The sequence below is a fragment of the Cherax quadricarinatus genome, chromosome 2, assembly GCF_038502225.1.
Source record: "Cherax quadricarinatus isolate ZL_2023a chromosome 2, ASM3850222v1, whole genome shotgun sequence".
NCBI lineage: Eukaryota > Metazoa > Arthropoda > Malacostraca > Decapoda > Parastacidae > Cherax > Cherax quadricarinatus.
In genome coordinates this window covers 45,894,062-45,966,150 of record NC_091293.1, presented here as the reverse complement: position 1 = coordinate 45,966,150, position 72,089 = coordinate 45,894,062, and the positions used below count along the sequence as shown (strand labels likewise).

Here is a 72,089-nt window from a genome sequence, read left to right as displayed (position 1 = left end):
GGTGGTGGTGTTGCCCTGGGTGCTGGTATGTTCCCCTGGGTGATGGTGTATTGACCCGGGTTGTGGTGCGTTGCACTGGGTGGTGGTGTGTTGCCTCGGGTGGTGGTGTGTTGCCCTGGGTGGTGGTGTGTTTCCCTGGGTGGCGGTGTGTTAACTTGGGTGGTGGTGTGTTGCCCTGGGTGGTGGTGTGTTGCCCTGGGTGGTGGTGTGTTGCCCTGGGTGGTGGTGTGTTGCCATGGGAGGTGGTGTGTTGCCCCGGGTGGTGGTGTGCTTTCCTGGGTGGTGGTGTGTTGCCCTGGGTGGTGGTGTGTTGCCCTGGGTGGTGGTGTGTTGCCCCGGGTGGTGCTGTGTAGTCCCGGGTGGTGGTGTGTAGCCCCGGGTGGTGGTATTGCCCCGGGTGGTGGTATTGCCCCGGGTGGTGGTGTTTAGCCCTGGGTGGTATTGTGTTGCCCCTGTTGGTGGTGTGTTGCCTCGGGTGGTGGTGTTTAGCCCGGGGTGGTAGTGTGTAGCCCCGGAGGTGGTGTGTTGCCATGGGTAGTGGTGTTTAGCCTCAGGTGGTGGAGTGTAGCCCCAATTCGTGGCGTGAAGCCCTGGGTGGTGGTGTGGAGCCCTGGGTGGTAATGTTTAATCCTGGAGGAGGTGTGTAGCCCCGGGTGGTGGTGTTTAGTCCCGGGTGATAGTGTGCAGCCCAGGTGGTGGTGTGTTGCCCCAACTGGTAATGTGTAGCCTCAGTTGGTGGTGTGTAGTTTGTGATTGGGGGGTCGGAGATGTGGTTGGGGTGGGCGTTGTGGGTGCAGGATGAGGGTTGCGGTTGGAGATTGGGGTTGTTACTGAAGGAGTTTTGGTTGGGGGTTGTGTTTGAGGAAGGCGTTGTGAGTGCGGGATGGGGGCTGTCGTTGGGGGTGGGGGTTGTTATTGCGGGGGGTTGGGTTGGGGGTTGTGGTTGGGAGTGACGGTTGTGATTGGAGGGAGGGGGTTATGGTTGAGGGGTTATGATTGGAGATGAAGGTTGTGGTTGGGGTGGGGAGTGTTGTTGGGGGATTGTGGTTGAGAGTGGGGGTTGTGGTTAGGGGTTGTGGTTGGGAGTTAGGGTTGTGGTTGATGTGGGAATTGTGACTGGGGGTAGGGGGTTGGGGATAGGAGTTGTGGTTGGGGTTGTTTTTGTGAGTGGGGGCTGTGATTGGAGGGTGGGGGTTGTGGTTGAGGAGTTGTGATTGGAAGGTGGAGGTTGTGGTTGTTGTGGGGGTTGTTGTTGGGGGTTGTGGTTAAGAGTGGCGGCTGTGGTTGGGAGTTGGAGTTGTGTTTGAGAGTGGGGGTTGTGGTTTCGGGTTGTGGTTGGGGTTGGGGTTGAGGTTGTGGTGTGGGGTTGTGGTTGGGGTGAGGATTGTGGTTGGAAGGTGGGGGTTGTGGTTGGGAATCGGGGTTGTGGTTGGGAATCGGGGTTGTGGTTGAGGGTTGTGATTGGGGTGGGAAGTGATGGTTGGGGGTGAGGGTTATACAGGTAATTTACACATGTAACTGTGTAAAAATATGCCTTGACAAACTATTTACAAAATCCTGAAAAGTCACAACACTGGAACAAGACACACACACCAGACTAACACTGGAACAAGACACACACACCAGACTGACACTGGAACAAGACACACACACCAGACCAACACTGGAAAAAGACACACACACCAGACTAACACTGGAACAAGACACACATACCAGACTAACACTGGAACAAGACATATGCACCAGACTAACACTGGAACAAGAAACACACACCAGACTAACACTGGAACAAGACACACACACCAGACTGACACTGGAACAAGACACACACACCAGACTAACACTGGAACAAGACACACACACCAGACTAACACTGGAACAAGACACACACACCAGACTAACACTGGAACAAGACATACGCACCAGACTAACACTGGAACAAGACACACACACCAGACTAACACTGCAACAAGACACACACACCAGACTAACACTGGAACAAGACACACACACCAGACTAACACTGGAACAAGACACACACACCAGACTAACACTGGAACAAGACATACGTACCAGACTAACACTGGAACAAGACACACACACCAGACTAACACTGCAACAAGACACACACACACCAGATTAACACTGGAACAAGACACACACACCAGACTAACACTGGAACAAGACACACACACCAGACTAACACTGGAACAAGACACACACACCAGACTGACATTGAAACAAGACACACACACCAGACTAACACTGGAACAAGACACACACACCAGACTAACACTGGAACAAGACACACACACCAGACTAACACTGGAACAAGACACACACACCAGACTGACATTGAAACAAGACACACACACCAGACTAACACTGGAACAAGACACACACACTAGACTGACACTGGATCAAGACACACACTAGACTGACACTGGATCAAGACACACACTAGACTGACACTGGATCAAGACACATATCACACTGGAACAAGACACACACACACAAGACTGGCACTGGAACAAGACACACACACCAGACTGACACTGGAACAAGACACACACACACACACCAGACTGACACTGTAACAAGACACACACCAGAGAAACACTGGAACAAGACACACACACCAAACTGACACTGGAACAAGACATACGCACCAGACTAACACTGGAACAAGACTCACACACCAGACTGACACAGGAACAAGACACACACACAAGACTAACACTGGAACAAGACACATACACACACCAGACTGACACTGGAACAAGACACACACACCAGACTGACAATGGAACAAGACACACACACCAGACTGACATTGGAAGAAGATACACACACACACACCAGACTGACAATGGAACAAGACACACACACCAGACTGACACTGGAAGAAAACACACACACACACAGACTGACCCTGGAAGAAAACACACACACACACCAGACTGACACTGGAACAAGACACGCACACCAGACTGAAACTGGAACAAGACACACACACCAGACTGACACTGGAACAAGACACACACACACCAGACTGACACTGGAACAAGACACACACACCAGACTAACACTGGAACAAGACACACATACACCCTCCAGACTGAAACTGGAACAAGACGCACACACCAGACTGACACTGAAACAAGAGGCACACACACACACCAGACTGACACTGGAACAAGACACACACACCAGACTAACACTAGAACAAGACACACACACCAGACTGACACTGGAACAAGACACGCACACCAGACTGACACTGGAACAAGACACACACGCACACTAGACTAACACTGCAACAAGACACACACACACACACACACCAAACTAACACTGGAACAAGACACAAACACCAGACTGACACTGGAACAAGACACACACACCAGACTGACACTGGAACAAGACACACACACCAGACTGACACTGGAACAAGACAAACACACACACCAGACTGGCACTGGAACAAGACACACACACACACACCAGACTAACACTGGAACAAGACACACACACCAGACTGACACTGGAACAAGACACGCACACCAGACTGACTCTAGAACAAGACACACACACCAGACTGACACTGGAACAAGACACACACGCACACTAGACTGACACTGCAACAAGACACACACACACACACACACCAAACTAACACTGGAACAAGACACAAACACCAGACTGACACTGGAACAAGACACACACACCAGACTGACACTGGAACAAGACACACACACCAGACTGACACAGGAACAAGACAAACACACACACCAGACCGGCACTGGAACAAGATACACACACACACACACACACACACACACACACACACACACACACACACACACACACACACACACACACACACACACACACACACACACACAAAGAAGAAAACAACAGGGTGATGGTGGACACACTGGCTGAGGTGGCAAGAAGAGCTCACTCGAGCAGAGCAAAGTTACTGGTAATGGGCGATTTCAACCACAGGGAGATCGACTGGGAAAACCTGGAGCCACATGGGGGTCCCGAAACATGGAGAGCCAAGATGATGGATGTGGTACTTGGAAACCTCATGCATCAACATGTCAGGGACACAACCAGAGAGAGAGGGGAGGATGAGCCAGCAAGACTGGATCTTGTGTTCACCCTGAGCAGTTCAGACATTGAGGACATCACTTATGAGAGGCCCCTTGGAGCTAGCGATCATGTGGTTCTGAGTTTTGACTATATAGTAGAGTTACAAGTGGAGAAGGTAACAGGAACTGAAGGGGACAGGCCAAACTATAAAAGGGGGGACTACACAGGTATGAGAAACTTCCTGCAGGAGGTTCAGTGGGACAGAGAAATGGTAGGAAAATCAGTAAACGAGATGATGGAATATGTGGCAACAAAGTGCAAGGAGGCAGAGGAAAGTTTTGTTCCCAAGGGAAACGGAAATAATAGGAAGACCAAAACGAGTCCTTGGTTTACCCGAAGGTGTAGGGAGGCAAAAACTAAGTGCAACAGAGAATGGAAAAGGTACAGGAGGCATAGGACCCAGGAAAACAAGGAGATTAGTAGAAGAGCCAGAAACGAGTATGCACAGATAAGGAGGGAGGCCCAGCGACAGTATGAAAACGACATGCATCGAAAGTCAAATCTGACCCGAAACTGCTGTATAGCCACATTAGGAGGAAGACAACAGTCAAGGACCAGGTGATAAGGCTGAGGAAAGAAGGTGGAGAACTCACAAGAAACGATCAAGAGGTATGTGAGGAGCTAAACAAGAGATTTAAGGAAGTATTTACAGTAGAGACAGGAAGGACTCTGGGGGGACAGACCAGACGGGGACACCAGCAAGGAATACACCAACAAGTGTTGGACGACATACATACAGATGAGGAGGAGGTGAAGAAACTGCTAAGGGACATCGATACCTCAAAGGCAATGGGACCAGACAACATCTCCCCGTGGGTCCTTAGAGAGGGAGCAGATATGTTGTGCGTGCCACTTACCACAATCTTCAACACATCCCTGGAAACTGGGCAACTACCTGAGGTATGGAAGACGGCAAATGTAGTTCCCATTTTTAAAAAAGGAGACAGAAAAGAGGCACTAAACTATAGACCTGTGTCATTGACGTGTATAGTATGCAAAATTATGGAGAAGATTATCAGGAGGAGAGTGGTGGAGCACCTGGAATGGAACAGGAGTATAAATGCCAACCAGCACGGATTCACGGAAGGCAAATCCTGTGTCACAAACCTTCTGGAGTTTTATGATAAAATAACAGAAGTAAGACAAGAGAGAGAGGGGTGGGTTGATTGCATCTTCTTGGACTGCAAGAAGGCCTTTGACACAGTTCCTCACAAGAGATTAGTGCAGAAGCTAGAGCATCAGGCGCATATAACAGGAAGGGCACTGCAATGGATCAGAGAATACCTGACAGGGAGGCAACAACGAGTCATGGTACGTAATGATGTATCACAGTGGGCACCTGTGACGAGCGGGGTCCCACAGGGGTCGGTCCTAGGACCAGTGCTATTTTTGGTATATGTGAACGACATGACGGAAGGGTTAGACTCAGAAGTGTCCCTGTTTGCAGATGATGTGAAGTTAATGAGGAGAATTAAATCTGATGAGGACCAGGCAGGACTTCAAAGAGACCTGGACAGACTGGACACCTGGTCCAGCAAATGGCTTCTCGAATTTAATCCTGCCAAATGCAAAATCATGAAGATGGGGGAGGGGCACAGAAGACCACAGACAGAGTATAGGCTAGGTGGCCAAAGACTGCAAACCTCACTCAAGGAGAAAGATCTTGGGGTGAGTATAACACCGAGCATGTCTCCGGAAGCACACATCAATCAGATAACTGCTGCAGCATATGGGCGCCTGGCAAACCTGAGAACAGCATTCCGATACCTTAGTAAGGAATCATTCAAGACACTGTACACCGTGTATGTCAGGCCCATACTGGAGTATGCAGCACCTGTTTGGAACCCGCACTTGATAAAGCACGTCAAGAAACTAGAGAAAGTACAAAGGTTTGCGACAAGGTTAGTTCCAGAGCTAAGGGGAATGTCCTATGAGGAAAGATTAAGGGAAATCGGCCTGACCACACTGGAGGACAGGAGGGTCAGGGGAGACATGATAACGACATATAAAATACTGCGTGGAATAGACAAGGTGGACAAAGACAGGATGTTCCAGGGAGGGGACACAGAAACAAGAGGCCACAATTGGAAGTTGAAGACACAAATGAGTCAGAGAGATAGTAGGAAGTATTTCTTCAGTCATAGAGTTGTAAGGCAGTGGAATAGCCTAGAAAATGACGTAGTGGAGGCAGGAACCATACACAGTTTTAAGACGAGGTTTGATAAAGCTCATGGAGCGGGGAGAGAGAGGGCCTAGTAGCAACCGGTGAAGAGGCGGGGCCAGGAGCTAGGACTCGACCCCTGCAACCACAAATAGGTGAGTACAAATAGGTGAGTACACACACACACACACACACACACACACACACACACACACACACACACACACACACACACACACACACACACCAGACTAACACTGTAACAAGACACACACACACACCAGATTGACACTGGAACAAGACACACACACACACCAGACTGACACTGGAACAAGACACACACACCAGACTGACACTGGAAAAAGACACACACACCAGACTGAGACTGGAACAAGACACACACACCAGACTGAGACTGGAACAAGACACACACACCAGACTGACACTGGAACAAGACACACACACCAGACTGACACTGGAACAAGACACACACCAGACTGACACTGGAACAAGACAAACACACACACCAGACTGGCACTGGAACAAGATACACACACACACACCAGACTAACACTGCAACAAGACACACACACCAGACTGACACTGGAACAAGACACACACACCAGACTGGCACTGGAACAAGATACACACACACACACACCAGATTGACACTGGAACAAGATACACACACACACCAGATTGACACTAGAACAAGACAAACACACACACCAGATTGACACTGGAACAAGATACACACACACACCAGATTGCCACTGGAACAAGACAAACACACACACCAGACTAACACTGCAACAAGACACACACACACACACACACCAGATTGACACTGGAACAAGACAAACACACACACCAGACTGGCACTGGAATAAGACACACACACCAGACTGACACTGGAACAAGTCACACACTCCAGACTAACACTGGAACAAGACACGCACACACCCCAGACTGACACTGGAACAAGACACACACACCAGACTGACACTGGAACAAGACACACACACCAGACTGACACTGGAACAAGACACACACACACACACCTGACTGACACCGGAACAAGTCACACACTCCAGGCTAACACTGGAACAAGACACGCACACACACCAGACTGGCACTGGAACAAGACACACACACACCAAACTGACAATGGAACAAGACACACACACCAGACTGACACTAGAAGAAGACACACACACACACACACACCAGACTGACAATGGAACAAGACACACACACCAGACTGACACTGGAAGAAAACACACACACACCAGACTGACACTGGAACAAGACACACACACCAGACTGACACTGGAACAAGACACACACACCAGACTGACACTGGAACAAGACACACACACCAGACTAACACTGGAACAAGACACACATACACCCTCCAGACTGACACTGGAACAAGACGCACACACCAGACTGACACTGGAACAAGAGGCACACACACACACACACACACCAGACTGACACTGGAACAAGACACACACACCAGACTAACACTGGAACAAGACACACACACCAGACTGACACTGGAACAAGACACGCACACCAGACTGACTCTGGAACAAGACACACACACCAGACTGACACTGGAACAAGACACACACGCACACTAGACTGACACTGCAACAAGACACACACACACACACACACACACACACAGACTGACACTGGTTTCAGGGACGGGAAATCCTGTGTCACAAACCTACTGAAGTTCTATGACATGGTGACAGCAGTAAGACAAGAGAGAGAGGGGTGGGTGGATTGCATTTTCTTGGACTGCAAGAAGGCGTTTGACACAGTTCCACACAAGAGATTGGTGCAAAAACTGGAGGACCAAGCAGGGATAACAGGGAAGGCAATGGATCAGGGAATACTTGTCAGGAAGACAGCAGCGAGTCATGGTACGTGGCGAGGTGTCAGAGTGGGCACCTATGACCAGCGGGGTCCCTCAGGGGTCAGTCCTAGGACCAGTGCTGTTTCTGGTATTTGTGAACGACATGACGGAAGGAATAGACTCTGAGGTGTCCCTGTTTGCAGATGACGTGAAGTTGATGAGAAGAATTCACTCGATCGAAGACCAGGCAGAACTACAAAGGGATCTGGACAGGCTGCAGACCTGGTCCAGCAATTGGCTCCTGGAGTTCAGTCCCACCAAGTGCAAAGTCATGAAGATTGGGGAAGGGCAAAGAAGGCCGCAGACGGAGTACAGTCTAGGGGGTCAGAGACTACAAACCTCACTCAAGGAAAAAGATCTTGGGGTGAGTATAACACCAGGCACATCTCCTGAAGCGCACATCAACCAAATAACTGCTGCAGCATATGGGCGCCTAGCAAACCTCAGAACAGCATTCCGACATCTTAATAAGGAATCATTCAGGACCCTGTACACCGTGTATGTTAGGCCCATATTGGAGTATGCGGCACCAGTTTGGAACCCACACCTAGCCAAGCACGTGAAGAAACTAGAGAAAGTGCAAAGGTTTGCAACAAGACTAGTCCCAGAGCTAAGAGGTATGTCCTACGAGGAGAGGTTAAGGGAAATCAACCTGACGACACTGGAGGACAGGAGAGATAGGGGGGACATGATAACGACATACAAAATACTGAGAGGAATTGACAAGGTGGACAAAGACAGGATGTTCCAGAGATTGGACACAGTAACAAGGGGACACAGTTGGAAGCTGAAGACACAGATGAATCACAGGGATGTTAGGAAGTATTTCTTCAGCCACAGAGTAGTCAGTAAGTGGAATAGTTTGGGAAGCGATGTAGTGGAGGCAGGATCCATACATAGCTTTAAGCAGAGGTATGATAAAGCTCACGGCTCAGGGAGAGTGACCTAGTAGCGATCAGTGAAGAGGCGGGGCCAGGAGCTCGGACTCGACCCCCGCAACCTCAACTAGGTGAGTACAACTAGGTGAGTACACACACACACACACACACCAAACTAACACTGGAACAAGACACAAACACCAGACTGACACTGGAACAAGACACACACACCAGACTGACCCTGGAACAAGACACACACCAGACTGACACTGGAACAAGACAAACACACACACCAGACTGACACTGGAACAAGACACACACACACACACACACACACACACACACACCAGACTAACGCTGCAACAAGACACACACACACACCAGATTGACACTGTAACAAGACAAACACACACACTAGACTGACACTGCAACAAGACACACACACACACACAAGCGACTAACACTGAACAAGACACACACACCAGACTGACACTGGAACAAGACACACACACCATACTGACACTGGAACAAGACACACACACCAGACTGACACTGGAACAAGACAAACACACACACCAGACCGGCACTGGAACAAGATACACACACACACACACACACACACACACCAGACTAACACTGTAACAAGACACACACACACACCAGATTGACACTGGAACAAGACACACCCACACACCAGACTGACATTGGAACAAGACACACACACCAGACTGACACTGGAACAAGACACACACACCAGACTGACACTGGAACAAGACACACACACCAGACTGAGACTGGAACTAGACACACACACCAGACTGACACTGGAACAAGACACACACACGAGACTGACACTGGAACAAGACACACACACACACCAGACTGACACTGGAACAAGACACACACACCAGACTGAGACTGGAACAAGACACACACACCAGACTGAGACTGGAACTAGACACACACACCAGACTGACACTGGAACAAGACACACACACGAGACTGACACTGGAACAAGACACACACACACACCAGACTGACACTGGAACAAGACACACACACCAGACTGAGACTGGAACAAGACACACACACCAGACTGAGACTGGAACTAGACACACACACCAGACTGACACTGGAACAAGACACACACATCAGACTAACACTGCAACAAGACACACACACACACACACCAGATTGACACTGGAACAAGATACACACACACACTAGATTGACACTGGAAGAAGACACGCACACACACCAGATTGACACTGGAACAAGATACACACACACACCAGATTGACACTAGAACAAGACAAACACACACACCAGATTGACACTGGAACAAGATACACACACACACCAGATTGCCACTGGAACAAGACAAACACACACACCAGACTAACACTGCAACAAGACACACACACACACCAGATTGACACTGGAACAAGACACACACACACCAGACTGGCACTGGAATAAGACACACACACCAGACTGACACTGGAACAAGTCACACACTCCAGGCTAACACTGGAACAAGACACGCACACACCCCAGACTGACACTGGAACAAGACACACACACCAGACTGACACTGGAACAAGACACACACACCAGACTGACACTGGAACAAGACACACACACACACACCTGACTGACACTGGAACAAGTCACACACTCCAGGCTAACACTGGAACAAGACACGCACACACACCAGACTGACACTGGAACAAGACACACACACACACACCAGACTGACACTGGAACAAGTCACACACTCCAGGCTTACACTGGAACAAGACACACACACACCAGACTGACACTGGAACAAAACACACACACGAGACTGACACTGGAACAAGACACACACACACACCACACTGACACTGGAACAAGACACACACACACACCAGACTGACACTGGAAGAAAACACACACACAAGACTAACACTGGAACAAGACACACACACCAGACTGACACTGGAACAAGACACACACACCAGACTAACACTGGAACAAGACACACATACACCCTCCAGACTGACACTGGAACAAGACGCACACAGCAGACTGACACTGGAACAAGTGGCACACACACACACACACATCAGACTGACACTGGAACAAGGCACACACACCAGACTAACACTGGAACAAGACACACACCAGACTGACACTGGAACAAGACACGCACACCAGACTGACTCTGGAACAAGACACACACACCAGACTGACATTGGAACAAGACACACACACACACACTAGACTGACACTGCAACAAGTCACACACACACACACACACACACACACACACACACACACACACACACCAAACTAACACTGGAACAATAAACAACACCAAACTGACACTGGAACAAGACACACACACCAGACTGACACTGGAACAAGACACACACACCAGACTGACACTGGAACAAGACAAACACACACACAAGACTGGCACTGGAACAAGACACACACACACCAGACTAACGCTGCAACAAGACACACACACACACCAGACTGACAGTGGAACAAGACAAATACACACACTAGACTGACACTGCAACAAGACACACACACACAAGGGACTAACACTGGAACAAGACACACACACCAGACTGACACTGGAACAAGACACACACACCAGACTGATACTGGAACGAGACACACACACCAGACTGACACTGGAACAAGACACACTCACACACCAGACTGGCACTGGAACAAGACACACACACACACCAGACTGACACTGGAACAAGTCACACACTCCAGGCTAACACTGGAACAAGACACACACACACCAGACTGACACTGGAGCAAAACACACACACGAGACTGACACTGGAACAAGACACATACACACACACCACACTGACACTGGAACAAGACACACACACACACCAGACTGACACTGGAAGAAAACACACACACAAGACTGACACTGGAACAAGACACACACACCAGACTGACACTGGAACAAGAGACACACACCAGACTGACACTGTAACAAGACACACACACCACACTGACACTGGAACAACACACACACACACACCAGACTGACACTGGAAGAAAACACACACACAAGACTGACACTGGAACAAGACACACACACCAGACTGACACTGGAACAAGAGACACACACCAGACTGACACTGGAATGAGACACACACACCAGACTGACACTGGAACAAGACACACACACACCAGAATTTATTTATTTATTTATTTAGTAATTTTAGCATACATACAGAGGTACAAAAAAATACAGGTAAGAGCAGCATGCCAAAGCCACTTATATGCATAGCATTACGGGCTGGCTTAAAATTAACTTAAGATTAACTAAGCAATGATGAAATCAGTGATAAAACATTATTGTAAACTGATAACTATAAAGCACAAATGAGTATTACAAAGACAGGTCATATGGTTGCTTGCATTGCTGTACATTCAGTCGTATGGAGTATTCTGTTAGGTAGTGTATTTAAAAAAATAATCAAGTTAGATTGTGTCCTAGGTTTAACATTTGAGTGATATAATTGTGAGTAACATTTAGGATATACAATTTATAAGGTTCAGTTATTCAGTATTTATTTGGTTTTGAGTGAGTAAGTGAACTTTGAGAAGAGACTTGAATTTATAAACAGGTAGTGTTTCTTTTATATTTACAGGTAATGAATTCCAGATTATAGGGCCTTTTATGTGCATTGAGTTTTTGCATAGCGTGAGATGGACACGAGGAACGTCAAAGAGTGATCTGTGCCTTGTGTTATGGTCATGTGTTCTGTTGAGGTTGGCAAGGAGATGTTTGAGGGGAGGGTTAATATCAGAGTTAAGTGTTCTATGTATGTAATAGGTGCAGTAATAAGTATGGATGTTTTGTATGGTGAGTAGGTTGAGTGTTTTGAATATTGGTGGAGTGTGCTGCCTGTAGTGAGAATTTGTTATCATTCCAACTGCAGCCTTTTGTTGGGTAACTAGTGGTCTGAGATGGTTAATTGTTGTTGAGCCCCATGCACAAATTCCATAGGTGAGATAGGGGTAAATAAGAGAGTGATAAAGGGCCAGGAGGGCTGACTGTGGAACATAGTACCGTATCTTCGATAGTATGCCTACAGTCTTGGAAATTTACTTAGAAATTTGTTGTATATGTGTATGAAATTTGAGTCTATTATCAAGGTGGATTCCTAAGAATTTTCCCTCTGTTAGCTTTGTGATAGGTGATCTGTTAATGACACTTGAACAAGACACACAAACCAGAATGACACTGGAACAAGACATACACGCACACCAGACTGCCACTGGAATAAGACACACACACACACACACACACACACACACACACAACACACACACCACACACACACCACACACACACACACACACCAGACTGACACTGGAACAAGACACACACACCAGATTGACACTGGAACAAGACACACACACACACCAGGCTGACACTGGAACAAGACACACATACACCAGACTGACACTGGAACAAGACACACACACCAGACTGATACTGGAACAAGACACACACTCCAGACTGACGCTGGAACAAGACACATACACTAGACTGACACTGGAACAAAACACTCACACCAGACTGACACTGAAACAAGCCACACGCACACCAGACTGACACTGGAACAATACACACACACCAGGCTGACACTGGAACAAGACACACACACCAGACTGACGCTGGAACAAGACACATACACTAGACTGACACTGGAACAAGACACACACACACACCAGGCAGACACTGGAACAAGACACACACATACACCAGACTGACACTGGAACAAGACACACATACCAGAGTGACACTGGAACAAGACACACACACCAGACTGACACTGGAACAAGACATACACACCAGACTGACACTGGAACATGACACACACACACCAGACTAACACTGGAACCAGACACACACACCAGACTGACGCTAAAACAAGACACATGCACCAGACTGATACTGGCACAAGACACACACACCGGACTGACACTTATGACGACGTTTCGCTCCTGTTGGCATCATTAATTAACTTGAACATTAAAATGGTATAAAATACCGACAGGTTGTTAGGTAAGACACATATGCAACAGTTAGGTAACTTTATTTCGAAACGTTTCGCCTACACAGTAGGCTTCTTCAGTCGAGTACAGAAAAGTTGATAGAAGCAGAAGAGACTTGAAGACGATGTAATCAGTCCATCACCCTTAAAGTTTTGAGGTGGTCAGTCCCTCAGTCTGGAGAAGAGCATTGTTCCAGAGTCTGAAACAATATTGTTTCAGACTTTGGAACAATGCTCTTCTCCAGACTGAGGGACTGTCCACCTCAAAACTTTAAGGGTGATGGACTGATTACATCGTCTTCAAGTATCTTCTGCTTCTATCAACTTTTCTGTACTCGACTGAAGAAGCCTACTGTGTAGGCGAAACGTTTCGAAATAAAGTTACCTAACTGTTGCATATGTGTCTTACCATTAATTAACTTGTTAATTTATGGTCCTTTTTAACTTGCAATGTGTTTTGCTTAATTTACTTAACTTACTTGTTTTATTACTGTTCTTACTATATTTACTTACATAATTTATTTATTTATTTAGCTACTTTACTTGCTTATTTATTTTCTCAGCACTTAAAAAATGACGCTATCATACACATGCTAGAACTAATATATACCGCACTCGAAAAGAAAGAAGTCTCGCTGGGCATTTTCATTGATTTACGTAAAGCTTTTGATACAGTCGACCATGAACTGCTGTATTCCAAATTAACGCACTATGGTATCAGATGCCACTCCCTCAACTACCTAAAACCATCCCTTAGTAGGAGAACTCAATATGTGTATGCAAATGGTGCAAACTCTTCCACCCAACCAATCACAGTAGGAGTCCCACAAGGAAGCGTTCTTGGACCACTCCCCTTTCTCATCTACATCAACGATCTACTGAATGCATCACAGCTACTTAAACCCATATTATTTGCAGATGACACTACATACGTCTTCTCGCATCCAAACACAGTCATACTAACAAACACTGTCAATGCCGAATTACAGAAAATATCTGCCTGGATGATGACTACTAAACTTACCCTGAATACGGATAAAACATATTTCATTCAGTTTGGAAACAAAGCTGCAAATGATCCACTTAACATAACGCTAAACGAATCACCAGTCACAAGACTTGAAGAGGAAAAACTCCTAGGTATCCACCCTGACAGCCTTAAGTTCCGGACACATACAACAAATCACCAAGAAAATCTCCAAGACTGTAGGCATACTATTAAAGATAAGGTACTACGTTCCACAATCAGCTCTCCTGGCACTGTACCTTTCACTCATATACCCTTGTCTCACATATGGAATTTGTGCATGGGGATCAACAACACTAAATCACCTAAAACCCCTAATAACCCGGCAAAAGGCAGCAGTCAGAATGATAACAAATTCCCACTCCCGACAGCATACTCCACCAATTTTCAAAAGTCTGAATCTGCTCACCATTAAGAACATCCATACTTATTCATGTGTCTACTACATACACAGAACAATACACACAAATATAAACCCTCCACTCAACCTTATCCTCACCAACCTTAACAGGACACATGACCACAACACAAGACACAGATCTCTTTTTGATATACCTCGTGTCCATATCATACTGTGTTAAAACTCTATGCACATAAAGGGCTCCAAAATATGGAATTCCTTACCAGAAGATACTAAAGTAACCCGGTCTCAAAATCAATTTAAGACTCTTCTCAAAAGCCACTTAATCACCCTAGACTAAATGCTCAATATTCAGTACACACATACTCAATACATATTCCCTTATCATAATTTCAACAATTACTTTGAACCTTTTATCGATTGTTGACAGGAATATAATTGAATCATTGTTTTCACAAAAAGCATTTTTGAATATATGAATATATCTTTTGTCTTATATAAATTAGATTCACTTATAATTAATAATCTACTGTACAACTATGACCTGGGAGTGATCATGTCGGAGGATCTCACCTTCAAGGACCATAACATTGTATCAATCGCATCTGCTAGAAAAATGACAGGATGGATAATGAGAACCTTCAAAACTAGGGAGGCCAAGCCCATGATGACACTCTTCAGGTCACTTGTTCTATCTAGGCTGGAATATTGCTGCACTCTAACAGCACCTTTCAAGGCAGGTGAAATTGCCGACCTAGAAAATGTACAGAGAACTTTCACGGCGCGCATAACGGAGATAAAACACCTCAATTACTGGGAGCGCTTGAGGTTTCTAAACCTGTATTCCCTGGAACGCAGGAGGGAGAGATACATGATTATATACACCTGGAAAATCCTAGAGGGACTAGTACCGAACTTGCACACGAAAATCACTCAACTACGAAAGGAAAAGACTTGGCAGACGATGCAACATCCCCCCAATGAAAAGCAGGGGTGTCACTAGCACGTTAAGAGACCATACAATAAGTGTCAGGGGCCCGAGACTGTTCAACTGCCTCCCAGCACACATAAGGGGGATTACCAACAGACCCCTGGCAGTCTTCAAGCTGGCACTGGACAAGCACCTAAAGTCAGTTCCTGATCAGCCGGGCTGTGGCTCGTACGCTGGTTTGCGTGCAGCCAGCAGCAACAGCCTGGTTGATCAGGGGCTGATCCACCAGGAGGCCTGGTCACAGACCGGGCCGCGGGGGCGTTGACCCCCGAAACTCTCTCCAGGTAAACTCCAGGTGATATAATTCTTAGTGTTAAGTAGTTAGTAAGCCAATAATGTTATGTCGGCCCATAATGTGCTGTCCTGGGAGACAGTAATGGGGAAGCTGGAGGTGCTGTCCTGGGAGACAGTAATGGTGAAGCTGGAGGTGCTGTCCTGGGAGACAGTAATGGTGAAGCTGGAGATGCTGTCCTGGGAGACAGTAATGGGGAAGCTGGAGATGCTGTCCTGGGAGACAGTAATGGTGAAGCTGGAGATTTTGTCCAGGTAGTCGGGAATTATACGCAGGAAGGAATACATATGAATGACCTCATAGGGGACAGGAGCCATAGTAGGGAAACAAGTGTAGTCAAAGATAAGATAAAACCAATATTGCAAACTAGAAATACCGCAGGAAATAGCAAACAAGAGGACTCCACTAGCAATAGTGAGGATATATTACCAAAAACAAATGGTGGGAGCTCCATTGTTGGTGCTAGGGAGGATAGAAGTAAGACAGGGAAACATGCACCAACAGGGAATACAGTCACAGAAACCCAAGGCAAACGGAAACCAAGCCTGTGCACATACTATGCACTCGGTATCTGCTGGCATGGGAAATCTGGAAACCCATTATTGTAAATACATAATCTCAATGTAATATTTGCAAAGACATAAATAAATAAAATAAATACTTTATTACCTTGACTTTTGAATTTTGAAATTCCATCTGGTTCCCGCCAAATTCATGCATATTTCTAAGAATGGCTTCAGATAATTTATGTTTTTATCTACAGTGTCTTATAGTTTCGGTAAAGCATTCTGACAATATTTATATAAGAATTCAATATCAGAAATATAATTATCTTGTTATTTACTGATGAATATTATTCGATTTGTATTTAAATTTGTAGTCTAGGCCAGAAGTGCAGGATACGAACAAGTAAACAAAGATGTTTTGTTTTATAAGTCTATATATCGAGTGAAGGAGCCAAATCTTGTTATATTCTTATAGATTTAGAGACATAATAGTTTTATTTCAAGTGGTAGTGTCGGTGGTAGTCGTGTTATTAGTGGTGGTTGTGGTATTTGCGCTTGGCGGTCTTCATGGCAGTGGCGGCCATGATGGCCGCCAATGTTGTGATGTCTTGAGTGGTGGCAACATGGCCGGCCTCGACCTTAACAACGGCCTCCGGGACGCCCTCATAGACAACCTAAACAACATCCTCTCGCCTCAGGCCGACGTCCGACGTGCAGCTGAGGAACAGATCCACGTGCTGGAGGTGACGGAAGGTGAGATTACCGGACGGGAGGGGAGAAATAAGAGGCAGAAGTGACAATGGTCGCCACCACCGAAGTTCACCTCCCTACCCGCGCAACCTTCCCTTATTTCACACACCTTTTTTTTTTTTCCCTCTCATTAGCGCCAGTAATATGTATGAACTCGGGCAGACATTCCATAATTTGTTTGTCTCTTGCCGTGCAAATGGGAATTGTGCTCATTTCTCTTGTGTGGTTTTAAGTGAAGAAAGTACCGCTGTGGCCCGTGCGTGTTTAGCGCTTAATGAGTATGAATGTTTGTTTGTTTATTTAATATGACGTTCACAGTAAGAACAACAACTGTACTCACTGACAGTGACTGTACTCACTGACAGTGACTGTACTCACTGACAGTGACTGTACTCACTGACAGTGACTGTACTCACTGACAGTGACTGTACTCACTGACAGTGACTGTACTCACTGACAGTGACTGTACTCACTGACAGTGACTGTACTCACTGACAGTGACTGTACTCACTGACAGTGACTACTCACTGACAGTGACTGTACTCACTGACAGTGACTGTACTCACTGACAGTGACTACTCACTGACAGTGACTGTACTCACTGACAGTGACTGTACTCACTGACAGTGACTACTCACTGACAGTGACTGTACTCACTGACAGTGACTACTCACTGAGTGACTGTACTCACTGACAGTGACTACTCACTGACAGTGACTGTACTCGCTGACAGTGACTGTACTCACTGACAGTGACTGTACTCGCTGACAGTGACTGTACTCACTGACAGTGACTGTACTCGCTGACAGTGACTGTACTCACTGACAGTGACTGTACTCACTGACAGTGACTGTACTCGCTGACAGTGACTGTACTCACTGACAGTGACTGTACTCACTGACAGTGACTGTACTCACTGACAGTGACTGTACTCACTGACAGTGACTGTACTCACTGACAGTGACTACTCACTGACAGTGACTGTACTCACTGACAGTGACTGTACTCACTGACAGTGACTGTACTCACTGACAGTGACTGTACTCACTGACAGTGACTGTACTCACTGACAGTGACTGTACTCACTGACAGTGACTGTACTCGCTGACAGTGACTGTACTCGCTGACAGTGACTGTACTCGCTGACAGTGACTGTACTCGCTGACAGTGACTGTACTCGCTGACAGTGACTGTACTCGCTGACAGTGACTGTACTCGCTGACAGTGACTGTACTCACTGAGTGACTGTACTCACTGACAGTGACTGTACTCACTGACAGTGACTGTACTCACTGACAGTGACTACTCGCTGACAGTGACTGTACTCACTGACTGACTGTACTCGCTGACAGTGACTGTACTCACTGACTGTACTCGCTGGCAGTGACTGTACTTGCTGGCAGTGACTGTACTTGCTGGCAGTGACTGTACTCGCTGACAGTGACTGTACTCGCTGACAGTGACTGTACTCGCTGACAGTGACTGTACTCGCTGACAGTGACTGTTCTCACTGACAGTGACTGTACTCAGTGACTGTACTCACTGACAGTGACTGTACTCACTGACTGACTGTACTCGCTGACAGTGACTGTACTCACTGACTGTACTCGCTGACTGACTGTACTTGCTGGCAGTGACTGTACTCGCTGGCAGTGATTGTACTGACAGTGACTGTACTTGCTGACAGTGACTGTACTCGCTGGCAGTGACTACTCGCTGACAGTGACTGTACTCGCTGGCAGTGACTACTCGCTGACAGTGACTGTACTCGCTGACAGTGACTACTCGCTGACAGTGACTGTACTCGCTGACAGTGACTGTACTCGCTGACAGTGACTGTACTTGCTGACAGTGACTGCACTCACTGACTGACTGTACTCGCTGATAGTGACTGTACTTGCTGACAGTGACTGTACTTGCTGGCAGTGACTGTACTCGCTGGCAGTGACTGTACTTGCTGGCAGTGACTGTACTTGCTGGCAGTGACTGTACTTGCTGGCAGTGACTGTACTCGCTGGCAGTGACTGTACTCGCTGGCAGTGACTGTACTCACTGACTGACTGTACTTGCTGGCAGTGACTGTACTTGCTGACAGTGACTGTACTTGCTGACAGTGACTGTACTTGCTGACAGTGACTGTACTTGCTGACAGTGACTGTACTTGCTGGCAGTGACTGTACTTGCTGACAGTGACTGTACTTGCTGACAGTGACTATACTCGCTGACAGTGACTGTACTCGCTGACAGTGACTGCACTCGCTGGCAGTGACTGTCCTCGCTGGCAGTGACTGTACTCACTGGCAGTGACTGTGCTTACTGGCAGTGACTGTACTCACTTGCAGTGACTACTCACTGGCAGTGGCTGTACTCACTGGCAGTGACTACTCACTGGCAGTGGCTGTACTCACTGGCAGTGACTGTACTCACTGGCAGTGGCTGTACTCACTGGCAGTGACTGTACTCACTGGCAGTGACTGTACTCACTGGCAGTGACTGTACTCACTGGCAGTGACTGTACTCACTGGCAGTGACTGTACTCGCTGACAGTGACTGTACTCACTGACAGTGACTACTCACTGACAGTGATTGTACTTGCTGGCAGTGACTACTCACTGACAGTGACTGTACTCACTGACTGACTGTACTTGCTGGCAGTGACTGTACTCACTGACAGTGACTGTACTTGCTGGCAGTGACTACTCACTGACAGTGACTGTACTTGCTGGCAGTGACTACTCACTGACAGTGACTGTACTTGCTGGCAGTGACTGTACTCACTGACTGACTGTACTTGCTGGCAGTGACTGTACTCACTGACAGTGACTGTACTTGCTGGCAGTGTACTTGCTGGCAGTGCCTGTACTCGCTGACAGTGACTGTACTCGCTGGCAGTGACTGTACTCGCTGGCAGTGACTGTACTCGCTGGCAGTGACTGTACTCGCTGGCAGTGACTGTACTCGCTGGCAGTGACTGTACTCGCTGGCAGTGACTGTACTCGCTGGCAGTGACTGTACTCGCTGGCAGTGACTGTACTCGCTGGCAGTGACTGGACTCGCTGGCAGTGACTGGACTCGCTGGCAGTGACTGGACTCGCTGGCAGTGACTGTACTCGCTGGCAGTGACTGTACTTGCTGGCAGTGACTGTACTCACTGACTGACTGTACTTGCTGGCAGTGACTGTACTCACTGACTGACTCTACTGCTGGCAGTGACTGTACTCACTAACTGACTGTACTTGCTGGCAGTGACTGTACTCACTGACTGTACTTGCTGGCAGTGACTGTACTCGCTGGCAGTGACTGTACTCGCTGGCAGTGACTGTACTCGCTGGCAGTGACTGTACTCGCTGGCAGTGACTGTACTCTGACAGTGACTGTACTCGCTGGCAGTGACTGTACTCGCTGGCAGTGACTGTACTCGCTGGCAGTGATTGTACTCGCTGGCAGTGACTGTACTCGCTGGCAGTGACTGTACTCGCTGACAGTGACTGTACTCGCTGGCAGTGACTGTACTCGCTGGCAGTGACTGTACTCGCTGGCAGTGACTGTACTCGCTGGCAGTGACTGTACTCGCTGGCAGTGACTGTACTCGCTGGCAGTGACTGTACTCGCTGGCAGTGACTGTACTCGCTGCCAGTGACTGGCAAATATATAAAACAAATGAAAACATGGTCACATTCATACTAAAAAGTAAGATTTCACGAGGATTTATGCAACTTAAGAATAGCAAAGTATCAAGTCCTGGGTCCTCTGTTAATACTTGTATGTGTGAATGACCTGCCTAATGCTGCCAGGAACTTGAACTAGTCTTCTGTGCCTATAATGCAACCTTTATCATATCACATCCAAATCCTGTTGTTTTTAAACCCGTGGGATTGCTCATGACTCGGTTGGCAGCGTTCTCATTTCACGCACTTATTTACTGGGATCATTTCCCGGCAGGTGCGAAATGTTGGATGTGTTTCCTTAGACCTGCATCCCCTGTTCACCTATTAATTAGTAGGTACTCAGGTGTTAGTTGATTGTGGATCACATATTAACAATTCTGATGGAAATAAGGCTTGCAGTCCCTGGTGATGCATGGACTTGATTGGGTTATCCTGGGTTGTTAATGCTTTGGATTATAATCCAAACAAAATCTTATCTTGCATCACCTAGTCCAGGTCCTGTTATCCTTAACAAAATGGTGAATGATGAGCTTGTAAACATATTTACATGGATAACAGTCATGAAATTCGTTTTCAGTATTCATAAGACCTACAAATTGTTTGGCAATAAACTAAAAATATTCAGTTGAACATGGATAAATATTAGCTATTGAACAATGAAATGAGGGAAAATTATTAGGTGCACATTAACAGCAACTTAAACTTCAACACTTATCCAATACATATCTAAGAAAATTGACACTAAAATAAGCATGAAAGTCACTAAAGTAGAGGACACTGAAAAAGTACAAGAAGACATAAGCAGGGTTTTTCAGTGGGCAGTGGAGAACAACATGACGTTCAGTGGTGATAAGTTCCAGCTGCTTAGGTATGGAAAGAATGAAGAACTCAAAAGGAACACTGTATACAAAACTCAAGGGGATCACCAAATAGAACGAAAGAAACATGTAAAATACCTGGGAATAATTATGTCAGCTGACCTTTCTTTTAAAGACCAAAACAAGGCAAAGATCATGACAGTCAGGAAGATGATGGGATGGGTATTAAGAACTTTCAAAACAAGGGAAATAATGCCGATGGTGACACTCTTCAAATCGCTGGTGCTCCTTCATTTAGAATATTGCTCAGTGCTGACGGCTCTGTTCAGGGCAGGAGAAATATCAGCTAGAACAAATACAGAGATTGTTTATGGCTCATATTGAGCTGGTAAAGCACCTAAATCACTGGGACTGCCTTCAAGTCTTGAACGTGTACTCATTGGAGCAGAGGAGAGAGAGACAAATGATAGAGTTGTGGATGAGTGGAACAAGCTCCCGAGTACAGTTATTGAGGCTAAAACGTTGTGTAGTTTTAAAAATAGGTTAGATAAATACATGAGTGGGTGTGAGTTGGACCCAACTAGCTTTGCTGCTGGGTCTGGTGCAGTGCTCCATCCTTGAGTGTGGGATGACCAGACTGGGTGGGTCATTGGTCTATTCCGGGGGGGGACATGGACCTGCTCCGTGCGGGTCAGTAGGCCTGTTGCAGTGTTCCTTCTTTCTTATGTTCTTATAATAAGTATATATGTACCTGGAAAGTACTCGAGGGCCTGGTCCCAAATCTGCACACTGCCATAACATACTGGAGTGAGAGATATGGGAGGAAGTGTAAAATAAACACAGTGAGGAGCAGGGGTGCAGTGGGGACAATAAGGGAACACTGTATCAACATCCGGGGGCCCAGACTATTCAACATCTTGCCAGAAGATATCAGAAACACATTTAGAACAAGGGTAGAAGCCTTCAAGAGGAAACTGGACAAGTATCTTCACCAGGTGCCAAATCAACCAGGCTGTGATGGATATTTGGGGCATCGGGCCTCCAGCAGCAACAGCCTGGTTAACCAGGCAAGCACCAGACGAGCCTGGCCCATGGCCGGGCTCTGAGAGTAGTGAAACTCTCTAAACTCTTCAAAGGTATATCCAAGGTAAAGGTTTACCAGTGTTTTGGACTGAACTGAACTTTGTTCCTTTTGTACAAATTCATAAAATAAAACTACAGTAGCTGGAAATTGTGTATGACAATGACTTTATTACTATAACAGGTTTTATAATTGATTTTTTTAACTGGCAATTAACTTAGGATGTATACAATAGTTTTGTAGCGAGAATTGAAAAAATTGCCACTGTCATATGTTTCATCTGAATTAGATCTTAGTACTGTTAGAGTTAATTTAGGGTTATAGCTACCCAGGATTTTATAATTGCCAGAGCTTTCTATTTTGACATAAGTCATAACTCTGTTATAACTTTTGGAGCTTCCAGAATTGATATTAATTCAAGAAACTTTATTGATAACAGGATGTGAAGAGCTACTTTTAGGTGTGCTTGCAGAACCCAAACTTATGTGAATATGTATAGGAATTGCCTGTTATGAAATTGTAAAGGTGTATAGATTCAAATATGTAGTTGTAATGGGGATTTTTATTTCAATCAAGTTGACTGGAGGTGTTCAATTCCAGATTACAGTGGACCCTCGGTTAACGATATTTTTTCATTCCAGAAGTATGTTCAGGTGCCAGTACTGACCGAATTTATTTCCATAAGGAATATTGTGAAGTAGATTAGTCCATTTCAGACCCCCAAACATACACGTACAAACGTACTTACATAAATACACTTACATAATTGGTCGCATTGGGAGGTGATCGTTAAGCGGGGGTCCACTGTATTTAACTGGACTCTGAAAAGCAATCCAGAGCTTAATACAGCCTCTCCTCACTTAGCGACTTACTCGTTTACAGATGACTCGGACTTACGACGGGCTCTCTGACCTGTATGCATACCTAAATAATGTATATTAGAGCTGATTTCTTCTATTCTTTTTTTTACAATATACAGTACACTACTGTGTAAACATTTAAAAATATATCAGAAATGTTGTAAATGGTGCAAAGGTGACATTAAAACAATATCAAAGATGATTGACTCAACCCACTACCCTTACGTATACAGTGGTTCCTCGCTTTTCATAGTTCCTGGCAATTGTAAATTTCGCCAATCATAGGAGTATTTTCGTATAAACATGGACTCGCTTTTCATAGGTTGACTCGCGAGTCATAGTTCGTCCGGGACACGTACCCATGGTGTGAGCAGTGGCGGCATAGTCTGGCATTGTTTACCAGTGAGCGAAGGTCCCCTCACGTGCTCCAGCGAAATATTTCGTAGTATTCCATTTATTTTAGTGCTTGCAAGTACTATTGTTTACCAGTGAGCGAACGTCCCCTCACGTGCTCCAGCGAAATATTTCGTAGTATTCCATTTATTTTAGTGCTTGCAAGTACCAAAGAAAGCTCCTAGTGCCAAGCCTGTGGTAAAGAAGGTGAGAAATATGATTGAATTTAAGAAAACCATCATTGAACAATATGAAAGTGGTACATGTGGCCGATGTTCTAGTGGCCATGGATGCTCAAAGGGAGTAACAAAGAGAAGCTGGAAGAGGTTGAGAAGTTATTATTGGTGTGGATAAATGAGAGGAGAGTTATTAAATGGAGAGTTAGAGGTATTGGGAAGATGGAGGGAATATTTTGAGGAATTGTTAAATGTTGATGAAGATAGGGAAGCCTATGGGATAAAGATAGAAATGTTAAAAGCAGGTTCAATTATTTAATAAATGTGCCAAGCCTGTGGTATGTGAGTGAGAAGGCCAGCAAAGGCTGAGAAATATGATTGAATTTAAGAAAACCATCATTGAACAATATGAAAGTGGTACAAGTGTGGCCGAACTGTCCAGGATGTACAAGAAACCCTACACAACCTTATGTTCCATAGTGGCCAAGAAAAAGGAAATCAAGGATGCTGTTGTTGCAAAGGGAGTAACTATGCTGACAAAAATGAGATCACCAGTACTGGAAGAGGTTGAGAAGTTATTATTGGTGTGGATAAATGAGAAACAATTAGCAGGAGATACTCTTATGACTTCGATTATTTGTGAAAAGGCTAGGCAGTTGCATGAAGATTTGGTAAAGAAATTGCCTGCAAATAGTGGTGATGTGAGTGAGTTTAAGGCCAGCAAAGGCTGGTTTGAGAGATTTAAGAACCGTACTGGCATACACAGTGTGGTAAGGCATGGTGAGGCTGCCAGTTCGGACCACAAGGCGGCTGAAAAATATGTGCATGAATTCCAGGAGTACATAGAGGCTGAAGGACTGAAACCTGAACAAGTGTTCAGTTGTGACGAAACAGGCCTCTTTTGGAAGAAAATGCCAAGGAGGACCTTCATTACACAAGAGGAAATGGCAATGCCAGGACAAAAGCCTATGAAAGACAGGCTGACGCTAATGTTCTGTGCTAATGCTAGTGGGGATTTCAAAGTGAAGCCATTACTAGTGTACCATTCTGAAAATCCCAGAGTGTTCAGGAAAAACAATGTTATGAAGAGTAAATTGTGTGTGTTTTGGAAATCTAATAGTAAGGCATGGGTCACGAGAGAGATTTTTGTTGAGCGGTTCAATGAAGTGTTTGGCCCTAGTGTGAAGGAGTTTCTACTGGAAAAGAAATTGGATCTCAAGTGCCTGCTAGTAATGGACAATGCACCTGCTCATCCTCCAAACTTGGATGACCTAATTTTCAAGGAGTTTGGGTTCATCACAGTAAAGTTCTTGCCCCCGAATACCACTCCTCTCCTCCAACCTATGGACCAGCAGGTCATTGCAAACTTTAAAAAACTCTACACAAAAGCAATGTTTCACAGGTGCTTGACTGTGACCACAGACACTCACTTGACCCTAAGGGAATTTTGGAGAGAACACTTCAGCATCCTCCATTGCATAACCCTTGTAGGTATGGCTTGGGAGGAAGTGACTACCAGGACTTTGAACTCTGCCTGGAGAAAATTGTGGCCAGATTGTGTCGACAAGAGGGATTTTGAAGGGTTTGGGACTGACCCTAATGAGCCTATGTCTGTTGTAAAATCAATTGTGGCACTGGGGAGTTCCATGGGGTTGGATGTGAGTTTGGAGGATGTGGAAGAATTGGTGGAAGACCACAATGAAGAGCTCACCACTGAGGAGCTGCAAGAGCTTCAGCAGGAAGAGCAACACATTGCAGCTCAGAATCTTGCTGCAGAGGAAGAGGAAGAGAGATGGAAGAAGGTGCCTTCTTCAGAAATTAAAGAAATTTTTACTATGTGGGGTAAGATGGAAAGCTTTATGGAGAAACATCACCCTAACAAGGTTGTTGCAAGCCATATTGTTAACATGTACAGTGACAAAGTCTTGGGCCATTTTAGGGAAGTGTTAGAGACGCCAGAAACAGAGCTCTCTCCACAATTATTTTGCGAGACAGGACTCCATTGTCTCTCAAGGTGGTCCTAGTGGCATTAAGAAACAGAGAAGACAAGCAACCCCAGAAAAGCAATTGGTACCTGAAGTGTTGATGGAAGGGGATTCCCCTTCCAGACTATAAACAATCCACACTCTCTCCTCCTCCAGTCTCCCGTACACTAAGAAGAATCTCCAATAAAGGTAAGTGTTATGCTGTTAATGTTTCATTCATCATTTCCCATTGTATTGTTTATGTACTTGATGTATATTTCAAGTAAATTTTTTTTTGTTTTAACCCTTTCAGGGTCCAAGGCCAAAATCTGAAGTCACGCACCAGTGTCCAAGAAATTTTGAAAAAAAAAAAATTATTTTTTCTTACAGAATTAAAGAGCATATTTTTGTGAAGGTAATAAAACAAAAAAAATTAGAATCTGATCAGTACTTACCGAGATACAGTGCCAAGAAGTTTGTAGAAAATGATGTGGTGGCGGCAACATCGACGAATTCCACATACGCGTATTATATTATTTTGTTGTTTTAGTTGTTTTTTCTTTTCTTTTCCAATTTTTTTCTATTCCTACTAACATTTGGGGCCTGAGAGACCAATACTGTATATAATTGATATATATATACTCACTGTATTGAACACAATAACCGCACTAAAGTTATCATATTATTGTTTACCACTGTTGTTTATTACAATAAACATGCACAAATATTGTATAATACTAATGTTCTATCATATATTTACATATTTACAATCACTGGACATGGTTTTAGAACTGCTGGAGCTTGTGGAACTCCTTGAAACAAGGCACCATGCACAGAGGCACCTTACATTCCTCACACATAAACCGAGTGTCTTTGCGTCTTTGTTGCCGTCGTTTTGTTTGTGCACAGACAATGCATCTCTTCTGAGCAAATTTCTTTTGAGTTGAAGGAAGCTGTATTATGAAATGATCACCTTCTCTTCTCAAACGCTTGGGTATATTGTGATGAATTCGAGGACCATGTTGTATTGCAGGTGTTGTTACCTGGTACTTCATTATGAGTTGTCTGACAACAGACAAACAAAATTCACCATACGGTGGTCTGTTACCAGTCTTTATTTGGTACATATTATATGCATTCAGCATTGAAATGTCCATGAGATGGAAGAAAAGTTTCATGTACCACTTGTAACTCTTACGAACACAGTCAACAAAACCAATCTGCATGTCACACTTGTCAACCAAGCGCATGTTTTGTGTATAATCAATCACTGTCACTGGTTTTCGAATATGTTCATTAGTCACTCGATCAACTTTGCCACTGTCTTGCATTTCATTACGGTGAATGGTTGTCAACAATGTGACATCTCGTTTGTCATGCCACCGTAATGCCATGATGTCATTGGCAGTAAACACCTGCACGTCATCACCACGAACACCTGCGTTGAGCCTGGGCATATGTTTACGATTAGAACGCACTGTGCCACACACATCTGTCTTGTTCACTCGCATGAAATCACTGAGTAATGGGCTTGTGTACCAGTTATCGGTATATAATGTATGGCCCTTACCAAGATAAGGTGCCATCATGTTTCTCACTACGTCACCTGATATACCCAATAACATCTTGGTATCTTTCAATGTTTTACTACCCGTGTATACAACAATATCCAACACCAGGCCACTGTCACAATCACAGAGTACAAACAATTTTATACCAAAGCGGTTCCTCTTGCTCGGTATATACTGCTTGAATGACAGTCTACCTTTGAACAAAATCAAAGACTCGTCAATTACAAGATTCTTGAATGGATAAAAGTATATCCTGAACTTTTGTTTGAGATACATGAAAACATTTCTAATCTTGTATAACCTGTCACTTCTGTCAGGCCTGGTTTTGTCAGAGAAGTGCAACATACGTAACAGTAAGATAAACCTGTTCACTGGTATTATTTCACTGAAGGATGGGGTACAAATTAGCCGATCTGTGGACCAGTATGCTTTTATATTATGCTTATAGACGTGAGGCATAAGCATTATTGTTGCAAAAAGCAAATACATTTCTGCAACAGTCGTCTCTTTCCACCTGTGTAGTCTTGACTGTGGTGATAAGATCGTATTTGCCATGGTGTACTGAAAATACTTATTACTTTCCCTGACAATAATTTCCATCAATGGCTGGTCAAAGAATAATTCAAAGAATTCCAGTTCATTGGCCGTGGTTCCAAGGGGACAGGTAGGTAGAATTCCACTTTGCGAGTCATCAAAGTGGTGAGGGCTGCCAATCCCAGATACGGTTTGCTGGTGGATACTGGACATCATAGGCTGGTTGTACGGGTGGTTGTGGCGGGCTGGTGGGTGACGCTCCGCTTTGTCCTTGAACTGACGAGTCAGCAGCGTGGGTTCCCACGTGGCACAGCAAGTCACGCATGGCGGTGCCACTACCACCACCAGCCCCACTAACACCATCCACTGATGTCTGTGGCCCATCCATGCCAAGTGTAGCCACATCATCCTCACTATCACTACCTAAAACGGGTGTAGGGCCACGGGATGTACTCCGGGATGTACTCCGGGATGTACTCCGTCCCCTGGGCACAGCATAGGGTACACTACCCGAGCGCATGCGGCGGCGAACATACCGACGCTTCACTGGTGAATATGTTTCCTCACTATCACTACTCGAATGATCGTCGAGTGCAATAAAATCACAATCCACGTCAGAATCATCGTCATTACTGAAGTCAGAGGCCAGGCCACGGGAAAATATTAGTTTTCTCTTACGTTTAGGAACACCCGACGGTGAGTCACGAGTGCCCACACCAGAGGTAGAAGGTCGAGGATCGTCGGGGTTTTCTGCACTATTATCGATATCCTGGTCATTATTTTCGGTCACTAACTTATCAAAGCCGTAGAATTCGTCTTCATTTCCACTTCCATCAGTGTCAGAACTATCAGACAGGAAGAGGAGAGTCCCAATTTTCCGGGGAGTGAGAGCTGACTTGCGACGAGGCATGGTGAACAAGGGTGACTGAGCCGGCGTTCCCACAATGCTATGCAGGCGCCTAGATTTTTTGTTTACGGCGCACACCCACGGCGCAGACCCATTCTCTCATATGTAGGCCTATGAGCGCTTTCGCGCTAAATTTGACGGCGCTAGAATTTTGGCGTAGATCTACGGTTTGGACACTCACCGACCAGCCGTAGATCTACGGGACGGACCCTGAAAGGGTTAATACTTCTGGGTGTCAGGAACGGATTAATTGTATTTACATTATTTCTTATGGGGAAAATTGATTCATAAATCGTAAATTTCATTTATAGTAACGGCTCCAGGAACAGATTAATTAAGAAAAACGAGGGACCACTGTAGTATGCTCCTCAGTTAGCAACAAATTCGTTTACCGATGTGGTCTTAGTAACAGAATTCAGTCGTTAAGTGAGAAGAGGCTGTATTTCAGAGAGGTAGACCAGGACCTAATGAAGGTTTAAATATTAAAAATACTGTATTAAGCAAATGGTGATAAATTTTACACTGTTGTTCAGTATACTGTTTTAGTAGTGGGTTTTCTGTTAGTCATTATATGAAATTATTGCATTTGTATGGTTTATCAGTTTTTTTTATTTACTGTGCAGAATTTGGTGTCCATTTGGTAGAACTTACATTGGATCGTAATGGCCCCTTACCCATCCGACAGTTGGCATCTGTGCTCCTTAAGCAATATGTTGAAGCCCATTGGTGCACAGACTCAGAAAAGGTAAGAATGGTACAGCAGTTATTAAAGTTTGAGTTCTGGATAATTAAAATTTTATAATAAAAATATATTGCTTGTAATTTCATTGGGTTTAATTTTTATTTGTATGGGTTAATTTATATTGGATTGGATATCAGATTGGAGGGAGAGAGTATGGAGGAGGTGAATGTTTTCAGATATTTGGGAGTGGACGTGTCAGCAGATGGGGTCTATGAAAGATGAGGTGAATCATAGAATTGATGAGGGAAAAGGGTGAGCGGTGCACTTAGGAGTCTGCGGAGACAAAGAACTTTGTCCTTGGAGGCAAAGAGGGGAATGTATGAGAGTATAGTTTTACCAACGCTCTTATATGGGTGTGAAGCATGGGTGATGAATGTTGCAGCGAGGAGAAGGCTGGAGGCAGTGGAGATGTCATGTCTGAGGGTAATGTGTGGTGTGAATATAATGCAGAGAATTCGTAGTTTGGAAGTTAGGAGGAGGTGCGGGATTACTAAAACTGTTGTCCAGAGGGCTGAGGAAGGGTTGTTGAGGTGGTTTGGACATGTAGAGAGAATGGAGCGAAACAGAATGACTTCAAGAGTGTATCAGTCTGTAGTGGAAGGAAGGCGGGGTAGGGGTCGGCCTAGGAAAGGTTGGAGGGAGGGGGTAAAGGAGGTTTTGTGTGCGAGGGGCTTTGACTTCCAGCAAGCATGCGTGAGCGTGTTTGATAGGAGTGAATGGAGACAAATGGTTTTTAATACTTGACGTGCTGTTGGAGTGTGAGCAAAGTAACATGTATGAAGGGATTCAGGGAAACTGGCAGGCCGGACTTGAGTCCTGGAGATGGGAAGTACAGTGCCTGCACTCTGAAGGAGGGGTGTTAATGTTGCAGTTTAAAAACTGTAGTGTAAAGCACCCTTCTGGCAAGACAGTGATTCAGTGAATGATGGTGAAAGTTTTTCTTTTTTCGGGGCACCCTGCCTTGGTGGGAATCGACCAGTGTGTTAATAAAAAAAAATAATAGTGTTTGTCCAGATATGGTCTAGTAAGGAGGCATTTGTTTCAGATTCTTGTAGGTTTTGTTATTGTTGGTAGAAGTATGCAGCTGTTCAGTGTTTGTGAATTCAGTTACTTGTGGGTCATGGTCATAGATGAGATTTATGTTGAAGTTCCCTTTAAGTATCAGGTGGTGGTTGTTCATCTCTGTACTAGTTATCATGTGTCTTAGTTTTTCACTAAATGAGTAAATATTGGAGTGAGGTACTCTATAAATTGCTCCAACTGTTAGAGGTTTTTTAAGGTCTTTGGATTTAAATTTAGCAAATGTATATTCACCATATTCATCCCTTGTGCAAGTAGAATTTATACATTCTAGTTCATCGGAGCAGTGTACAGTGGTACCTTGGGATACAAACTTAATTCATTCCAGAAGGCTGTTCGAGTGCTGACACTGAATGCATTTGTTCCCTTAAGGAATTATGTAAATTAGATTAATCTGTTTCAGACCCCCAAAAATGCACTTACAAAAGCACTTACATAAATACACTTACATAATTGTTTGCGTTTTGAGCTGTTTGTTTCCTGAGGTACCACTGTACGTATAGCCATTCCACCTCCTAATTGGTCTGGCCTGCAATTGTGTATGGCCATGTAGCCAGGTATGGAATAGATGTTTGTAACATGTTCTAGCCATGTTTCAATGAGAGTAATGATAGACATACAGACATTTAGAGAATTGAGTAGTGCTTGGAGGTCATCATAGTGCTTGCTTAATGATTGACATTGTAATTGATTACTGTTATGTTATTGTTGGCACTGAGTAGTGTCTTAGCCTGAGTAGCGGTGTAATAAAGGCCATTGTTGTTAGGATTGTGTGTGTCATTTAATAAGAGGTTAATGTTGGGATCGATGTTTGCAATCACATGACTAATGCAAAATTAACAATGTATTAATAATAGAAAAGATATTACTACCTATTAATAAAGGTTGATATAAGGGGCCATTAAATGAAAATGGGTCTACTTTTTTATTTGTCAACCAGTTACGTTCATTTTTGGTGTACTATTAGTAGCTTATATCAACCATGCTTTGATGAAGTTTCAGAAAGATTGGCCAAAAAGCAAATGAAAAAAAGCAAAATTTACTAAAATTTACATTTGGAAGGGCACTCCTACAAAGTATTACTTGGAAAAGTGGTTTTGACACTTGCTGCTGATAGAACACTTCTAATTCCATCACCCCAAGTTAACCAGTTCTGTAATAAACCTTATCTTCATTCTAAAAAAAAAAATTACAGTTCATAAGTTGTATGACATTTCAGGAAGATATCGGCCTTGTTTACCCACACAAATCTAAATATATTTGGGATACTTCATAAAGGCCAACTTCATCATGTAGAGCAATCATTCTTTTATGTTTGTTGTAAAAATCAGGTCAATTCATTCATAAATAATGATGGACTGCCCCCAAATAGGTAAATAGCTAACTTCTGAGATAATGGCTGATACATGCGCCTGCCCTGAAAAATTCGCTTTCTTTACACTTTTTCTGTAACCTACGAGTGTTTATTTGAGTTAGCCATCGTCCAGATCCATTTTTTTTCTTAATAGTGACGAGAGAACAAGTATAAGCGTTGTGGTGGGTTGTGTCCATAAAGTCCCTTTCCTCTCAGGCATCATATTATGTTAAATATTATTTGTTGTGGCATACTTTTTTTGCTTTTATGCTATTATTATATTGCCTTATGTCATATTAGATCAATTGTGATAGATAAATAAGCCTTATAATTGATATTAGCACCAGAATAGAGCATTTTGTTGGCTGCTGTGTCTTGTCAGCACTTATTCCCAGGGGAGGTTCCTGATTGGTTCCCAGACCACATTCGCTCCGCCCACTGTGGTACGATCTCCAATGGTGAAATTTTATTGTATTAGAAGGAAAAATATAAGTTGATAAAAAATAACACGGAAAAAAAAGTGCCATGTCAGCGCGCATGCTACGCAAGGCGCTGTCACCATGCATGTTATAAATGACTATAATTCCTTGTAGAAACATCGTATAACGATGATAATTATACCAGGGTGTTGCTAGAAAGTTCAGCTATTTTTTTTTGTAAGATTAACTCAATTTTCCTATTTTTTTTCTATTTTTTTTTTTACTCTGTGCATCACACACATCATAGACCTCATATGCCTATGACAAGTAGTAAATAAAGATTGCGCAACTGTTGGGAATCAGTATTGCACTGGAGGTAATATGAGAGCTTATACAGTGGACCCCCGGTTAACGATATTTTTTCATTCCAGAAGTATGTTCAGGTGCCAGTACTGACCGAATTTGTTCCCATAAGGAATATTGTGAAGTAGATTAGTCCATTTCACACCCCCAAACATACACATACAAACGCACTTACATAAATACACTTACATAATTGGTCGCATTGGGAGGTGATCGTTAAGCGGGGGTCCACTGTATAAGCAGTACAAAGTATAGGTAGCAAATGAATTATTCTAAAGATTACACAGTTACTAAACAAGTAATAATAATTCAAATTCAGATTCATTTATTACCTTGCAAATTTACAATGTGGTTGACACACACAAAATGAATAGATAGTAAAAATGGTCTTAAATAAAAATTTACACAGTAAGAATGTTATCTCCATTGTCACTTCATTGCAACCCCTTATCCCATCATTTCTTGCACTCTATACCTAATTCTTCTAGTATTGTGTATTAGTGCTCTGATATGTATTAAAGATTTATTTAAATAGCAGTTAGTTTCCTTCAGCCCAGTTAATGTTACTGTTCCGTTATGTAGTTATTCCACAAGCACACAAGATTTATAAGGGTCTACAGGCACATGAATAAATAAAGTATAATTAAGAAAGAACATTGTTTATGATGTATGTGTTGAAATATTTCACTAATGGAAACCAATGAATACATTTTTTACCAGTTTCGTGTACCAGAATGTCCCGAATATGCCAAAGTGAAAATAAGAGAGCTGCTTCCACATGGCTTACACGAGCCAATTAGCAAAGTTAGGTAGGTACTTTACTGGTTTGCTTTCAGGCATACAGTATAATTTTATTTTACTTTAAGAATTATTTACTAATAATGCAGAACACAAATCTGATTACTGTAAAAGTTAAAAATTTGGTGAAAAATTAAGAAAATTATATTAAGGCAGTTGATTATTTTAGTAAAAGAATAATATTCTGCTCTTGCTTGTATGTTATCCATGTAACCTGGTGAACTGCATTGACAGAATTTTGTTAACTTCATGTTGGGATATGTCAGTTGACACAAATATACTTGGAATGAAAGTTTTTTATTAGTTGAATATAAATATAACACAATTCATTGGCACTATAATATTTTAATGCAATTTTATTAAGAAACTTTATCACTCATTTTTACTCTTGTAAGGTCATCTGTTGCATATGCAATATCAGCCATTGCCCACTGGGACTGGCCAGAGCAGTGGTGTGGACTGTTTGATTTGTTGATGGTGGCTCTGAAAACTGGAGAGGAAGCACCAGTTCATGGGGCTATGCGGGTCCTCACTGAGTTCTCTCGGGATTTAACAGATCAGCACATTCCTCAGGTTGCACCAGTCATCCTTCCTGAGATGTATCGTATCTTTTGTGAGGAGGAGGTAAGATAAAAGATTTTTTTAAGAAGTAATTTTAATTTTTGGTAATTCCAGTAAAAGTTAAGAGTACAGTAGAGCTGAAACTTATGAAAGAGATGTTCCTGGAGATCTTTCATAACTTGAAAGTGTTCAAAACTAAGAACTTATTATCCCAAAGACACCTGTGATGTATTGGTAAATGCATTCCTGAACCATTCTATTCCATATCTAATTTTAAATATTATTTAACATTCAAAACAATGTTTGGTACTCAGCCCTCTTTCTCTGTACTCTCCCTCCCAACATGTTGTACCATAGAGAACATGGCCTTCCTACTTGCTGTGCCTTCCCTTCCCCTCTCTCATCATATCTGACAAAACAATCTACAGTGGACCCTCCCTTTTCATCTTTAATTCATTCCAGAGAGTCCAACGAAATGTGAAATTGACTAAAACTGAAACCATTTTCCCCATAAGAAATAATGTAATTCCATTAATCCATTTCGGACATCCAAAAGTATAAACCAAAAATACATTTTATGGAGAAGAACTATATTCCACGGCTTATTTGGTAGACAGCAACCACCCAGGGAGGTACTACCGTCCTGCCAAGTGAGTGTAAAACGAAAGCCTGTAATTGTTTAACATGATGGTAGGATTGCTGGTGTCTTTTGTCTGTCTCATACATATGCAAGATTACAGGTATGTCTTGCTACTTCTACTTACACTTAGGTCACACTACACATACATGTACATGTTTATTTATACACACTCGTCTGAGAGTTCTTTGATTTTATCTTAATAGTTCTTGGTCATATTACTTTTCCTTTTATATCCATGGGGAAGTGGAATAAGAATCTTTCCTCCGTAAGCCATGCCTGTTGTAAAAGTCAACTAAAATGCCGGGAACAGTGGGCTAGTAACCCCTTTTCCTGTAAAGATTACTAAAAAGAAAATTGTCAAAGTGGGAAGTCTGAATGTGCGTGGATGTTGTGCAAATGATAAGAAAGAGATGATTGTGGATGTTACGAATGAGAAGAAGCTGGATGTCCTGGCTTTAAGTGAAACAAAGCTGAAGGAGGTGGGAGAGTTTCAATGGAGAGGAATAAATGGGATTAGGTCAGGGGTTTCAAATAAAGTTAGAGCTAAAGAAGGAGTAGCAATAATGTTGAAGGATAAGCTATGGCAGGAAAAGAGGGACTATAAATGTATTAATTCAAGGATTATGTGGAGTAAAATAAAGATTGGATGTGAAAAGTGGGTTATAATAAGCGTGTATGCACCTGGAGAAGAGAGAAGTGTAGAGGAGAGAGAGAAATTTTGGGAAATGTTGAGTGAATCCGTGGGGAGTTTTGAATCAAGTGTGAGAGTAATGGTGGTTGGGGATTTCAATGCTAAAGTGGGTAAAAATGTTATGGAGGGAGTAGTAAGTAAATTTGGGGTGCCATGGGTAAATGTAGATGGGAGCCTTTAATTGAGCTATGTGTAGAAAGAGATTTGGTAATAAGTAATACATATTTTATGAAAAAGAGGATAAACAAATATACAAGGTATGATGTAGCACGTAATGAAAGTAGTTTGTTAGATTATGTATTGGTGGATAAAAGGTTGATGGGTAGGCTCCAGGATGTACATGTTTATAGAGGGGCAACTGATATATCGGATCATTATTTAGTTGTAGCTACAGTTAGAGTAAGAGGTAGATGGGGAAAAGAGAAAGGTGGCAACAACAAGAAAGAGGGAGGTGAAAGTGTACAAACTAAGGGAGGAGGAAGTTTGGGTGAGATATAAGCAACTATTGGCAGAAAGGTGGGCTAGTGCAAAGATGAGTAGTGGGGGGGTTGAAGAGGGTTGGAATAGTTTTGAAAATGCAGTATTAGAATGTGGGGCAGAAGTTTGTGGTTATAGGAGGGTGGAGGCAGGAGGAAAGAGGAGTGATTGGTGGAATGACGAAGTAAAGGGTGTGATAAAAGAGAAAAAGTTAGCTTATGAGAGGTTTTTACAAAGCAGAAGTGTTATAAGAAGAGCAGAGTATATGGAGAGTAAAATAAAGGTGAAGAGAGTGGTGAGAGAGTGCAAAAGGAGAGCAGATGATAGAGTGGGAGAGGCACTGTCAAGAAATTTTAATGAAAATAAGAAAAAATTTTGGAGTGAGTTAAACAAGTTAAGAAAGCCTAGGGAAAGTATGGATTTGTCAGTTAAAAACAGAGTAGGGGAGTTAGTAGATGGGGAGATGGAGGTATTAGGTAGATGGCGAGAATATTTTGAGTAACTTTTAAATGTTAAGGAAGAAAGGGAGGTGGTAATTTCATGCACTGGTCAGGGAGGTATACCATCTTTGAGTGAAGAAGAGCAGAATGTAAGTGTGGGGGAGGTACGTGAGGCATTACGTAGAATGAAAGGGGGTAAAGCAGCTGGAACTGATGGGATCATGACAGAAATGTTAAAAGCAAGGGGGATATAGTGTTGGAGTGGTTGGTACTTTTGTTTAATAAATGTATGAAAGAGGGGAAGGTACCTAGGGATTGGCAGAGAGCATGTATAGCCCCTTTATATAAAGGGAAAGGGAACAAAAGAGATTGTAAAAATTATAGAGGAATAAGTTTACTGGGTATACCAGGAAAAGTGTACGGTAGGGTTATAATTGAAAGAATTAGAGGTAAGACAGAATGTAGGATTGCGGATGAGCAAGAAGGTTTCAGAGTGGGTAGGGGATGTGTAGATGAAGTGTTTACATTGAAGCATATATGTGAACAGTATTTAGATAAAGGTAGGGAAGTTTTCATTGCATTTATGGATTTAGAAAAGGCATATGATAGAGTGGATAGAGGAGCAATGTGGCAGATGTTGCAAGTATATGGAATAGGTGGTAAGTTGCTAAATGCTATAAAGAGTTTTTATGAGGATAGTGAGGCTCAGGTTAGGGTGTGTAGAAGAGAGGGAGACTACTTCCCGGTAAAAGTAGGTCTTAGACAGGGATGTGTAATGTCACCATGGTTGTTTAATATATTTATAGATGGGGTTGTAAAAGAAGTAAATGCTAGGCTGTTCGGGAGAGGGGTGGGATTAAATTATAGGGAATCAAATTCAAAATGGGAATTGACACAGTTACATTTTGCTGATGATACTGTGCTTATGGGAGATTCTAAAGAAAAATTGCAAAGGTTAGTGGATGAGTTTGGGAATGTGTGTAAAGGTAAAAAGTTGAAAGTGAACATAGAAAAGAGTAAGGTGATGAGGGTATCAAATGATTTAGATAAAGAAAAATTGGATATCAAATTGGGGAGGAGGAGTATGGAAGAAGTGAATGTTTTCAGATACTTGGGAGTTGACGTGTCGGTGGATGGATTTATGAAGGATGAGGTTAATCATAGAATTGATGAGGGAAAAAAGGTGAGTGATGCGTTGAGGTATATGTGGAGTCAGAAAACGTTATCTTTGGAGGCAAAGAAGGGAATGTATGAAAGTATAGTAGTACCAACACTCTTATATGGATGTGAAGCTTGGGTGGTAAATGCAGCAGCGAGGAGACGGTTGGAGGCAGTGGAGATGTCCTGTCTAAGGGTAATGTGTGGTGTAAATATGCAGAAAATTTGGAGTGTGGAAATTAGGAAAAGGTGTGGAGTTTATAAAAGTATTAGTCAGAGGGCAGAAGAGGGGTTGTTGAGGTGGTTTGGTCATTTAGAGAGAATGGATCAAAGTAGAATGACATGGAAAGTATATAAATCTATAGGGGAAGGAAGGCGGGGTAGGGGTCGTCCTCGAAAGGGTTGGAGAGAAGGGGTAAAGGATGTTTTGTGGGCGAGGGGCTTGGACTTCCAGCAAGCGTGCGTGAGCATGTTAGATAGGAGCGAATGAAGACGAATGGTACTTGGGACCTGACGATTCAGAGAAACCGGTTATTTTCATATAGTCGGACTTCAGTCCTGGAAATGGGAAGTACAATGCCTGCACTTTAATGGAGGGGTTTGGGATATTGGCAGTTCGGAGGGATATGTTGTGTATCTTTATATGTATATGCTTCTAAACTGTTGTATTCTGAGCACCTCTGCAAAAACAGTGATAATGTGTGAGTGTGGTGAAAGTGTTGAATGATGATGAAAGTATTATCTTTTTGGGGATTTTCTTTCTTTTTTGGGTCACCCTGCCTCGGTGGGAGACGGCCGACTTGTTGAAACAAAAAAATTAATAACATAGAAACATGATGTACACTGGACCATTGGGTAACGGCATTAATCCGTTCCAGAGAGCTTGCCTTTAGCCGAATTTGGAGTTAGCCAAATTAATTTTCCCCATAAGAAATAATGGAAATCCAATTAATCTGTTCCAGACACCCAAAAGTATTAAACAAAATAATTTTTTTACATGAAATATACATTTCCCTTTACAGAAAACAATGAGACATGCACAATAAACAATACTGAAATGACACTTACCTTTATTGTGGACTTACTGATGGGTGATGAGATGGGAGGAGGGGATTTGATGGAGGTGTACTATTGTTTGGAAGGGGAATTCCCTTCCATAAAGACTTCAGGTAACAAGTCTTTTTCTGGAGTTACCTCCCTTCTTTGTTTTTTAATGCCACTAGAACCAGCTTGAGTCACTGGACCCCTGTTGCACAAAATATCTGTCCAGAGAGCTCTGTTTCTGGCATCTCTTTAAGATTTCCATAAAATTGGACACGAGTGTCGTTGTACATGTTACCAATACGGCTTGCAAGAGCTGTGTCAGGATAATGTTCATCCATAAAGGTTTGCACTTCAACCCACTTTGCACAAATGTCCTTAATCTTTGACGAAGGCAACTTCCTTAATCTCTCTTCCTCCTCTGAAGCAAATTCCTGAGCTGTGATCTGCTGTTGCACCTGAAGCTCTTGCAGCTCTATAGTGGTTAGCTCTTCATCGTCATCCTCCACCAAGTCTTCCACATTCTCGCCACTAACCTCCAACCCCATGGACTTCCCCAATGCCACAATAGATTCAACAACTGGTGTAGGCTCCTCAGGGTTAGCCCCAAACCCTTCAAAATCCCTCTCTTGTACACATTCTGGCCACAGTTTTCTCCAAGCAGAGTTCGAAGTCCTGCAAGTCGCTCCCTCCCAAGCCTTACCTATAGGGTTTATGCAACTGAGGATACTGAAGTGATCTTTCCAGAACTCGTAAGGTTCATTCAGTGTCTGAGGTCACTTTTAACCCTTTCAGGGTCCAAGGCCCAAATTTGGAGTCACGCACCAGTGTCCAAGAATTTAAAAAAAAAAAATTTGTTATTTTTTCTTATGAAATCGTAGAGAATCTTTTTGTGAAGGTAATAAAACAAAAAGTACAAAATTTGGTGGAAAATTGACGAAATTATGCTCTCGCGAATTTTGATGTGTCAGCGATATTTACGAATCGGCGATTTTGCCGACTTTGACTCCCATTTTAGGCCAATTACATTATTCCAATCAACCAAATTCTTAGCTATTTCACTAGTATTACTTTTATTCTATCGATTGAGCACAAGAAATCGCCAAGTCAACTGTTTCAACTACAAAATAAAGTGATCGGAAATTGTTAATTTGGCCAATTTAACACAAAGTTCAAAATATTCCAATTTCAAAATAGGGTCCAGAATAACCAATGTAGGTATTCCTGGCACTAAACTAACATTTCCTCTGTTCATTAGTTATGTTTTGAGGCTTTACAAATAAATTCCATTTTGATTTTTTATTCACAAAATTAATTTTTATTCACACCAAAAAATAGATTTACTGTTATGCAATACTGTAATAATTGTATAAATATCATCACCATATTTGTGAATGTATATTAGACCCACCAGCTGACGTGTATTAGATGTGTGAGGTCGTTCGTTTACTCTTGAATATCGGCAAAAATTTAACATTTCCGCTACTTTGAGCTCAGTTTCAAGCCATTTCCAGTGCTAAAACCAATCAAAATCATCTCTATTTCTGTAATATGTCTTCCATTCTATCAAATGAGACCAAGAAATCGCAAATACAACTATAAAAAACATACGAAAAAACACTGCAAAGTTGCTGTTTTAATCGAAAAATCATGATTTCAGTTTTTTCTCTCATTATACACAGTGTGCTGCAGGATCTGTTTTATGCACTTTTGAAACACTGCTTTAGTGTACAGTTTTTTTGAAGTTTGAAATGACCTGCTGGTTCATGGGCTGGAGGAGAGGAATGGTATTAGGAGGCAAAAACTTCACTTTGATGAAGCTCAACTCCCCTACAAATTGCTCTTGCAAGTTGTGAGGATGAGCAAGAGCATTGTCCATTACCAGGAGGCACTTGAGTAACAATTTATTTTCCAGAAGGTATTTTTTCACAGTGGGGCCAAACACGTCATAGAACCAGTCAAGGAAAATGACCCTAGTGACCCATGCCTTACTGTTTGCTCTCCGCATCACACACAATTTAATGTTGACATTGTTTTTCTTGAACACTCTGGGAGTTTGAGTGATGCACAAGTAAAGGCTTCACTTTGCAATCCCCACTCGCATTACTACAAAACATGAGAGTTAGCCTGTCTTTCATAGGCTTGTGTCCTGGGAGTGCCTTTTCCTCCTGAGTAATGTAGGTCCTGTTTGGCATTTTCTTCCAAAAGAGGCCTGTTTCGTCACATTTGAACACTTGTTGGGGTTTTAATTTTTCTATATACCCCTTAAAGTCCTGGACATATTTTTCAGCCGTTTTTTTGTCAGAACTGGCAGCCTCACCATGCCTTATCACACTGTGTATGGCACTATGATTCTTACATCTCTCAAACCAACCTTTGCTGGCCTTAAATTCACTGACATCAGCACTAGTTTCAGGCATTTTCTTAATTAGATCATCATGCCTTTTCACATATTGACTGAGAAACACTATCTCCTGATAATTGTTTCTCGTTTATCCACACCAATAACAGTCTCTCCACATCTTCGAGGATTTGCAATCTCTGTTTTGTAAGCATACTTGCACCTTTCGCAAAAACAGCTTCCTTGATTGCCTTTTTGTTGGCCAAGATAGTAGTGATGGTTGAATGGGGTTTGTTATATAACCTGGCCAACTCAGAGACATGCACTCCACTTTCATACTTTGCGATTATCTCTTTCTTTAATTCAATAGTATTTCTCACCCTTTTTACCACAGGGTTGGCAGAAGCCGCTTTCTTTGGGCCATGGTGGCTCATTTAGCAGTTACAAGCACTAAAAGCAGTGGAATAATGCAAAATGTATCACATATACATGTGGAATAGTCCACACTGGCTTGTAAACACTGGCACACTAGCTGAAGGCAGGGTGGCTCAGGCACTGGCCGGGCGGACAGGCGGACACGTTCGGGACGAATGCCCTTAATCGAGTTCTTGTACGTTAGCCGAGCCAATATTTTGACACAAAAACGCGCTGCTATCTGATTTTGGCGTTAGACGATGCTTCCGTTACCCGAGGGTCCACTGTATACTCTAGAATGAATAAAATGTCATTACATATGTGAGGAGTAAGTGGTGGTGGTGGTGGGTTTATAAGGGCCACTGAGAGAAGCTGTACATAATAGTGTAGTGGAGGTGGCAGCAGGAGCCACCAAAACTATTCACACAAACAGTGGACGTAATTAATAAATAAGAAATATTTACACTTTAATTTATAAATAAGAAAGATTTATACTGTAAATAAGAAATACATGTATTTACAATTACTGTACCTTGGAGATGCTGGCATTGGTTTAGGGTGTTGGAAGATAGGCAGGGCGGCGTATGTTTGTCAGTGGCCCTATGTATCTCGAGTAACATTGGAGGAGTCAGTTTCGTGTTGTCCTTTTTCTATCGCTTAACTTACTTGCTACACTGTTAATGCTACACTTTATCGCTGGCTGGTGCTATAGCTTTTATCGACTCCTGCTTTATTATCGTAGAATCACTGAATCACTTTGGTACTTTGCTATGAGTTTTTTCTTGAATTCTATCGTGTTTCTCACCTTTATCAATGGGCTGGCACTAGCAGCTTTCTTTGGGCCCATGGTGGCTTATTTAGCAGTCACACAAAATAAACAAGTGCAAAAAACAATGAATTATTAAGAAATGTTTCCTATGGCCTCGCAGGATAATGTTCACTCGCCCATAAACAAAGCAACACTGCCTCTTCAGAATGAGTGTGTGGGAGGTTGTGTGCACGGCACACTTGGACATGTACCGTACCACCAACGAGAATGGAGGAAAGCACTGGAAACAGAGCCAGTATTTTTACCGTACCACTGACGAGAACGGAGGAAAACAACGAAATCGGGGCCAATAATTTTACAGAAAACATAAGTGATGACGGAAATGAGCAAAAATAGAGGCCAAAGGAAAGGGAGGGTCCACTGTATGTGTGTACTCTACACCCTTTTACTTGTATGGTGAGGGTATTATTTGTCTGGGTATGATGGAGGAAGGAGTGGTGAGGGTTATTGCATGTTGTGTGTGAGGGAAAGTGAGCTGATTTGTACTGGATGCAGTGCAATGACCAGCAATAAATGTTGAATCTCTAGTTCTTGATCAATTTCTCTACCAAATGAATGCAAGCCTTCACTTGTGTATAAAATGAACATGCAGAAATATTAATGCTTATACAGTAGGGCCCCGCTTTACGGTGTTTCGCCTTATGGCTTTCCACTAATATGGCAATTTCAGATTATGACCAAAATTTGCTATGCGGTGAGTGGTCTTTCAAATATGGCACGCCCCACCCAGTTTGTTTGCATTCTCCGTGAGCACATCTATCATGTCTGAAAACTATCCAAAATTTCAAGTGTTTTAAAGTTATTGTGTATTTTATATGTCCTCTGATAATTATACTTGTGTTTACTTGTACCTAGATATAATTACACACTGTGCTGGCATGCAGGTACACATTAAAATCACTAAGAGTCTCTCTACTCATGATGCCATAGTAATACTACATAATAATCTCTTAGGCACATTAAATTTAGTCTTATTTTACGTTAATATAATCCATCAATGATATTTTCTTCAAAATTATGTAAGAAATACGTTACATAGCATGTAAACATGATACACCCACAGAATAAATTTTGACATAAATATAAGATGCTTACAAACCGGCTTTGTAGGAGTGTCGGAAGAATTACGTTTCCTCTGGTCAAACACTTGGGGATAACTGTAGAAAAATATTCCTTTTGTATGCTTTCACTCTATGTAGAGCAATTCATGACCCTTGTGGGTTTAGCACTTCTTTTTTTATTATGATAATAGTAATAATGATGTCCTTCACTCTAAAAATGGTGTTGCATGAGAATGGGAGTGTTGCTGTTTGTTTATTCTGTACTAACTTGTACATAAATAACAAAAAAGGCACAATACTGTGATTGTAATGATACACAAATACAGTGGACCCCCGGTTTACGATATTATTTCATTCCAGAAGTATGTTCAGGTGCCAGTACTGACCGAATTTGTTCCCATAAGGAATATTGTGAATTAGATTAGTCCATTTCAGACCCCCAAACATACACATACAAACGCACTTACATAAATACACTTACATAATTGGTCGCATTGGAAGCTGATCGTAAACCGGCGGTCCACTGTAACCCGATACACAAATGGTCCAAGTCGAACCGAAACATCGTCATAAGCTCATCTCTTCTATGTGTGGGTTATTTGTGTATCTAACTTGTACACAATATAAGAGTATTTGTTTTGTGAGGTAATTATTATTATAATAAAAAAATATTGAGATAAAACTTTTACGAACTCTTACAAACGGACGTGAATGAACTAAAAGTTGACACGTATGAATCTGCATTTGGCCTAGTCACTCCCCCACTCCGCTTTTATTTATAAATCTCGGCACGAATTATTCATTACTTCTCCCTTCGTTTATGATGACATCTAAAGGTAGTTGTTAGAAACGGTTAAATTCAGTGAATAAGGTATGTCGATGGCAATAATATGGCTCTGGGCTGCAGTGTAGGTAGCCGGTGAGTGTAGCTCAGGTGGGCTACACCTACCGGCTACCTACACTGACTTTCTACAAATAAATACTACTCATCTCTCATCCTACATTAAGACTACACATATTTTCAGGTAAATAATGAGTGTACTGTATGTGTACAGTATTTTATCTGTCTGGGCTGCTTTAACCCTTTGACTGTTTCGGCCGTACATATACAGTATGTTTTACGTGCCAGTGTTTCTGATGTATTAATATGCCTAAATTCTAGCAGCTTCAAATCAGGTGGGAGAAAGTTGGTAGGCCCACATGTGAGAGAATGGGTCTGTGTGGTCAGTGTGCTCAGTATAAAAACAGTCCTGCAGCACGCAGTGCATAATGGGAAAAAAAAAAGAACTCAGTGTTTTTGGATTAAACCACTGACTTTGAGGTGTATTTTCGTATAGTATTTATGATTGTATTCTCGTTTTCTTGGTCTCATTTGATAGAATAGGAGGCATATTACAGAAGTAGAGATGATTTTGATTAGTTTCATGATGAAAATGACCATGAAATCGAGCTCAAAGTAGCTTAGATGTTTGATTTTTGCCAATGTTCAAGAGTAAACAAATCACGCCACGTGTCCAATACACGTCAACTGGCGAGTCTAATATTCTTTCACAAGTGCACTGATATTATTTATTCCATTTTTACAATAATGTGGTAGTCTGCATAACAGTAAATCTATTTTTGTGTGAATAAATATTCAAAACAGAAAGCAAGAGTAATATAAGAGGGGTCTGGAGACATGACTAATGAACAGAGAAAGTTATTTTAGTGCCAAGAATGTCTGCATTGTTTATTCTGGACCCTATTTTGAAATTAGCATCTTTTCTAATTTGTGAAATTGGCCAAATTGCCGATTTCTGACCACTTTATTGGGTAGTTAAAATCAGTAAATGCGTGGTTTCTTGTACTCAGTCGATAGAACAAATGGAGTTCTAAAGAAATAGCTATGAGTTTGGTCGACTGAAACAATGAAATTGGCCGAAAATAGGGCTCAAAGTGGGCGAACTCACCGATGCATATATATCGCTGAGATCGCTAACTTTGTGCAAGTTTTCCATCAAATTTCGTACTTTTGTTGTCATTGCCATCGGGAAAAGATTCTCTATCATTTCATAAGAAAATTTTTTTTTTTTTCGAATATTTTGCGACACAGGGAGACAGTTTCAGAATTGGGATTGTGACAGTCAAAGGGTTAAATATTGTTTAAGTTTGGGACTGGGAGCCAGGGCTGCCTACACCTGACTTTCTACAAATAAGTACTACTCACCTCTTGCCCTACATTAAGACTACAAATATTTTAAAGTAACGAATGTACTGTGTATGTATTTAACTTTTTTTTATTTTGTTTTTTAGTGCCTAGTTCTATTACTAACTTAATATAAGTTAGTGTAAACTTGTTGTGTGGCATTTTTATGCATTTATATTAAAAAAATGGCATTCTGCATTCCGGTGACGTCTGCTTTCCAGTGATAGCCTGGAACCTAACCTGCCGTGTAAGTGGGGCCCTACTGCATTGAAGAAATAGAGAAGGAAATATTTGTTATAATTCATTTTTAAAAGCAGCTGTAATAACATCAATAAATCTGTAGTTGTTGGCCAGTCTCAACTACTTATCAGCGGTTGAAGCATGCACAGAAATCAACATAGACAAAGTATGAATGAATTTGGTGGAAAAAAAAAATTTCATTGTTTGCAATGCTCATACAGGCATCCCTATAAAATTGTAGAGGGTTGCACTCCTATTGGCATAAATCATTGGTTTTATATCTTTGGGTCCTTCACATAATGTTCTAACCTAGGATATTGGTGGAGCATTGATCCACAGTTTTGATCATTGCAAATATTTAACACCTTTTTTAACATGTCAGCCATCTCCCATCAAGGCAGGGTGACCCAAAAGAAAGAAAAATCCAAAAAGAAAGAAAAACTTTCATTATCAGCCAACACTTTCACCATCACTCATTAATCACTGTCTTTGCAGAGGCGCCCGGGTATGACTGTTGAGATAGTCACTCCAAACTGCTAATATCCGAGACCCCTCCTTTAAAGGCATTGTACTTCTCATTTTCAGGACTTGAGTCCAGCTGACCATTTTCTCTGAATCCCTTCACAAAATATTACCCTGCTCACACTCCAACATCTCGTCAGGTCCCAAAAACCGATCTCCATTTACTCCTATCTAACACACTCGTGCATGCTTGCTGGAAATCCAAGCCCCTCGCCCATGAAACCACCTTTACCTCCTCCCTCCAACCTTTTTGAGGATGACCCCTACTCCGCCTTTCTTACCCTACAGATTTATGCGTTCTCCAAGTCATTCTACTTTGTTCCATTCTCTCTAAATGACTAAACTTCCTCAGCAGCCCCTCTTCAGCCTTCTAACTGATACTTTTAGTGACCCCACACCTCCCAATTTTCACACTTTGAATTCTCTGCATAATATTTACACCACACATTGCCCTTAGACAGGACATCTCCACTGCCTCCAGCCTCCTCGCTGCAGCATTTACAGCTCGAGCTTCACACCCATACAAGAGTGTTCGTACCACTGTACTTTCGTACATTCTCTTCTTTGCCTCCATAGATAAGGTTTTTTGTCTCCACAGATACCTCAACGCACAACTCACCTTTTTTCTTTCATCAATTCTGTGGTTATCCTCACTCTTCATAAACCTATCCGTTGACAAGTCAGCTCCCAAATATCTGAAAAAAATTCACTTCATTCATACTTTCCCTCTCCAATGTGATACTCAGTTTTTCTTTTATCTAAATTGTTTGATACCCTCATCACCTTACTCTTACCTATATTCGCTTTCAACTTTCTACCCTTACACACCCTCCCAAACTCGTCCACTAACCTTTGAAACTTTTCTTTACAATCTCCCATAAGCACAGCAATATCAGCAAAAAGTAACTGTGTCAATTCCCATTTTGTATTTGATTTCTCATAATTTAATCCCACCCCTCTCCCCAACACCCTAGCATTTAGTTCTTTTACAGCCCCACCTATAAATATATTAAACAACCATGGTGACATTACACATCCCTGTCTAAGACCTACTTTTACTGGGAAGTAATCTCACAATCTCCTACACACCCTAACCCGAGCCTCACTTTTTTTTTTTTTTCAACAAGTCGGCTGTCTCCCACCGAGGCAGGGTGACCCAAAAAGAAAGATCCCCAAAAAGAAAATACTTTCATCATCATTCAACTCTTTCACCTCACTCATACATAATCACTGTCTTTGCAGAGATACACAGATACAACAGTTTAGAGGCATGTAAAACATATCCCTCCAAACTTCCAATATCCCAAACCCCTCCTTTAAAGTGCATGCATTGTATTTCCCATTACCAGTACTCATAAAAACTCATAAAAACTCTACAACATTTAGTAACTTACCACCTATTCCATCCACTTGCAACATCTGCCACATTGCTCCCCTATCCACTCTATCATATGCCATTTCTAAATCCATAAATGCAATGAAAACTTCCCTACCTTTATATAAATGCTGTTCACATATATGCTTCACTGTAAACACTTGTTCTACACATTCCCTGCCCACTCTAAAGCCTCCTTCCTCATCTGCAGTCGTACTCTCTGTCTTACCTCTAATTCTTTCAATAATAACCCTACCGTACACTTACTCCTCTTTAATTTTTACGATCTCTTGTGTCCCCCTTTCCTTTGTATAAAGGAGCTATACATGCTCTCTGCCAATCCCTAGGTACATTCCCCTCTTTCATACATTTATTAAACAAAAATACCAACTACTTCAACACTATATCCCTCCTCCCTGCTTTTAACATTTCTGTCTTGATCCTGTCAGTTTCAGCTGCTTTATACACCTCCCCCACACTCAAATCCTGCTCTTCTTCACTCCTGAAAGATGTTATAACCCCCCCTTCCCTGGCCAGTGCATGAAATTACCGCCTCCCTTTCATCGACATTTAAAAGTTCCTCAAAATATTCCTGCCATCTACCCAATACCACTAGCTCCCCATCTACTAACTCCCCTGCTCTGTTTTTAACTGACAAAGCCATTTGTTCCCTAGGCTTTCTTAACCCTTTCAGGGTCCGTCCCATAGATCTACGGCTTTACGTTCAGGGTCCAAACCGTAGATCTACGCCATGAGCTCAGCTCACTCTGATAAACTGTGAGTGGTACATTTGGGCCTAGATATGAGAGAATACATCTGTGATATGTGTGCACCACATAAAACAAATCCTGCTGCACACTGTGTACAATGAGAGAAAAAACTGAAACCATGATTTTCGATTAAAACAGCGACTTTGCAGTGTTTTTTCGTATGTTTTTTATAGTTGTATTTGCGATATCTTGGTCTCATTTGATAGAATGGAAGACATATTACAGAAATAGAGATGATTTTTGATTGGTTTTAGCACTGGAAATGGCTTGAAACTGAGCTCAAAGTTGCGGAAATGTTAAATTTTTGCCGATGTTCAAGAGTAAACAAACGACCTCACATGTCTAATACACGCCAGCTGGTGGGTCTAATATACATTCACAAATGTGGTGTTGATATTTATACAATTATTACAATATTGCATAATAGTAAATCTATTTTTTGGTGTGAATAAAAATTCATTGTGAATAAAAAATCAAAATGGAATTTATTTGTAAAGCCTCAAAACGTAACTAATGAACAGAGGAAATGTTAGTTTAATGCCAGGAATACCTACATTGTTTATTCTGGACCGTGTTTTGAAATTGGAATATTTTGAACTTTGTGTTAAATTGGCTAAATTACCAATTTACGATCCCTTTATTTTGTAGTTGAAACAGTTGACTTGGCGATTTCTTGTGCTCAATCGATAGAATAGAAGTAATACTAGTGAAATAGCTAAGAATTTGGTCGACTGGAATAATGTAATTGGCCTAAAATGGGAGTCAAAGTCGGCAAAATCGCCGATTCGTAAATATCGCTGACACATCAAAATTCGCGAGAGCATAGTTTTGTCAATTTTCCATCAAATTTCATACTTTTTGTTTTATTACCTTCACGAAAAGATTCTCTACCATTTCATAAGAAAAAAGAATTTTTTTTTTTGAAAATTCTTGGACACTTGGGCACCACTTCAGATTTTGGCCTTGGACCCTGAAGGGGTTAACTTGTTTATCTCACTCCAAAATTTTTTCTTATATTCTGCAAAATTCCTTGACAGTGCCTCTCCCACTCTATCATTAACTATCCTTTTGCACCCTTTCATAACTCTGTTCACCTTTCTTTTACTCTCCATATACTCTGCTTTTCTTACAACACTTCTGCTTTGTAAAAACTTCTCATAAGCTACCTTTTTCTCTTTTATCACACCCTTTACTTCATCATTCCACCAATCACTCCTCTTTCCTCCTGCTGCACCCACCCTCCTATAGCCGCAAACTTCTGCCCCACATTCTAATACTGCATTTTTAAAACTATGCCAACCCTCTTTAACCCCCCCCCCCCCACTACTCATACTTGCATTAGTCCACCTGTCTGCCAATAGTTGCTTGTATCTCACCGTAACTTCCTCCTCCCTTAGTTTATACTCTTTCATCTCTCTCTCACTTGCTGTTGCCATTTTCCTTATGTCCCATCTACCTCTTACTCTAACTGTAGCTACAAGTAAATAATGGTCGGATATATCCGTTGCCCCTCTATAAACATGTACATCCTGAAGCCTATGCATCAACCTTTTATCCACCAATACAGCAGGGCCCCACTTTACGGCGTTTCACTTTACGGCGTTCCGCTAATACGGTCATTTCAAATTATGACCAAAACTCGCTATACGGCTCCCCCCACCTGACTTTCTAATACGGTCACCGCGCCCCACCCTGTTTGTTTACATTCTTCGTGAGCTCAGTAAGCACTCTCTCCATTTTGTCTGGAAACTCCAAAATTTCAAATGTTTTTAAAAGTTATTTCATATTTTATATATACTCTGATAATTATATTTATGTATACCTGTACTTAAATAAACTTACATACTGTGCTGGCATGCAGGTACACATTAAAATCAGTAAGAGTGTCTTATGTCTCCAGACGTCATATTAGTAATGATGATAATAATCATCGAGTCTCATTTAAATGTCGTATGTTACGTTAAATACACATTTTCCTTAATCCATCTATGATATTTTTTCAAAATTATATAATAAACACGATACATAACATAAAAAGATGATAAATACACCCCACAATAGAATAAATAAACATAAATATGAGATGTGGTAGCAGACGACTTGCACAAGTGACGCCATATTAGAAATGATAATAATAATAATAATAATAATCACCGAGTCTCATTAAATGTTGTATATTACGTTAATATACACATTTTCATTAATCCATCCATGATATTTTTTCAAAATTATATAATAAACACGATACATAACATAAAAAGATGATAAATACACTCTACAATAGAATAAATAAACATAAATATGAGATGTGGTAGCCAGATAACTTGTACAAGTGATGCCAAGAATAACATTTTCTCTAATCTAACATAAGAGAAAATGTGTTATTGGGGGTAACTGTAGAAAATTATTCCTTTCATATGTATGTAAGTAAGTTTATTCAGGTATACACAAATACAGTTACATAGATTATCATACATAACAACATGTGTAGAGAACCTAGGATAACCCAAAAAAGTCAGTGACTTATTTCCATTGCCTTCACTCAGAGCATCATTTCTTCTCAAAATGATGTTACATGAGAATGGGAGTGTTCTTTATTTATTCTACCGTATCAATGTAGAGACAACATGTACACAATGTAACTTGTACACAAACCAGACGTGTACACTTTGTTTGTTTACAAAACTTACCTTCGCCTGGTTTGTTTACATAACTCTGCGCCTGTACTCTCTCTTGCACTCATTCTTTCTCTCTCATTTATTCGTTTTATCTCATTTACTTACTCCTGACCCTACATTAAGACTACAAATATTTTAAGGTAAGTAATGAGTGAACTGTATATACATTTTATCGCTCTGGGATGCTTAAATGTAATAGAATATTATGTGTAGGTGGGTTGGCCTGGTATGGTAGCCCGGCTGACTACCATACATACCACACTTGATTTTTTACAATACTACTAATCTCACCCTATATTTTAAGGTAAGTAATGAGTGAACTGTATATACATTTTATCGCTCTGGGATGCTTAAATATCATAGAATTGTATGTGTGGGTGGGGTGGCCTGGTATGGTAGCCTGGCTGACTACCATACATACCACTCTTGATTTCTTACAATAAATACTACTTGTCTCACCCTAGATTAAGACTATAAATATTTTAAGGTAAGTAATGAGTGCACTATGTGTGTATTGTACTTTTTTATTGTTTTTTGATGCCTGGTTCTATTGCTAACTTAATATATGTTAGTGTAAACTTGTTATCTAGTGTTTGTATGCATTTGTAAGTGGAAAAAAAGGGTGTTCCACTTTACGGCGGTTTCCGCTTTACGGCGGTAGCCTGGAACCTAACCAGCCGTATAAGTGGGGCCCTACTGTACATATTCTAACAAACTACTTTCATTACGTGCTGTATCATACCTTGTATACTTATTTATCCTCTTTTTCATAAAATATGCATTATTTATTACCAAACCTCTTTTTACACACAGTTCAGTTAAAGGCTCCTCATTTTCATTTACCCCTGGCACCACAAATTTACCTACTATGCCCTCCACAACATTTTTACCCACTTTAGCATTTAAATCCCCAACCATTAGTACTTTCTCACTTGTTTCAAAACTCCCCATGCACTCTCTCAACATTTCCCAAAATCTCTCTCGCCTCTAAACTTCTCTCTTCTCCAGGTGCATAAACACTTGTTATAATGCACTGTTCACATCTAACCCTTATTTTACTGCATGTTCTTCTTCTTTCAATGTACCAGCTGTATCCCACTGAGGTGGGGTGGCCCAAAAGGAAAAACGAAAGTTTCTCCTTTTAAATTTAGTAATATGTACAGGAGAAGGGGTTACTAGCCCCTTGCTCCCAGCATTTTAGTCACCTCTTACGACATGCATGGCTTACGGAGGAAGAATTCTGTTCCACTTCCCCATGGAGAATTGGAACAGAATTCTTCCTCCGTAAACCATGGGGATTTTACTGCATATAATCCTTAAATTTATAAATTTATATTTCCTCTTTTCCTGCCATAACTTATCCTTCAACATTATTGCTACTCCTTCATTAGCTCTAACCCTATTAGAAACCCCTGTCTTAATCCCATTTATTTCTCCCCCACTGAAACTCGCCTACCTCCTTCAGCTTTGTTTCACTTACAGCCAGGATATCCAGTTTCTTTTCATTCATAACATCCACAATCATCTCTCTTATCATTCACATAACATCCATGCACATTCATACATCCCACTTTGATGGTTTTCTTCTTTTTCTTTTTAGTAAGCTATACGGGAAAAGGGGTTACTCAAAATATTCCTACCATCTTTCGAATTCCTCCAACTCGCTATCCACTAACTCCCCTGCTCTGTTTTTAACTGACAAATCCATTCGTTCCCTAGGCTTTCTTAACCTGTTTATCTCGCTCCAAAATTTTTTCTTATTTTCAGCAAAATTTGTTAACAGTGCCCCACCCACTCTATCATTTGCTCTCCTTTTGCACTCCCTTACCACAATCTTCACCTTTCTTTTACTTTCCTTATACTCTACCCTTCTTATAACACTTCTGCTTTGTTAAAACCTCTCATAAGTGACCTTTTTCTCTTTTATTGCACCCTTCACCTCATCATCCCATGAATCACTCCTCTTTTCTCCTGTACCCACCCTTCTATAGCCACAAACTTTTACCCCGCATTCTAACACTGCATTTTTAACCCTTTCACTGTCGGTCTCATAATATTACAGCTTGCAAGCCAGTGTCAGTCCCGTAATACTATGCCAAAATTCTAGCTGCTTCAAATCTGGCGGAAGAAAGTTGGTAGGCCTGCATGTGAGAGAATGGGTCTTTGTGGTCATTGTGCGCAGTATAAAAAAAAAATCGGGGAGGCACTGCATTGTGGGAGTGCTAATTCAGTACATCTTGTTCACCATGCCTAGTGATAAGGAATACCTCACTCCCTGGCAAATTGGGATTCTTCTCTTCCCAAGTGATAGTTCTAACACAGATAGAAGTGTCAGTGAAGAAGAATTACATGGTTTTGAGGAGTTTGTGACCGAAAGCAATGTCCAGGATACCAGAAATAGTGCTGAAAACCCAGACGACCATCAACCTTCCACCTCTGGTGCCGGGCCATCTTGTTCATGTTCACGGCGAAAGAGGAACTCACATTTTCCCATGTCCAGGACTCGGATATGAGCAGTGGCCATGATAGTGATACTGATTGTGATTTCCAAGCTCTTGATTACAATTCCAGTAGCGACAATGAAAAGGAATATTCTCCAGTGAAGTGTCAATTTATACGAGACTACATGCATTCTGGTAGTATGCCACGTGCTATTCGAAGGGGAAGGAGTACATATCGAAGTATATACCGTGGCTTTACACCAGGAACAGATAGTGATAAGAGAAGACAGTGTGGGTGTTGGGGAGAATGGTGTGGGTGGTGGGGAAGATGGTATGGTGTGGGTGGTGGGGAAGATGGTATGGTGTGGGTGGTGGGGAAGATGGTATGGTGTGGGTGGTGGGGAAGATGGTATGGTGTGGGTGGTGGGGAAGATGTTCATTTACCTACACAGAAAACAACGATAAATGAAGAATAAAACAATAACATCACACTTACCTTTATTGAAGACATGGTGATGTATGGAAGATGGGAGGAGGGGAGAGGATGGAGTTTACAGTTGTTTGGAAGGGGAATCCCCTTCCATAAAGACTTCAGGTACCGTGTCCATATCCTGGGTTACTTACCTTCTTTGTTTCTTAATGCCACTAGGACCAGCTTGAGTCACTGCACCCCTGTTGCTCAAAAAAAGTGTTCCAGAGAGGTCTTTTTCTGGCATACATTAGGAATTGTGTTGAGAGACAGGATAAGATAGTCCTTCAATATGACACTAATATCAGCTCTACGGCTTATTTATCTAGCATACTTCATCTAATATGACATAAGAAACAATATTAATAACATAGAAACATGATATATACTCTAGAATGAATAAAATATGGCATTAAGAATGTCACGAGTGGTGGTGTGTTTGTTGTTGGGTGTACGTATAAGGGCCACTGAAAGATGAGCTTTACATAGTGGTGGTGAAGGTGGCAGCAGAGGCAGCGGTGTTAGGCAGTAGCCCTATATACCACCAACAACAATGGAGGAGTCAGTTTCGTGCTGTCCTTTTCCTATTGATTAATTGCTTATCTTACTTGCTTCACTGTTAACCCTTTCAGGGTCCGTCCCGTAGATCTACGGCTTTACGGTGAGTGTCCAAACCGTAGATCTACGCCATGAGCTCAGCTCACTCTGATAAACTGTGAGTGGTACATTTGGGCCTAGATATGAGAGAATACATCTATGTGGTATGTGTGCACCACATAAAACAGATCCTGCAGCACACTGTGTATAATGAGAGAAAAAAACTTAAATCATGATTTTTCGATTAAAACAGCGACTTTGCAGTGTTTTTTCGTATGTTTTTTATAGTTGTATTTGCGATTTCTTGGTCTCATTTGATAGAATGGAAGACATATTACAGAAATAGAGATGATTTTGATTGGTTTTAGCACTGGAAATGGCTTGAAACTGAGCTCAAAGTAGCGGAAATGTTAAATTTTTGCCGATATTCAAGAGTAAACAAACAACCTCACACGTCTAATACACGTCAGCTGGTGGGTCTAATATACATTCACAAATATGGTGATGATATTTATACAATTATTACAGTATTGCATAACAGTAAATCTTCTATTTTTTGGTGTGAATAAAAATTCATTATGTGAATAAAAAATCAAAATGGAATTTATTTGTAAAGCCTCAAAACATAACTAATGAACAGAGGAAACGTTAGTTTAGTGCCAGGAATGTCTACATTGTTTATTCTGGACCCTATTTTGAAATTGGAATATTTTGAACTTTGTGTTAAATTGGCCAAATTAACAATTTCCGATCACTTTATTTTGTAGTTGAAACAGTTGACTTGGCGATTTCTTGTGCTCAATCGATAGAATAGAAGTAATACTAGTGAAATAGCTAAGAATTTGGTTGATTGGAATAATGTAATTGGCCTAAAATCGGAGTCAAAGTCGGCAAAATCGCCGATTCGTAAATGTCGCTGACACATCAAAATTCGCGAGAGCATAATTTCGTAAATTTTCCACCAAATTTCGTACTTTTTGTTTTATTACCTTCACAAAAAGATTCTCTACGATTTCATAAGAAAAAATAACAAATTTTTTTTTTGAAAATTCTTGGACACTGGTGCGTGACTCCAGATTTGGGCCTTGGACCCTGAAAGGGTTAAGCATACGTAAAATCTTGAGTTGGATTCAAGAGAGGGTGGTGGTGAATAGGAGAGGCAAAAGATAGGGAGAGAGTAGCTGCTGCTCTTCCCTACACACATTGCCCCCATTCCTTACACATCATATGAATCCACAACATTGAGGAAGTGGAGAGTATGTTTTGTGTTAGATACAGCTGAAGTGTGTGGGGGGAAATAGAGAGGAGGCAGTCCAGCTGCTGTCACCCCCATTCCTCTTACTCAACACTCAACCACAGGTGTGAGGAAATGGAGAGAGAGCATGTGTATAATCTTGTGTTTGATACAGTGTGCAAGGGTGGAAGTGAATAGTGCAGTGAAAGCACCAGAGAGGAAGACAGTTCATCTGCTGCCTGCCTCTGCACATCTGTACAGTATACTGTTTTGTAGCTCTGTTCTGGTTACTTAATGTATTTACATTATTTAAGTAAATGATTTTTAATACTATTTGTAAAAAAAGGGACAGTACTGAAGGTGAAACATTGGGTAATTTTTGTTTTGTTTTGGAAAAATCATTGAAATTAGGTCAGGAATATTATGGCCCATGAAATCATCTCCGATTACTAACTACATGGGTGTCTCTGGGAAAATAGGTTCTGTGTTCTCAACACTCAAATTTGGAAAAATTTTCAGGAGTGCATTAGCACACTAAGTAGGAGACCTACTTTTATCAGTTTAGTTTGGTTAATATTGACATTCATAAGAAATAATAACCTGACTAAAAAGCTTTAGGTGTGGGAAAGTCATCAAGTCAGGAAAACATTGGAAATTGAATTGATTCACTAGTTCTTCAGTAAAATGTTGAATTATTGAAATCATCTAGTATTGAAGCCAAAGAATTTACAGGGGTGATTGTTTCCACAGATGACATTCATAAGAAGTTGACTAGTTTCAGTGCTCCCCATTTATAAGTGCGGATGTTTATTTGGATGTTTGTAAATTGTCTCTCTCCTGTATACCATAGTTTGGGAGATAATCACACTTAACCTTTTACTCAAATCTCCAACAGTATGATTGTGGTGCACACACACTCTTCTCCATGCTGATATTCTGTTCATCCTAAATGTTCTTCCACCTTGTTATCAGCCTTTTTTCCTAGTTCTTGGCCTTCCATTTATCTCTGTATGTCAAAAGTACTGCATGACTTTTTGATAAAAAATGCTTTAAACTTTCTTGTCTTTGGTGCACACTCCTTGTCAACTTGCAGTACTTCTGTGTCACAGCCATCCTAATACTCTCCTGCAAAGTCCTCTTTCTTAACAGTTTAATTGTTTCTTATTCATTTAATTATTTTTTATTCTGCTGTACATGTCTATTCTACATTAATAATTTGTTAAGTATGATTTATTAACATAATTGTAATTTTAATTTTCTCTTTCAGCATGAATGATTATTTTCTTTTTCTTCAGAAATATGGAATTCGAACAAGAGGCAGAGCAGTAGAAATATTTAGCACACTAGCTAACTTAATCTGTATGATGGGGGAATACAACAGGAACTTGGCTAAGACACTTCTCTACCCCACACTTCCAGCATTTACACAAGCCCTTGTCAAAGGTCTACAAACACCTGATGGTTTTACATCAGATTCTGGGTTGAAGAAAGAAATTCTTAGTGGTATGTAGAATGTATTTTTCAAATTGAGAGTTTTCCTTAAGTTTCATCTTGAATACAAATAGAAAAGATTGTTAGAATGTTATATTTAATGACCCATTTGGGCTGTACTCAGAGTTGTGTTTTTCTGTGGGCAAGACCCAGCCCCTGGTCCTGCCTCTTACACCACTTTGATCAGCATCACTGTGTTTTGAGTTTTTGTTTTTTGTTCTTGTTCTTGTTCTCTCTTTTTATTTCATGATTGGCCCATTGTATGTCATGTATAAGGTTCCAAAGATTCTGTATTTACTACTGAATGCTCTTCTGAGGTTTGCTAATATTGTACATGCTGTTGACATTATACAGTGTGTGTATTACTGGTAGTATGCATGGTGTTATTTTTACCCCACATCTTTTATGCTCTGATATATGTAGTTTTCCCCCCACATGTACTGTACTTTGTCTGGTCTGCCCTCTGTCCATTCTGCCCTCTTCTCCAATTCACATGACATTGCATTTGTTTAGATTGAGCTTGAGATACCACTTGACTGACCATATTTTTACTTTTTTGAGGTTTTCTTGAAGTTCTTCACTTTCCTCTCCTGATCTTATTCTTCTCATTAGTTTTACACCATCAACAGACACACCCCTGCAGCCACATATTGGTAAATATACACACAACTTGACACCCTCTGGCAGGGTATTCAAATGCACTAGGGACAGTAGCAGTTCTGGTACTGATTCTTGCAGAATCCCATTCATTACATGCTCCCATTTGTGTCATCCCTTATTTTTTTCTCTGCTCTTTGTTGCTCGGGTACATGATACAAAACTACACTCCTCCAGTAAGAGTGTACTTTTGCATCATGCTTTTTCTGCAGTCCAAGGTGATGCACGCTGCCCAGCTCTTCATCTCTGTGGCTATTGTACAACTTCAGCAAATTTCATTACTAAATCTATTCTCCAAGGCACAGTCATGGTGTCCTTACTATTTTTCATCCTCATTAGAGATAGGTTAAGCACTAGCCAGATCCAGTGGAAGATACCAAAATAACTTTGAAAGACATCCAGTGGTGTACCAAAGTATCAGTACCAATGGGTAGTGGCTATTTTTATAGTATTGGTTTTGGTGAAAAGGTGGCAGATACCAGCTGATACTTTTGAAATATTAATATTACACTTGCTTAAAAGCAGTAAAACTAACATACTACCTACACAAATAACCCGCACATAAAAGAGAGGAGCTTACGACGACGTTTCGGTCTGACTTGGACCATTTACAAAGTCACACTAACCAGAAGTGGAGCAGGACGGCTATACAGTGGACCCCCGCATACCATACGCATTGCATACCGTACAATCCGCATACCGCTCGCTTTTTTCGCAAAAATTTTGCCTCGCATACCGCCCAAAAACCTGCTCACCGCTCTTCGTCCGAGACGCGTCCAATGTGCGCCCTTAGCCAGCCTCACATGTTCCGCCGGTGGCATTGTTTACCAGCCAGCCTCCGCGGTAACATCCAAGCATACAATCGGAACATTTCGTATTATTACAGTGTTTTTGGTGATTTTTTCTGGAAAATAAGTGACCATGGGCCCCAAAAAAGCTTCTAGTGCCAACCCTACAGCAATAAGGGTGAGAATTACAATAGAGATGAAGAAAAAGATCATTGATAAGTATGAAAGTGGAGTGCGTGTCTCTGAGCTGGCCAGGTTGTATAATAAACCCCAATCAACCATCGCTACTGTTGGTGGTACAGCTCCTGCTGCTGCTGTACCACCGTCAGCTGCTGCTGCACTGTCAGCTGCTGCTGCTGCTGCTGTAGCATCGTCTGCTGCTGCTGTAGCATCGTCTGCTGCTGCTGCTGTACCACCGTCTGCTGCTGCTGTAGCATCGTCTGCTGCTGCTGTACCACCGTCTGCTGCTGCTGCTGCTGTAGTACCGTCTGCTGCTGCTGTAGCATCGTCTGCTGCTGCTGTATCACTGTCAGCTGCTGCTGCTGCTGCTGCTGCTGTAGCACCGTTGTTGGTGTGGCTTATTGAGAATACCAAGAAACAATTAACCCCAGAGGATTTGCCACCCAGGATAACCCAAAAAAGTCAGTGTCATCTAACTTATTTCCATTGGGGTCCTTAATCTTGTCTCCCAGGATGCAACCCACACCAGTCGACTAACACCCAGGTGAACAGGGAAAAATGCCTGGAACTAGTGCTCATATTGGTGAATTTAAAGCCAGCAAAGGTTGGTTTGAGAGATTTAAGAATCGTAGTGGCATACACAGTGTGATAAGGCATGTTCTGGAAGGAAATGCCAAACAGGACCTACAGTACTCAGGAGGAAAAGGCACTCCCAGGACACAGTGTCTCATCAGTCATTGCTGCATCTTCAATAAGGTAAGTGGCATTTATTCTTCATTTAGTAGAGTAGTACATGCACAGTATATATTGTGCATGTACTACTCTACTATTGTGCATGTATCCTTCTCTTTGTGTGTAGGAAAATGTATATTTCATGTGGTAAAATTTTTTTTTCATACTTTTGGGTGTCTTGCACGGATTAATTTGATTTCCATTATTTCTTATGGGGAAAATTCATTCGCGTACCGACCATTTCGCATAACAATGAGCTCTCTTGCACGGATTAAAGTCGCTATGCGGGGGTCCACTGTATATAGGCAGGAAGAGGTAGTGTTATTTCTATTCTTCTGCTGAACAACGGTTTAGTGCCGATGGAGGTAGCTGTCTGCCAGCTTAGTTCATATTTCGCGCCACTCAGGTGCTGCCATCTATAGGCCTTGCCACTTCAGTATGCCCAGACTTGCCTCGCCCTCACTCACACAGCGGCCTGGCATCAACACACAAGGCCTCCCAGCTCTCTCTCGTGGGCATGGCCCTGCCCGGGCCATGGGCACAAACACACAAGCCTGTGTAACCCAACACTAGTTATCAATAAAGTAAGAAGCCTCCGAAGAAGTATATCATTCACACCCCGCTACCAGAATTATTATTATAACAGTAGTGGTGGTAGTAGTAGTAGTGGTAGTAGTAGTAGTGGGGAACTAAGGAGGAGGAGCCAGTCAAATATAAAGAAAGGGGAGCACTGCAAGGGAGCTAGGTTCCCATAGAGGGAGAGCAAGTGCACAGAGGTGGGGGGAAGGGGAAGTGATGAAATAAATAATGAAGGAACAGAAACATGCGACAGAGGAAAGACAAAAAAGGAAAGAGGAGAGGGGAAGAGGGAGAAGAAAAAAAAAAAAAAAAAGGAGTAATCAGGTTAAGTCACGGGTGTTCTGAAGTTTGGAGCATTTTACAATGTAGTGGGAGAGGAAGGCATCTACAGAGACGAAGCCAGGACTAAGATTCATACAAGGAAAGTTGTGTATTAGAGAGGATTCAACAAGACGGTGACTGTTAAAGTTGGAAGTTGGGAAGACAGTTTTAGCAGAAGACCAGTTTATAAGATGGCTGTGATCTCTGACCTGACAGAAAAGAGCATTGTTAGTGTCGGCAAGCCTAACATTATTTTTGTGCTCCCTAAGTCTGTCAGAAAGAGATCGGCCAGTTTCTCCAAAGAATTGAAGAGGACAGGGGGAGCAAGAAATAGAGTAGACACCAGGAACATCTGTAGAGGGGGGAGAGGTATGAACGAGATTAGTGCGAAGAGTGTTAGTCTGGCGGAAAGTAAGCTTGATGTCTAAGGGACGGAGAGAATTGTTGAGATTAGAAAGACCAGAAATGTAGGGAAGGCAGAGGACAGAAGAGTTCCCAGGAGTAGAGAGTTTGGGAGAGAAGAAATTACGTTTAGCTCGTGAGAAGGCAGAGTCTATGAAATGGGAAGGGTAGCCAAGACGGGAAAACGAATTATGAAGAGTGGAAATTTCTGCTGGAAGGAACTGAGGATCACAGATGTGGAGGGCATGGAGAAAGAGGGAGATAAGAACACTTTTCTTGACAGGGGAAGCATGATAGGAAAAGTAGTGAATATACATGCCACTGTGCATAGGTTTTCGGTAAATGGAAAAGGAAAAACCTGTATCTGAGCGGTGGACATGGACATCAAGGAAAGGAAGCAAGGAATTAGATTCCCATTCAGCTTTAAACTTAATGGAAGGGGCAAGATTATTAAGAGCTTCAAGACAAAGTTGAAAGAGATTGGAGTCATGAGGCCACAGAGCAAAGATGTCATCCACATAGAGGAGCCAGAGTGAAGGTTGCACATCGATGGTAGGAAGAAGAACAGTCTCGAAGTATTCCATGTAAAGATTAGCAAGGACAGGAGAGAGAGAGAGAGAGGAGAGCCCATAGCGACACCGAAGGTTTGAGAATAATATTTTCCTTGGAAGGAAAAGGAATTAGTCCAAACAGAGATAAGATCAAGAAAGACTTCAGTAGGTATAGGGAGATGTAGGAACCCTTCAAGGGCCTTCTCTCGAAGGAAATCAAGGACATCATCAAGAGGGACATTGGTGAAGAGGGACTCAACGTCAAGACTAAGCATCTTACAGGTTGGGAGAGAGCGAACCCGTTCAATGAAGTCTTGAGAGTGACGGAGGTGGGCAGGAGAGAAAGTACCAAGAAAGGGAGTGAGGGTTTTGGCCAACCAAGAAGCAAGAGAATAAGACAGAACCTCTAGAGGATATGATAGGACGAAGAGGAATACAGTGGACCCCCGGTTAACGATATTTTTTCACTCCAGAAGTATGTTCAGGTGCCAGTACTGACCGAATTTGTTCCCATAAGGAATATTGTGAAGTAGATTAGTCCATTTCAGACCCCCAAACATACACGTACAAACGCACTTACATAAATACACTTACATAATTGGTCGCATTTGGAGGTGATCGTTATGCGGGGGTCCACTGTATCAGGTTTATGAGTTTTGGGAAGGCCATAGAAATAGGGAAGAGAGGGACAGATGACACGAAACCGTTGAACAAGGTCAAAGTCAGGAGGACAGATGTCGGAGAGAGTCCTTAGTTTCTTGTTGAAAGTTCTCTTGATGCGATCACGAGGGTTGGAAACAAGAGGAGTGTAGGTACGCGAGTCAGAGAGCAAGACATCAGCTTTACGGAGGTAATCCTCGCGATCAAGGATAACCGAATTACCTTTGTCAGAAGATAGTATGACAATGTTAGTGTTAGATTTAAGAGAAGAAAGGGCAAGTTGGTAACGGTGCGTAAGGTGGTGATTCCTACGTGACTGTCTTGCTGAACAAGTTCTGCCACCTTCCTTCTCCCACTTCCTGAAACCCAACCCACTGGGCACTTCCTTTCCTGATCATGCCTGTCTCCTACTTCAACAGCTCATTCTTTCTACTAAGTCACAGGTTGAAGATGCCTTCTTTACTTTCCATCAGCGTCAGCGTGCTCTCTTTGCGGCTCTACCACAAGATCTCTTTAACCTTCTCTCTACCATTGCGTTTGACACTGCTCGCCTGAATTCACAAATTCATTCTTCTAAACTACAGAATAAACTTCGTCTCATCTCAGCTAGCCCTTGGTCTAAATTCTCCCTCACTGACTGTGTTACTAACTTGTCTTCTGTCTCACTCTCTCAGTATGAGCTTGAACTTCTTGGTTTTGGCCTTTCCTTTGCCACTTCGCCTACTCCTCGCGCTGGTATTTCCTTGATTAGCTCTTTTGATTCCTTTCGTCAATCTCGCTCCCGTAATCTTCCTGACTTGTCCACTTTTCGTGGCGCTCTCCTTCCTGCTTTTGTTAGTCTGTTTTCTAAGAATCACCACCTTCCGCGCTGTTACCAACTTGCCCTTTCTTCTCTTAAATCTAACACTAACATTGTCATACTATCTTCTGACAAAGGTAATTCGGTAGTTATCCTTGATCGCGAGGATTACCTCTGTAAAGCTGATGTCTTGTTCTCTGACTTGCGTACCTACACTTCTCTCGTTTCCAACCCTCTTGATCGCATCAAAAGAACTTTCAACAAGAAACTAAGGACTCTCTCCGACCTCTGTCCTCCTGACTTTGACCTTGTTGAACGGTTTCGTGTCATCTGTCCCTCTCTTCCCTATTTCTATGGCCTTCCCAAAACTCATAAACCTGATATTCCTCTTCGTCCTATCATATCCTCTAGAGGTTCTGTCTCTTATTCTCTTGCTTCTTGGTTGGCCAAAACCCTCACTTCCTTTCTTGGTACTTTTTTTCCTGCCCACCTCCGTCACTCTCAAGACTTCATTGAACGGGTTCGCTCTCTCCCAACCTGTAAGATGCTTAGTCTTGACGTTGAGTCCCTCTTCACCAATGTCCCTCTTGATGATGTCCTTGATTTCCTTAGAGAGAAGGCCCTTGAAGGGTTTCTACATCTCCCTATACCTATTGAAGTCTTTCTTGATCTTATCCGCCTCTGTGTGGACTCTAATTCCTTTTCCTTCCAAGGGAAATATTATTCTCAAACCTTCAGTGTCGCTATGGGCTCTCCTCTCTCTCTCCTGTCCTTGCTAATCTTTACATGGAATACTTCGAGACTGTTCTTCTTCCTACCATCGATGTGCAACCTTCACTCTATGTGGATGACATCTTTGCTCTGTGGCCTCATGACTCCAATCTCTTCCAACTTTTTCTTGAAGCTCTTAATAATCTTGCCCCTTCCATTAAGTTTAAAGCTGAATGGGAATCTAATTCCTTGCTTCCTTTCCTTGATGTCCATGTCCACCGCTCAGATACAGGTTTTTCCTCTTCCATTTACCGAAAACCTATGCACAGTGGCATGTACATTCACTACTTTTCCTATCATGCTTCCCCTGTCAAGAAAAGTGTTCTTATCTCCCTCTTTCTCCATGCCCTCCGCATCTGTGATCCTCAGTTCCTTCCAGCAGAAATTTCCACTCTTCATAATTCGTTTTCCCGTCTTGGCTACCCTTCCCATTTCATAGACTCTGCCTTCTCACGAGCTAAATGTAATTTCTTCTCTCCCAAACTCTCTACTCCTGGGAACTCTTCTGTCCTCTGCCTTCCCTACATTTCCGGTCTTTCTAATCTCAACAATTCTCTCCGTTTCTTAGACATCAAGCTTACTTTCCGCCAGACTAACACTCTTCGCACTAATCTCGTTCATACCTCTCCCCCCTCTACAGATGTTCCTGGTGTCTACTCTATTTCTTGCTCCCCCTGTCCTCTTCAATACTTTGGAGAAACTGGCCGATCTCTTTCTGACAGACTTAGGGAGCACAAAAATAATGTTAGGCTTGCCGACACTAACAATGCTCTTTTCTGTCACGTCAGAGATCACAGCCATCCTATAGACTGGTCTTCTGCTAAAACTGTCTTCCCTACTTCCAACTTTAACAGTTGCCGTCTTGTTGAATCCTCTCTAATACACAACTTTCCTTGTATGAATCTTAGTCCTGGCTTCGTCTCTGTAGATGCCTTCCTCTCCCACTACATTGTAAAATGCTCCAAACTTCAGAACACCCATGACTTAACCTGTTTACTCATTTTTTTTTCTTCTTCTCCCTCTTCCCCTTTCCTCTTTCCTTTTTTGTCTTTCTTCTGTCGCGTGTTTCTGTTCCTTCATTATTTATTTCATCACTTCCCCTTCCCACCTCTGTGCACTTGCTCTCCCTCTATGGGAACCTAGCTCCCTTGCAGAGCTCCCCTTACTTTATATTTGACTGGCTTTTCCTCCTTAGTTCCCCACTACTACCACTACTACCACTACTACCACTACTACTACCACCACCACTACCTCTTCCTGCCTATATATAGCCGTCCTGCTCCACTTCTTGTTAGTATGACTTTGTAAATGGTCCAAGTCGGACCGAAACGTCGTCGTAAGCTCCTCTCTTTTATGTGCGGGTTATTTGTGTATCGTTCCAGTCACAGTATTGTGCTTTTTTTTGTTATTTATTAACATACTACCTCACAGTTGTGAGGGTTACTTACACACACTGTCACACACGTATGAACACAGTACAAACATTTTAACCCTTTTGGGGTCCAGACTTCACCCCCCCATCTCCCCAATCTGAAACTTGTCCACAGGGTCCAAGAATTTTTATTTCGTTTTATTTTTTTTTGTAATGGTAGAGAATCTTTTTCTGAAGGTAATAATGTATAAAATTTGATGGAAAATTGACAAAATTATGCTAATGCAAATTTTGCTGCATCAGTGTTGTTCATGCATCAGCGATTTTGCCCATTTTGACTCCTATTTTAGGCCAATTACATTGCTCCGTTTGACCAAATTCTTAGCTATTTCGCTAGTATGCCTTCTATTTTATCGATTGAGCACAAGAAACCACCTAATCAACTATTGCAACTACCCAATAAAGTGATCAGAAATTGGTAATTAGGCCAATTTCACACAAATTTCAAAATAAGGTCCAGAATAAACAGTGCAGGCATTCCTGGCACTAAAATAATAATTCTTCTGTTCATTAGTTACATTCCCAGGCTTTACACATGAATTCCATTTTGATTTTTTATTCACACCAAGAAATAGAAGAGTTATTGTTGTGCAGTATTGTAATAATTGTATAAATAATATCAGCGCATTCGTAAACGCATATTAGACCCACCAGGTGACTTGTATTGGACGTGTGATGTGATTTGTTTATTCTTGAACATCGCAAAAATCGAACATTTCCACTACTTTGAGCATATTTTCAGTCCTAAAGCCAATCAATGTCATCTTTATTTTTGTAATATATCTTCCATTCTATCAAATGAGACCAAGAAGCCATGAATATAGCCATAAAAATATGGAAGTACATCGCAAATTCTCTGTTTTAATCCGAAAACATTGCCAATTTTTTTCGTATTAACTGTGTGCAGCAGGACTTTTTCATATGGTGCAGACATACTACATAGATGCATTCTTTTATATCTAGGCCCAAATTTACCGCTCACAGCTTATCTGAGTGAGCGGAGCTCATGTTGTAGAAATGTGGCACTGACCCTGGCTTCAAAGCTGTATAACTAAGGCACAGACCCTCAAAAGGTTAACTGGTTATCCATGAATGTATTTTGGAGCAGAGAGTAATAAGACATTATTGATAACTGTAGGCAAATAGTAAGTCAATTCGCTCACTCTCCTCTAGCCATGGTTCGGTTGGTAGCGCAATCATCTTATATACTGAGAGTACATGGTTTGATCCCAGGCATGGGTAGCAATGTTGGACATGTTTCTTAATACCTGCTGCCTCTGTTCACCTAGCAGAAAGTAGGTGTAGTATGTTGGTAGAATTACCGACAGTATGTAAAGTAAAAGGACACAAGTGCAACTAATGTGACATTTTATTGTGGCAACGTTTTGCTCTCCAAGAGCTTTGTCAAGCCTTTACAGACAGTACATGGACACAGAGGGTATATATAGGCTTAGAGTGAGGTGCAATACTAGTGGTGGTAGTGATACAAGTTGTAGTAGTAGTAATACAATAAGGTGGAACAATTAACTTGCACATGAGTAAAAGGATATAAAAGCTATTGCTTGGTAACATAAAAATAGGTTAGACAAATATTTCTATTGGAGGCTGGATTAGAGAAGGCCTGTTGCAATGTTCATCCTCTGTAATGTGCTTGTGTAGTATTAGTAGGAGAGACTTTGTGATGGCAGGGTTTTCTTGTGTCCTTTTACTTTACAGTAAGTAGGTACCTGCGTGTTGGTTAACTGTTGTTAATTGCATCCTAGGGGGTGTTAATATACTTTAGGTAGGGCTTGGTTTTGAAATGAACTGAAATAGGATAATGGTTCATTGCCTGTAAAATTGATCTGCAAGGGCCTTGGACATACAACATGCAGGTGTGAGCATGTTAGAGAGGAGTGAGTGGAGACAAATAGTTTTTAGGACTTGACAAGCTGTTAGATTCAGGGAAACTGGTTAGTTGGACTTAAGTCCTGGAGGTAGGATGGACTGCATTTTAAAGGAGGGATTTGGGATACAGTGGAACCTTGTTTTTCTTCTGTAATCTGTTCCAGAATGTCGGCCTAAATTCGAAGCAATATTTCCTATGAGAATTAATGTAAATGCAATTAATCTGTTCCATACACCCAAAAATATTCACAAAATATACAATTTTTAAAGATTAATTATAGTTTTACATACACAAAACAATGAGAACTAAATAAAATAAACATTTAAATCATTATTACGTACCTTTATTGAAGACTCTTGGCTTATGACTTACGGAGAGAGGGAGGACGAATTATTGTTTGGAAGGGGAATCCCCCTCCATAAGGACTTCAGGTATCAAAGCCCTCTCTGGGGTTACTTCCCTGCATGCCTGCTACACTCTCTGCCTGCCTGTTACACTCCCTGCATGCCTGCTACACTCCCTGCCTGCCTGTTACACTCCCTGCCCATGATGGCTTATTTCACATTTCCACTTAATAAACAAGCCACATCAGCTTCCTTGATTTGTTCTTTGCCAGGATAGAAGTAATTGTTGACTTGGTTTTGCCATACAACCCGTGGTGACTTATTTCACAGTCGCACTTAGTAAAAAAACACCAAAAACAATGGATTTTAAGGAAATGTTTTGATGAATGCGCTGAATACGTGTGTATGCTCACTCGTCGACAAACAAAGGAAGACTGATTCACCTACCAGCAGCTTTCTAGGCTGACGTGTCTAATATAACCGATATACAAGGCAACGGCCAAAATACAGAGCAAAATTTCCACCAGCTGACAAACACAGTGGCCAAAAAACAAGGTTCCACTGTATTTGCTGTTTAGAAGGACATCTAAACTGTCGTATCCATGTACCTTTGCAAAGACAGTGATAGTGTGAATAATGGTGAAAGTGTTTCTTTTTTGGGGGGTCACCCTGCCTCAGTGTGTTAAAAGAAAAAAAATCGAGATGACACTTTTCCTGTCTGACACAGCAGCACCATGGAATATTGATAGAAAGAATCTCTAACACCCTATTTGCTAACTTCTGGCCCAATTCTTAGATATGACCTGCATTCAGTACAACCTCTGCTCACTTACCAATGGAGTTCCGTTCTTAAGACCACATTGGTAAACGAGTTCATCGCTAATCGAGGAAGCGCCCCTTACTGATACTTGAAAAATATCACCACTTAAAATTAAAACATTCGGTTTTATGTTTGCTGTGAAAATCCTTTCACTCCGTTGATTACTAACTGTGATACAACATGAAATAGGTCAATAACTTGCTTCCGAGATATTCCAGGAACATAAGAACATAAGAAAGAAGGAACACTGCAACAGGCCTACTGACCCATGCAGAGCAGGACCATGCCCCCCTCCCCCCCCTGGATTAGACCAATGACCCCACCCTGGATTAGCCTAATGACCCACCCAGTCTGGTCATCTCCACTCAAGGATGGAGCACTGCACCAAACCCAGCAGCACAAGCTAGTCAGGTCCAACTCACACCCACCCACACCCACTCGTGTAGTTATCTAACCTATTTTTAAAGCTACACAACATTTTAGCCTGAATAACTGTACTCGGGAGTTTGTTCCACTCATCCACAACTCCATTACCAAACCAGTGCTTTCCTATATCCTTCCTGAATCTGAATTTTTCCAACTTGAAACCATTGCTGCAAGTCCTGTCTTGGCTGGAAATTTTCAGCACGCTATTTACATCCCCTTTATTTATTCCTGTTTTCCATTTATACACCTCGATCATATCACCCCTAATTCTACGCCTTTCGAGAGAGTGCAGATTCAGGGCCCTCAGTCTATCCTCATAGGGAAGATTTCTGATACATGGGATCATCTTTGTCATCCTCCTCTGTACGTTTTCCAGAGCATTTATATCCATTCTGTAATACGGTGACCAGAACTGAGCAGCATAGTCTAAATGAGGCCTAACCAAGGATATATAGAGTTGAAGAACAACCTGAGGACTTCTATTATTTATACTTTTAGATATGAAGCCAAGAATTCTGTTAGCTTTATTGCTAACACTAATGCACTGTCGTCTTGGCTTTAGATTACTGCTAACCAGAACTCCTAAATCCTTTTCGCAATCAGTAGTATTAAGATGTACATTATTTAGTTTATATGTGGCATGGTTATTTAACTGTCCAACATTTAGAACTTTGCATTTGTCAATATTAAACTGCATCTGCCACTTCTCCGACCATTGCATCAGTCTATTCAAATTATCCTGGAGTGCTCTAGTGTCCTCATTAGAATGAATTGGACGACCTATTTTGGTGTCATCAGCAAATTTGCTTATGTCACTATTTATTCCCTCATCTATGTCGTTTATGTAAATTGAGAACAACAACAGGCCCAACACTGACCTGTGAGGAACATCGCTTGTGACGTGCCCCCATTCTGATTTCTCCCCATTTATGCAAACTCTCTGCTGCCTATTTGTCAGCCATGCCTCTACCCAGGAAAAAATTTCTCCTCCTATTCTGTGTGCCTTGAGTTTCCTCAATAGCCTCTGGTGTGGAACTCTGTCGAAAGCCTTACTGAAGTCCATATACACAATATCATATTCATTACCATGATCTGCCTCCTCAAACACCTTAGTGAAAAAAGTTAGTAAGTTCGTAAGACAGGAATGCTCCTTTGTAAAACCGTGTTGACAAGTGCACATAGCTGATTACTTGGGGGGAAAAAAAATTAAGAGAAAATTGCACATTTTTCAGTCTTTGCATAGGATAAGAATAATCTTCTGTTACCCTTCAGGCGCATAACGTTTTCTGTAATGGTTGTGGTCACTTTTTTTTTTATCCCTCCTCGTCCTCCACCGCCCACCTTTCAATTCCTCTCCATATAATGTCAATTTTTATTCATTTGGGCATCTTTATCATGCTTTTATGTTATTTAAGTTTTACCTAACACCATTCTGTAATATGATAGGTAGATAACCTTTATTGATAGTAATAGTATAATTCTTCTTTCAACACACCGGCCGTATCCCACCAAGGCAGGGTGGCCTAAAAAGAAAAACGAAAGTTTCTCTTTTAAATTTAGTAATTTATACGGGAGAAGGGGTTACTAGCCCCTTGCTCCCGGCATTTTAGTCGCCTCTTACAACACGCATCGCTTACGGAGGAAGAATTCTGTTCCACTTCCCCATGGAGATAAGAGGAAATGAACAAGAACAAGAACTAGAAAGAAAATAGAAGAATACCCAGAGGGGTGTGTATATATATGCTTGTTCATGTATGTGTAGTGTGACCTAAGTGCAAGTAGAAGTAGCAAGACATACCTGAAATCTTGCATGTTTATGAGACAGACAAAAGACACCAGCAATCCTACCATCATGTAAAACAATTACAGGTTTTCGTTGTACACTCACTTGGCAGGACGGTAGTACCTCCCTGGGCGGTTGCTGTTTACCAACCTACTACCTAGGTAATAGTATAATTATACAATATTTTATAGTGGAGTAAGGCACATCTCCTTACAGCATGGAGTAGGCATCAGCTACTGAGACACTGCTTGCTTTTCCCTCTGCTATAGATAGCTCCGCCCACTTTGTAACGATGCCAAATGGTGAATTAAATTCACATTCCTTAACCCATTGAACCATGAACAATCATAAAACACATGAATACATCGTAAAATATTGTACTAGTGTCAGCCCTTTTGTAAACAAGGTGAGAAAGACTATAGAATTCAAGAA

At 42.0% G+C, this 72,089-nt stretch overlaps 1 protein-coding gene across 1 annotated transcript; it reads left to right on the top strand.

Moving 5' to 3' along the window:
• Positions 1 to 17,975: 17,975 nt before the first annotated feature.
• On the top strand, positions 17,976 to 58,559 carry LOC128684051 (importin-9). Its single transcript, XM_053770196.2, has 5 exons — positions 17,976 to 18,144; positions 30,737 to 30,858; positions 34,792 to 34,880; positions 35,265 to 35,493; positions 58,329 to 58,559. The coding sequence occupies exons 1-5, from the start codon at positions 18,015 to 18,017 to the stop codon at positions 58,542 to 58,544; spliced, it is 786 nt and encodes a 261-aa protein (XP_053626171.1). The 5' UTR covers positions 17,976 to 18,014; the 3' UTR covers positions 58,545 to 58,559.
• The last annotated feature ends 13,530 nt before the right edge of the window (positions 58,560 to 72,089 follow it).

Coding starts and splice junctions, on each gene's coding strand:
- LOC128684051 (XM_053770196.2), top strand. CDS start 18,015: ATGGCCGGCCTCGACCTTAACAACGGCCTCCGGGACGCCCTCATAGAC. Junction 30,859..34,791: donor GGTGCACAGACTCAGAAAAG/GTAAGAATGGTA, acceptor ATTTTTTACCAG/TTTCGTGTACCAGAATGTCC. Junction 35,494..58,328: donor GTATCTTTTGTGAGGAGGAG/GTAAGATAAAAG, acceptor CTTTTTCTTCAG/AAATATGGAATTCGAACAAG.